Source organism: Wyeomyia smithii, chromosome 3 (assembly GCF_029784165.1).
Source record: "Wyeomyia smithii strain HCP4-BCI-WySm-NY-G18 chromosome 3, ASM2978416v1, whole genome shotgun sequence".
NCBI classification, from domain to species: Eukaryota; Metazoa; Arthropoda; class Insecta; order Diptera; family Culicidae; genus Wyeomyia; species Wyeomyia smithii.
In genome coordinates, this window is record NC_073696.1 from 233,665,008 (window position 1) to 233,732,860 (window position 67,853).

The 67,853-nt window shown below is 37.9% G+C and overlaps 2 protein-coding genes across 8 annotated transcripts in view; both read left to right on the forward strand.

Moving 5' to 3' along the window:
- Nucleotides 1-7,514, forward strand: part of LOC129733145 (zinc finger RNA-binding protein) — a 9,748-nt gene extending 2,234 nt beyond the window's left edge. For 2 of the 3 annotated variants that reach the window (XM_055694757.1, XM_055694755.1), the window contains 7 exons: nucleotides 1-389; nucleotides 451-1,517; nucleotides 1,583-1,810; nucleotides 4,143-4,258; nucleotides 5,863-5,958; nucleotides 6,021-6,372; nucleotides 6,440-7,514. The exon at nucleotides 1-389 is cut by the window's left edge and continues 92 nt beyond it. In XM_055694757.1, coding sequence (XP_055550732.1) covers nucleotides 1-389; nucleotides 451-1,517; nucleotides 1,583-1,810; nucleotides 4,143-4,258; nucleotides 5,863-5,958; nucleotides 6,021-6,372; nucleotides 6,440-6,531 — 2,340 coding nt within the window. In that variant the 3' untranslated portion in view covers nucleotides 6,532-7,514. The remainder of the gene's footprint in view (nucleotides 390-450; nucleotides 1,518-1,582; nucleotides 1,811-4,142; nucleotides 4,259-5,862; nucleotides 5,959-6,020; nucleotides 6,373-6,439) is intronic. The other variant, XM_055694756.1, reaches the window with a different exon arrangement.
- Nucleotides 7,515-11,500: 3,986 nt separating this feature from the next.
- Nucleotides 11,501-55,224, forward strand: LOC129733164 (tumor necrosis factor alpha-induced protein 8-like protein). Of its 5 annotated transcripts, none has more exons than XM_055694785.1 (5): nucleotides 11,501-11,659; nucleotides 12,369-12,562; nucleotides 44,019-44,214; nucleotides 53,231-53,385; nucleotides 53,439-55,224. In XM_055694785.1, exons 3-5 carry the CDS (start codon nucleotides 44,136-44,138, stop codon nucleotides 53,850-53,852), a joined length of 648 nt encoding a protein of 215 aa, XP_055550760.1. In that variant the 5' UTR covers nucleotides 11,501-11,659; nucleotides 12,369-12,562; nucleotides 44,019-44,135; the 3' UTR covers nucleotides 53,853-55,224. The 5 variants fall into 5 exon arrangements, with proteins under 5 accessions (XP_055550760.1, XP_055550761.1, XP_055550762.1 ...); XM_055694786.1 differs by having other exon boundaries at nucleotides 11,510-11,659; nucleotides 12,325-12,562; XM_055694787.1 differs by having other exon boundaries at nucleotides 11,510-11,659; nucleotides 12,335-12,562.
- The last annotated feature ends 12,629 nt before the right edge of the window (nucleotides 55,225-67,853 follow it).

The following is a 67,853-nucleotide window of genomic DNA, read 5'->3' on the forward strand; positions in this document are numbered from 1 at the left end:
GCGGCCGGTTACACTGCGGCCCCGACCGGATACGACACCACCGGAGCCGGTACCGCCAAGGTAATCAACTTCCAGCCAGCTACCCAGGCCACGTACACAGCTCAACCGACAAGAGCCACAATTCAGACGGCCAAGCCTGCTACCCAGTACGGTGGACAAGCGCAGGCCTACGTACCGCAAACCAGCGGCTACTCTCAAACCGTGACCACCGTAAACAGTGCACCTAAAGCGGCTGCAGCGGCACAACCCGTTGCTCAGAACACCAACACCTACTCGGGCTACGAATCGGCTCTATACAGCGCTGCCACCATGTATGTCGCTCAGCAGCAAAATAACAAAACCAACAACGCTGTTGGAGGTCAACAGGGTCAGGGCGGCGGTTGGCAAGGGTACATTTCATTAAATAACACTCAGCGGCAAAACGTAACTAATGCTCTTGTATTTTTTCAGTTACAAAAAGGTTCCTATGGGAATGCACCCATTCAACAGACCTCGTGCGAAGGCTCCACCGAAGCCACAGCCCATTCACTATTGTGACGTATGCAAAATTAGCTGTGCAGGGCCACAGACCTATCGTGAACATCTTGAGGGTCAAAAGCACAAGAAGCGTGAACTGCTCCTGAAGCAAGCTACGGAGCCAGGAACTGCGACTCCAGTTAGACCACCGAACAGCTTGCATTGTGAGCTATGTGATGTAACGTGCACAGGAAATGATGCATACGCGGCTCATGTACGCGGTGCCAAACATCAAAAAGTGGTTAAATTGCATACTAAGCTCGGAAAACCGATCCCAGCGTGTGACCCTGCACCAAATACCGACGAGAAGAAGGATGGTGAATCTGATGAACACGACGAATCGGTTAAACCCGTGGGCAGTGAATACATTGAGGAGATCATGGACGATGAGGGCAAACTTGTTAGTTTCAACTGTAAGCTGTGTGAGTGCAAGTTCAACGATCCGAACGCAAAAGAAATGCACATGAAGGGTCGTCGTCATCGTTTGCAGTATAAGAAAAAGGTTCAACCAGATCTGTTCGTAGATGTTAAGCCTACTCTTAAGCAGAAGAAAATGGCCGAAGCTCGAGCTCACCGTCAGGCTTTGCAAGAAGAATACTGGAATCGTCGTCGAATGGCTGAAGCCGAGCTAGACGATGGCGAACACGGAATGCGTCAGTTCGGGCGACATCCGTTCTTCGGCATGCTACCCGGACGTCGTCCGGAATCTTCGGACGATCGTCATGTTGTTGCTCGTCATGCCGAAATTTATCCCAAGGAGGAAGAACTTCAAACCATTCAACGCATTGTTTCACACACGGAGCGTGCGCTGAAGCTTGTGTCGGATGCTATGACCGGTGGAGGCAAGGAGGAAAAGAAGGAATCCGAGCCGGAAAAGAAGGATGGCAAGGAGGAACAGAACAAGCCGGATGCAAACCAGATGATATCCTTCCACAAAGAAACGGAAGGCGGCAGCGTCCGTTTGCTGAAGGGTGTTATGCGCGTTGGATTACTTGCAAAAGGTTAGGGTCCTGGTTTTTTGGATTGATAAGTTGTTGAACTATGTTTATAATTATGTGTTTTGAAGGGCTGCTCTTACACGGTGACAATACCGTTCATTTGGTCGTACTATGCGCGGAGAAACCGACGACTTCACTCTTGAAGCGCGTAGTTACTGAGTTACCGATTCAACTGAAGAAAGTTACCGAGGAGCACAAGTACACAGTCACAATGGCTCCGGTTGAGGGTGCCGTCATGGTAACGGATGCAACAATAACGGTAAAAATCTCGCTCACTTCGCCACTGCTGCGTGAAGGTAAGTTCCGGTGGTTCCGTCTTCCGAAAAGAAAGCTATGTTTTACTTTCTGCCCATTTGCTCCTCCTCTCTATATATATATATATATCTGTAATTGTTAATCTGTACTATCGGCCAGAAGACAAATCACGATTTCGAGCTACCAGTTTCAATGATATATTGCCACTCTGTGCAGTTCAAAGAAGAAAAAAAAACACAAAACAAAAGTCATGCGATCTTCGGTTAGTTTTATTCGGGTTTAATTCCATTTTCAGACAGGGCACTAAAACGATTTCATTGATGGTCAGGAATCTTGTGAAATTGGTGTTTCGAAATCATACAAATTACGATTTGCTGAGATGAAAGAAATATGAGAATACGTCACAGTTTCTTGATGTTTTTTTCAATGCGCTGTGTGTGTGTGCTTGAGGTGGTTGCGCAAACGGAGTCTATATTGTTGGGGAAACTTTTAAGAGCAAAAGTTTCACTTTCTGACGGATTGATGAATTACAAATTACAATTAAGATATGATATCTTGCGAACTCGAGGGCTAGCTAATGAAAAGACGTATTAATATTAATAACGTGGAAATGTGTCGTACCTCTTCTAACAGCGAGAGTATTTCATTCGTTGGGAAGATTCACAACCTATTCCATATACTGTATGAGTAAAATAGAGTTTGCTTCTACTATAGGGTTTATACTATAGGGTTTGTATTGCCGTTGAGAGCAAAAGTGGTACATGTGCCATTGCGTAAATTTTTCAGGAGACGCGATAAACGAAAACTCTTGAATAGTAAATTATTTTCAACGATTTTTTTAACATTACTGCACTAAATCATTGCTGAAAAGGGTTCAAAAGACGGCACCTACATGAAAGCATAACGAGTTCTGGTTGAGAAACTTACGCAAACACAAACTTCTGATTTTCAATGCCAAATCCAGCTTAGATCAAACGATGCATTTCTAAAGTTCTGTGTTCCCAAAATAAACAAAATAGACTCCATTTGCGCCGTCTGAAGTGTACAGAATGATAGAATGCCACTGAACCCCGGTTCTGAATAGTGAACACGTGGGTGTGTGATAACGTAAATGGTAAATTTAACAGGCGATTTGCACGGAAGAAACGACCGTCCAAACAGCGAACAAAACAGTTTAATCGATATCTTGCCATGCAGAACACCGACACTGTTAATCTCACGTTGCATAGAACTGCGGATAGACGTCGCCTATATATTTTTTATCTTGTACAAACGCAGTTTCTCGGCGGCGTGGCAGGATTCGTACGTTGGTTAAGCTATTTTTCGCGATGTATTGTTGAATCGTTGGAGAACAAAATATCTGACGGAAGAAACCGGATCTTCATTTTGATGAAAGCAAGATAAAACGGATCGGAGCGCAGCAATCTACCATATCCGACAACTTTATCTTGCTTCCTGCGCCCTCCAAGCATCATTAGTAGTTTTTAACGAAGGATACTTTGTTCTACTCAAACTATTACCAAGAAGGAAACCATTATAGATAAGGCGTATAGCATACAACCGAGGCAAATTACGAAGTGCAACCACGACCATACACCGAGAGCAGTGCACAGAGGAAAAACAAGCAATCTGGATGTCATCGGCTGCTTCGAATATTTCACACACAACTTACACGTTGGTCAAGGATTCTTTCTACACACTATTGCATATTTCCTCTGCTAAAGAAGCAATTAGTTCCTAGATGACATCCACGTTGGTGTTTCGAAAATGATGCATTGACGATGGGCTCTATAGATTTGATACCTTTCAAATATCAAACAAGAAACCAAGAGAACGTGCTGTGCTTAATGGATTAGCTAGGTGTACATAAATCTAGCCCCTACAAAACTGATATAACTTAACAAACGTGATTGCACAACAACCCTCAACTACCGAAAAACCCACACCCAAATAGAACAAAACAAAAACAGGATTTTTGACCATCTAAACGTGTGTAAACATTGTTTTTCTCACAACCAATGAACTGATTAATGGTAGTTGTCGCCTGGTTGCGAGGAACTGCAAAGCCAAGTCTAATTTTTACCGTCCCTGCCAACAGATGACTATCATTGATCCTGAAGCACAGTAAACATGAATAAAAAAAACTTCTCGAGTGATTTGTCTTTTGTGCTCCCAGTAGCAAAAGAGCAATGGTCAAACACCCTGTCAATTTGAACTGATTCACTTCTTTTTTTATTTGTTATCTTTTCTGGAACCAAAAAAAAACGAAACAAATTTCAACTCTCAAAACACTCGCCGGAACAACCCTTTTCAAACTTTTCCAACCAACAAACGAAACGTACAAATACTCCAATCAATCCGGAACGATAATAGAAGCTAACAGTACCGCTACGGCCCCCGAGCAGGTCGCCCCGAGCTCGGAAGATTTACTGCCACGGGAGCCTTGTCTCCAGGCGCTCGCTGCACTGAGACACGCGAAGTGGTTCCAGGTTTGTGTGTTCACAACTACTACTTCCTATATACCTACCTACCAACTATATTCCTTTCAGTTTTAATCGTAATACAGTTTTTCTTTTCTTCGTCTGATTTCATTCTTTGTACAATTAAAAGTATTCTGGTATAACAATACCAAAAAAAAACAAGAAAACGTAGCTTAGATTTGAATTAGGTTTATTTTTTCTTCATTGTAGGAACGAGGGTACTCCCCAAGCAAAAAGTGAAAAAGTTTTTGTTAGTTTATTGGAGGCAAATAACCATTTACCAACAGATCTTTAATGACGGTCCTGTATTTTTGGCTTTGGGACAACAATATTTGACCGTCCGTATACCGAACAAAAGTAGGACATTTTATTTTTTTCCCAAATGTAAAGTTTGCTGACAATCGAAGAATCCATCAATTTTTGTGGGTTTTCTTTTGCACCCGAAAAATAATTACAATTTCGGTAATTTTTTTTAACTTATGTTAATTCAAAAATTGTTCCGTGATGAACGGTATTTCATATATTCGGAAGACATCTATTCAGAGTATGCGTTCCCGTCATTGAAATTGTCAATATTGATCAAAATTCAGAAGTTTGTTTGAGAAGTTTGGCCCGTATTCTTCGACTGATGAAAATAGTGAACCTTTGATCCATTTTTTACCCTAGATCTAAAAGTAGGTTTCGTTATTTTCAGAGCTAGAGTTTCCTGGACGCATACAATTTACCTCTTTTGATCTCATATTTTCGCGTTTACAATAGCAATCACATTCAACAACACGTTTGCCCCACAAAATCTTCCCTGGATTTTTTTTTAAATTATATCTATCGTCACATTTTATGCCGTTTAGGCCATCAGTTATAAACAATTATAGAACACAATATTTTCTAATAACAGGAACTTTTTTTTTATTTTTTTAATCGGGATAAGAAACCAAGCTTTCCGAAGAAATGTTCCCATTTTAAGATACCGTCACACAAAAAGTGTATCCGATGGAGCCAAAGTTCAAATTTAAGAGTTTATTACATATCTCCTTAAACATTCATTAGTTTTTTATGCTGATAGTCATCAGTTTTTCGAAATGATTATTGTTGGGTATTCAATCAATCCACCCCATCAATATTTGCCAAAGGAGTTAAATTACCCAAACCCACAGTACCCATATAATAGTTAACACATTTTATTCATATCGATAGTTGTGTTATATTTTCTAGAATGTTTTCACTAGAGATCAATTCGTCGTCTTTCGGTAGGTAGTTTTAGAAAAACACTACAACTCTCATCCAAGCAAAAGCTGTGTGCGTCAATTAGGGCAAAATTTTCTTTTTTGGTTTTCAAATAATCCTATTTATAATAGTTGCGTAAATTTATATCTCCTAGCTAAGACCAAAGCACCGGTGTGTAAAACAAACACAACAAGAAATGACAAAAGTAACCCAATCGTGTGTATGTGAGTGAAGCATAAAAAAGATCCCAAGCAAAGCCATTTGTTTTGGTTTGAAATTTGGTAGTGAGGACAATACCAAAGTAGATTTAGTATGATTAGCTTTTGTTGATAAAAGTTGACTACAGAGTTTGGCTAATAAATTGTTGCTATTTCGTTTGTATCATCAAGGCTAGAGCAACTGGACTGCAATCTTGTGTGATGATTATGAGAATCATGCGTGACCTTTGCCAGAGAATTCCGATCTGGGGACACATTTCTCAATGGGTAGGACCAATACATGACGTGTGAGACATAATTATAGCTAATGATATGTTTCTTGTACACAGGCTATGGAACTGCTGATCGAGAAGATTATCTCCTCGGCCGGCTGTCCGCTAACTCCTGGAGAATGCATGCGTCGCGTCATGGAAGCGATCGCTTCGTCCGTACTGGTCAATGGTCCCGGTATCCTGGATCCATGTGAAAAGGAACACGAAGATGCTTTGGCAGGATTGAGCAAACAACAGCGCGAGGATATTACCGTATCCGCTCAGATGTTCCTTCGGTTTATTGCTTTTCGGCAGATCCATAAGGTGCTCGGAATGGAGCCTCTTCCACCGCCAAAGTTCGTCGGAAATCGCAATTGGCGTTTCAACCGCAAGCGCAGGCGCTCCGGAACCGAGGGAGCTGACAGTGAAGGTAACCGCAATTTTAACTCTAGTAACGAACACAAGCAGCTGATCTAATTCACCTTATGTCATTCCAGCCGATGGGAAAATGGTCAAAAAGGAGGAAAACAAGGGCGATGGAGGCACCAATAACGCCGTCATAGACATGGAAACCGAAAGCGGAAAGTAGATGTTTAGATTTCTCGTTGATAAGGTAGGTACTTGCTCTGCTAAAATTTTAACATACACGTAACATAAAATGAGAAAAGAAGTTTAAAAAATTATAGATTATGGATTCAAAACAATTACAATTAATCCATCACGATAATATGTATTAAATTACACGAGGAAATCAGATTTGAAACATTATAACACGGTGTCTTTAAGCGATATTAATCAATATGTTGACCTCTTAATTGAAATGCAATATTCGAGCGATAGGAGAAATAACAACCACAAAATTATATCTTCACCTCTCTACCGACAGTCATCCGTAACCGCGTATAGCAATGAAAATGGGCTAAATCATTGAATGTCAATTTATAATTCTCCGGCGTTTTTTCTCTACCTAATTGCAACATCTCCTTTAGTCCGGAACCTTTAGAAATGAAAACTAAGACTAACTTTAGACTATCAAAATTTTTGATCAGCGAAAACACAGCAACTGTATGAATGTATTTTATTCTAACTTAAAATTCATCTAACCGAAATTAACAACTAAAATTTGAAATCAAGCAAGAAAATCCTCTTATAAACGGTATATGAACAAAAAAATACTTACGTAAACACATACTAAGGTGTTTACTGTCAAGCGTATGAAGGGCAACATGTGTATCGAAAACTATCCTACAGTAGGTACGTATGGAAAGAACTAGCGAGCGTCTACTAACACAGTTTTCCAAACTGAGAAGATGTATTAGAAGAGAGTATCAAGTACAGATAGAATTATCCAATCCACACACACACACACTTGTACTACATGCAAATTTTACAAAATCTGTGGTTGAGCTGAAAAGGCCAATCCAACATAGAAACGTTAGGTATTCCAACAATTGAAATGAAAGCATAAACATTTTACAACCATCAAATTGTTGATAGGTAAAACGTCGTTCGACGAATCCATGCACTAGTGAGTATGAAATAAACAAATTTGAAGTATTTTCTTCGGACAAACGATGGCGTTAATTGGTAACCACGGATCCGAAACAAAGGCCCTGCGCTTTATCGTTTGTGATAACTCACATAACCCTCTTTATAACTACAAAGACCGCGTCAAAAAACAAATAACTCACTCAAAGTTCACTTATGTTTATCCGCTGTTTCGTCGTTAGAGGAATTCTCTAACGACGAAACAGCGCTGTTAACATTAAAGCATCAATGCTAGTGCGAAAAAATGAACTTTTTTGGTACGAAACTTTATATCTTCTAGTGCAATTCCACAGGACAATCAATTCAATCGAACATTTTTGATTTGTCTGATATTTTGCATAGATAGAAGTTATTTAAAAAGGCTATGTTGGAAAGGTATTTATGATTACAAATATTTTTATAGCGAAAACGGTTTGATTTGGATTTGAAAATATTTGTAATCATCAATACCTTTCCGAAAAAGCATTCTTAATTTAAAGCAAAGCCTTTGTGTTACATTCCGATTCGGAACTGTTTACTTCGCAGCCACCTGTTTAGTGTACAGGACAATTGCGGGGCTAGCGCTACGATCTTACTGATCCTAATAGTCCTCTCGAGCCGAGACTAGAACCTACGACGACTGGCTTGTTGGGCCAGCATCGTACCTCGGGACCAGCTGGGAGCATTTTTGAAAAGCGCGGAAGGAAAACCGTGCAACGTTTGCGGTAAAAAAATGGACAAAAAATGCCGATTTATCATGGGTTTACCTTCCCACGCATTAACGAAACTACCCATGCAGCATCAATCATAGTAATCCATGAGTTAGCAGAAAAAAAATTGACAGCTTTATCAGTCGAACTCTAGAACAGTGAAGCTACTCCTTTTAGAAATGTGCGGGTTCATAGAACGGTACCCCGTCGCGTCGAGAACGGACATCTTGCGGCAGTTCGTGGACACCACCGGATACGCTTGTTCCGGCATCTATAACATCTTGGCACTATTGGAAAACAAACAGAGCATTGAAAAAAAGCCCGGTTTCGGATGGCCGACGACCCAGAGCGACAAAAAGCTCCAAAGGATGCTAAAGAGGAAAACCGAGGAAAAAGTGGCTACATCGCTGCGTGTGCTTGACCAGGAGGTCGGTGCAACCGGCCAAACAGTGAAAAAGTACCTGGCGAACATGAACATACATGTCAGAAACCGGCAGTTCCGTCCACTGGTCTTGGATCTGCAAACAATGACTCTGCCGTAGGTCTGAGTAAGATAGTCAAGTCGATTTTCCCGGCAAATCGCGACGTGGAGGTGGTGATGGACGACGAGACCTGTTTTACCCTGGATGGCAACGACTGACAGTGCTCTTCATATCCGGGTAGGGCATCTACTGTTTGGTTTCATATCCAATCGAATACTTTTTTCACTGAGATCCCAAAGATGTGTTCATCTACGTTAAGGGGTATCCACAGAGGAGCTGGTAGCCGCAAGGTTACAGAGGTTTTGATAAGCAGATGGGTCGTGGGTTTGAATCTTGTTATAGGAGAAGGCCGTTTTTTATTATTTATAGACTTAAGCTTTGGTTCATTCTTAAGCCTGTAGTACACTCTTTGTCTAATGGTCAAATATTTGACCTTCTGACATAATGGTCAAATTTATTTGACATTATGGTTGTTTGCCCGTGTTTACCCATGTTAAAATTGGAGAGTGACGCACAATTATCTTTGACCAAATTTTTATCTGTCAAAAAGTGCCAAATATTCGACGCTTGGTCAAAGAGTGTTTTACAGGCTTTAGGCTTCTCATCACCACCACCACCACCACCACCTCACTTGGAACGAATCTGTATGCTTTCTCACGATGGGGTAGAGATCATTTAGATGCTTCCTAGACAAAGTTGGTCGCGCATCGATAGAACCGTAATACACATACCCATCGCTCGGTTTTACGTAATGCCGTAAAGGCCGGCGCCGTTATTAATCATTGAAAAAGTATTGAATCACTAAAACTTGTACAATGAGAATGGTCGGTCACTCCCTCCCAGCCCCATTCAGTTGATTGACTGTTCAATTTTACTGATCTACAAAAATACCACCGCCCGGACTGTAGTCCCGCATCCTGTTCCAACGGCTGAGACCGTTGTAGGAAACCTATGTTGGCGAATACCAATGTGGTTTTTGAGAGGAACGCCCACCCACGGACTGAATGAATGCTCACCTTGCGACAAATCCTCGATAAATTTCGAGAATTCAACATGCAGACTCCTCATCTGCTCATTTGAAGAAGTCGACGAATTTTTCTACTGAGGGTTTCCGAAATAAAATGACTTGAAATTATGTGGGGCCCTGAAAAGATTCAAAATGGCAAATGGGGTCGATTTATAGCCTCTGAATATCATCCCGGTTACGGAAATACCTATATTAAGTAACATTTGATCATTTTTGGCTAATTTCCAGAAACTGGAAGTTTCTACTTTGGATTTCAAAATGGCATCTGGGGTCGCTTCAAGGGCTCTGGACATTAAAAGAGGATAATTGAAGAGCTCTCGGTGAAAGGCTGATCGGCGAGCTCTTGGTGCCCTAAGCAGTCAAAGTCAAAGTAGAATAATTGGTCTTTTTTTTTCATTTCGAAAGTTCTCTGCATTTTCTGAGTTGCAAAAAAGTGCTTTAAGCTGTTCATTCCTAACATCAAGTTTTTATTTTTCATTCAGGTTCCCTACTGTCCTGTACAACAGGTGGGTCTTAAAGTTTTACACAGTTTCCTAATTTTTATGTATCAGCTGAAAGAGTGTCATTTTCTGGGCAAAACGTGATTTAAAAAAATATGTTTATCGTTGTCCTTCAATTTTTTAATGAATAATAAAAAAACAGCTCGAAATGCCCTCAATGACATTTCGCTTATATACACGCTCGTAAATGATAACTCTAAAATGAGTAACATTTGACGCAGTTTCGTAAAAAGTGGAACAACTCTTAAATTGAGTAACTCCACAAATACTCAAAACTGAGTAACACTAGACGTCTTTAAAATGAGTCATTATTACTCAAAATTTGAGTACTACATTACTCATTTTTTTGGGTACAGTTCAGTTTCATTACTGGCTAGAAATCCGCCACGGCCAATAAACGACACCACATGTTCAGCAATAATTACCTTGTGATAAAAGTAAACAGTTAGAATGCCTTCTGAGGCGCACACAATTAAAAAACATATGTTACAAACTGAAGCACATCATAATCACCTTTCAAAATGGACGTCGTCATATGCGACGTTACTCAGAAAGAAGTTATACGAAGGGAACCCAAAAAGTGAGTCAAAGTTACTTAAAATCAAAAAGGACTTCTACTCATTTTTTGACGTCTACGAACATCGTTCTGAACTGAGTCAGAGTTGCTCAGTTCATGAGTTATTAGTTACGAGCGTGTATACCGTACATGGGCGAACTGTCATTTAAGACACTTCGAGCAGTTTTTTATTTATTAAAAACTCGAAGGACAATGAATAAAAAATTTAAAAAATCACGTTTTGCTCGAAAAAAGCATCTCTTTCAAATGATACATATGCTTTAGGACCCAGTTGGCCGCGTGTTCCAATAGTAGAGTGTAACAGCAAGGCTATCCTTTAAGTCTAATTCTTGACGTCTGTGCAAAGCAGTCTCGCACATGATTGGTTCATTATACGCGAGTGTTCAAGCTTTCATCGACTTTCACCAATTCATCCCTTTCAACATAACATATTAATTCTATATTTCGTAGAATGTCTCCCATAATAGTGAAAAACTGCGTAAGTAGGTACTACGTCGAAATTTTACTAAATTTTCAATCAAGTTATTCATAAATGTGCGCAATCATTCGTGAAGTACTTTTCTCTATCCAGTCTACCGTTTTACCCCACTCTCAAGTAATTTCTCCGAGCAGAATAACTGACAGTTGAGCAGCGTGTGCCTTGCGCGCGCGTTTGTTGAAGAGAGAAAGGCGGAACAGTGTGCCGAACGGAGAGTGCACAACACTGAACACAACAGCTGTGCAGCTGGATACGAGAGCAGTCCAAATTCAGTCAATTAGATATCGTTTCGCGTAGTGGATGTGTTGATTGCGCTGCGTTTTTCCTTTCTGTGTCGTGCTGCTGAAGGCTACTATTGGAATTCATCTTGCGTGTGGCGACTGCGGTTGAACTGACTGACCGCACTGCAAACCTAGGTATATATTCTATGGGGGGGTTTTATCGAGCAAGTGGAAGGTGAATTGGTTGCAATCATCGTATCTAAGCTTTTTTTCGCAAGCTTTTGATGACAGCTTCAACCCAAGATGGGCAAAACAAAACTATCAAAATAACAACTACTAGTTGCTGTGCCTAGAGCGGCTGGTCTGATCGAGCTCTAACCCCTGTTAGGCCTACAGTGTGCAATGGTTGATTAATTGAATTTAGATTAATTGGAATGGATGTTCATTGGCAGGGGTTTGGGTGCGAAAAAAATGCAAGTTTGTTATTTTTGTGAAGAGCGAATCGCGTAGACAGGTCGCCGTCATTACACGCGAACTAGTCGTATAATAATCGGAGCGGTGCTCAAAGGTGCCTTCTAGCTTTGGTAACCAGGTAACGAGCAAAATGATTTATTTATGATTTTCGTAATGAATAATGGGGCGAATAGTAGTGTAAAAGTCAAGAAAAAGCTGTAGTGTACCATGAAGCCATCTCGATGAGTAAGCCGAAGAATTATTGATTAAATAAGGAATGCCGAATAAATAACACCTTATCAAACACAACTGTAAAGTGACTAATCGTCGTCGTGTCTTGAAATAGGCGTGTTTATCATCATATTATCACTGCCAAAGCAGTGTAATTTGGTGATAACATCAAACAGTTTTCTACAGTTCCAGTGAATTCAAGTGAAAATTTATTTTGCAGCGTCTGAAGACCTAGTGACGCTTTAGTGCTTTTTGTTTCAAGTGGAAGCATCAATTCCTGGTGGGTTCCCGGGGGGAAGGTTTCAACAACTGTAAAAGGAAAAAAAATGGTTGAAGAGTGAAGGACACAACTAACTCCAGAGTATATCTTAACACGCGACAAGCCTGCCTCTTCGTAAGAAGGATTATTGACTAGTGAGTATTATTCTCTTTTTATCTAGAAATGCTCTTTCTCTGTATATATATATATATATATATATATATATATATATATATATATATATATATATATATATATATATATATATATATATATATATATATATATATATATATATATATATATATATATATATATATATATATATATATATATATATATATATATATATATAAACATCATTTGGCAGTTGCTGACAGCCTACCTATAACAATATACCGTAGAGCGCAAACGGAACGGAACATGTGTTTAGTGAAGCGTGGATGTAACGACGCGTGGAGAGGCTTTTACTATTATTTAAAGTTTAAAGAAACCTGCCCCCGAGCTCAAGACGTTTTCACATGTCTACCTTTCCGCAAAAGATTTTTATATAAAAACCGCCGGAACAGCAGCTGCCACTATTCGTCCTCCATACGAGTGTTCTTTTTTTCTTCTTTTACGTTTACATCCGTTCTTGAATGTCTTGCAGGAGGCAGCCCGAATCGAGGCTGTAGGGAGAAAAGCAATCGACGTGCTTAGGGGAAGACGGGAGGATCGTAAATGTGCTATGTTATATAGCAGCGAATATTGGCACCCCCTTTTGGCGTGTTTTTACCGGCAGTTGACGAACTAACACTGAAACATTCAAACGGTCACGAAAAGGCCACAAATAATTGTTGGTAACAGTTAAGCTTTATACAACTGTTTGAGTTCATGTCTTAAATTGATTGATTTTTTGGTGTAAATTCTATCTCAAAGTTTGTGAAGTGTATAAGTTTGGTATTGGTAGTCAAATTATTGTTAATTAGCAAATACAAAATGTGCGGTCATCAATTAGAAATTAACACCTATTTCAAAATTCGGAAAAATCTATAAGTGCAAAGTCTGCACTCCAAAGTTTTAAAAAAAGTCATTTTTTCCGTGTTTCAGGCAATGCCGGAATTGACTTTTTTATACTTAGTTTTAGAATGTCTATTGGCTATTTAGACTTAAACTGGAAGTACAAAGTCAGCAAAACAAATAGGTAATAGTATGAAAATGTAGTGCTCATTAAATGTTATAACGCCGAATGTAATGCTCCGTCATTTCTTTGAAAAATGCTCTATTCTGCTAGCTCAAGAAAATAGCTAGCAGAACAATATACGAAATTATCATTTTAAGCCAACAAACAGTTTTAAAACGGTCAACATAATTTAATGCTCTTGAAAAAACGTATTTTCATGTTATTTTTATACCGAGCCCACACAATTGTGTAGGTAAAAAATGACTGATAACAAAACCTAAATCGAAGCAAGTCCTATATAAAAACATTTGTTTGCTCCTTTTTTTATTTTTCGTAGCAGCTGCGATGTTGACACTAGCGATGTGAAAAATAAAACGAATAGGACGTTCAGAAAGCGAGAGAGAAGATTTTGTTTAAGTCACCTTCTACCTACGCAATTATATAGGCCCGGTCGGAAAGGGATATTCATACATTCATAGTTTTATTTAAATTTAGCTTTAGAGTTAGCAGAACAATGGTTAAAAACAACATATCCAACCAATAACTGCTGTAGATTGGTCAAAATAATTTAATACTCACTAAGTGCCCTTGAAAAAACTGATTTTCATGATAATTTTATTGATTAAAAAAATGGAAAATATATTTCTACATGCATAGCTTTACTTTTTGAAATATTGTCTTTTGAAACCGATCAGAAACTTTTAGATACGCTAAGATGTCGAATATATGCTTCCATACGCAAATAGTTCCGATAAATTAGGTTCATTTTTCATAATTTTGTTAGCAGAACAATGGTCAAAAACAGTATGTCCAACCAATGCACACTGGGCCAGTAATGGAATCTAGCAGAAATTATTAGCGCTCTCAGGGTTTAACCAATCGATTCCCGATCTTCTACAAAGTTCAGAATGTTTCGGAATTCAGACGTGCAGGTGGCGTTGCGATGCAAACCACTTTTTCTTACACGCTAGAACTTTGCAGTTTTCGACAAAGTTGTAGATCTTTAAATTCTGTAAAACTTTACAGAGTACACAGATTTTCTTACTCTCCAAGTTTCAGAGATCTACGAGTTTTTATAAAAGCTTTCTGAATTTCACGTTTTCTTGTGATAATTTTATGAATTCACTTCAAATTAATTTCCCACAATTTTTTTCTCGATAGAAATTAAATGATTATGTCATTTTCTTCCGAGAACAGAAGTTTTTTAAGTACTCAAGTGAAAATATGACACAAAATTTGAAAAATATACACATTTTTGTGAATTAGTTTCATCAGTTAGCAAGTATTAGCTAACCATGATCCTTTTTAAAAATTGTCCATTTAAAAATTCTCATTTTCAGAAATTTCGGAAGATGTGCTTTTTTGTGTTTTTGCCGTTTGACAGTTGTTTTGGCTCGTTTTGATTCAGTCCGCAGGTCTATATACACGTGCCGCGTAAAAAAAACCGCGTAAATTCCGGAATCCGCGTAAAAAAACGCGTAAAAAGCGACCTTAGTGTATAGTGTCTATAATGCTACAGTGATGGCGAAAATAATAATACACTGCAGTGTTGGTAAATTTTCTATATTTGCGCACTGATTTTAGTTACTGTATGCTGTTATATTTCGTCATTATATGAGCCGTTGAGAGCAAAAGTGGTACATGTGCCATCAGGTAAATTTTTCAGGAGACGCGATAAACGAAAATATTCAAATAGTTAATTAATTTCAACAATTTTTTTCAACATAACTGCACTAAATCAATGCTGTGAAGGTTTCAAAAGCCGGTACATGGAAGCATAACGAGTTCTGGTTGAGAAACTTACACAAACTTCAATGGAAAAACATGTACCACTTTTGTTCTATGGGAAAAATAATGACAACCAGAAAACGTTGAGAGCAAAAGTGGTACATGTCCAGTGTGAGCATGAACGATGCATTATAGCTCTCTAATCTTAGGACATAGATCATTCATGTCTTCAGCAGAGTTGGTCGGCGTGCGATCAGACCGAACCAAGCGCCATTTTTTTGAAAATTGAGTTTTTACCACTAGTGGATGTTAAAATTGATAATCTATATTTCATGAAGAAACGAAATCATTTGAACAGTTTATAATGGTATTATAACAAAATTTCTCTGCAGCAGTTTGCAGGAAGCATACGGGGTGAGTAAACTTTGATCGCCGATTACTCGAAATAATGTTTTTGGCGCTTGGTTCGGTCTGGTCGCACGCCGACCAGTTGTCCAAGTGATTGAATACTATAGAATGATGATCTGTTTGTTAAGGAAATCTGTCTCTTCGTGGCGCTAGTGTATATGTATTTGGTAACAGCACACGAGTTGATACTGAAATAGGTAAAATGCTTTCTGTTACAAAATAGTCACGGGTACACCAGCGCCACGTATTGAGAAAATTCCAAAGCAGACAGATCTTCATCATCACTTGAACAACTTTGCTGAAGACATGATTGTTTTATATCCTAAGATCCTCGACTTACAATTCAACTAACATGCACAGACTGGACCTAAAATGTTTCTCCGTAGGATCATAGTTTAAGCCCTCTAGTTTCAAAATATGAACAACCGAAAATGTTTCATCGGTGAAAATTTGTTTTTTCCTCGATTTTTCATTTTATATTTAACAAAACTACACATTCTGATTTAAAAAAAATGAAGGAAAAAATGCTCTTAAAAATTTTCATGTAAAAACATCTTTCCTTCGTTAATCAAGCTTAGAATGAGACCAAAAAAACTTCGGTTAGTTATGTTTATTCTTCATCTTTTTCGGCTCAATATTGGAAACCAAGTCTACCGATACACATAATTTTTATTTAGTATGCGTAGCAGTTTTCATGGTGATGAATCAATTTGAAAACAAATTTCCAGCTTCATATGAGGCTTCCGACTCAGTTGAATAGCAATATTCAAAATGCATGGTCACGAAGAAAATCGCGGAAAAAGTGTGCGTTTCGTGTTTTATAAAGACCAACCATTTTAAACGCGTTCATCAAAGTCTAAAGCAGGCCATCGAAAGAAACTTTTCAACAAATTATACTGAAAATTATAATATCTATTTCAAAGTGCTTTGTGGTAGTTGCTACATTATGTTGCACAGGTGTTCTAAAGGTAACTTTATGATATTTAACCGTCTTGAATTTTGTTTATTTATAAATTCTCGTTAGGGTTTTCCTTCAAGCATATGCCGGTTCACGATTATTCAACAGGCCACGTCGTTAGAACCCATAACGATTCCAACCAAAACGGAATCAGAAGCTTGGGCATCAGCGGCCAACGCAACTCACCATTTCCAATTCGGTTTTGCTGGACGACATCTGCTTGATAAAAGGGATATTTTGCCATGAGGACATGCAGAATAATATTTTGTGTTACTTGAGGTCTTTGATACATGCTTACGTGTAGCTCTATTGAGCTATTATTCAGAAGCCATCGGAACTTTCTGTAATGACTAGATCATCGCGAGGTTACCACCGTCCGACACCAAAATTTCACATCGCGAAATTTCATGTGCCGGAGTTCTGCAAACGATCACATGAAGGCCTTGTGAAATAATCAGAACAAACGACCGAAGCTTTTCACAAGGACTTCGATAATATTCGGCCAATTCATGAAATGCAAGAAAACCATTTGAATTACAAACCTAAAATATGTGCTGCTGTTTCAGTATACAACAGTGGTCACATTTTAAAGTTGATTTTTAGCTTTCTCAGATATTTCAGCTTCTATAATTGTATGTTTGAGCTATTACTGATAAATGCTTTTAAATGTAATGAAGGATAAAACTGTCCTAGTTGTGTAAATAATATTTTTACCGACAAGCTACATACCTGGAAAGGACTAACTCTTCGCCACATTATAAAGAACCTTTTTGAAATGTAATAATACAAATACACGCCTACTTTGATGACGACAAATTTTAAAATAGTTTCATTACCAAGACAACTACTACGCACACCAGATATCGGTTACGCATATTGGAAGACTTGGTTTTCAATATTGAGCCGAAAAAGATGAAGAATAAACATAATTAAACGAAGTGTTTTTGGTCTTATTTTAAGCTTGTTTAACGTAGAAAGTATGTTTTTATACGAAAATTTCCGTAATTTTAAGCGGAAAAAAAATGTTGTTTTCAGATTTTGAATGCCTTGTTGCTAGATTTTTTTTTAAAATCAGAAAAAAGTTAAAGGGTATGTGCTTGAGTGCACAAACGTAGGCTTGACGTGGGACTATTGTGGGTGTGAGGATTCAATTCTGCAATAGCCATAGTATATAACACACACCAAACGTACAAATACCATACACAACAATCCATGAACAAAAAAACACATACACCTGTCATAAACCATAGCATACAAACTAATAGGAAAAATAATTAACTTGTTGCCTATTAAAGTGTTCTGTCATAAATAAATTTACCTCGAATGAATGCATTTTTGCACACACATGTTATACACACATACACGTTTTACACACACACACACACACACAACTCACAAGCACACGCTTCTCAGACACACCCACGCTACTTGCACACACCCACACACCACTTACACACACCCACACACCACTCACATACACACACCACTTACACGCAAAAGTTCAAGCTTTAATCATTCAATGTGTCCTTTCAATTCGCACAGAATTTGCTCTGATTTCGCACAACCAATGCGTGATACGCATAACGCAAACATTGTACAAGTAATACATTGACAGAGATCAAAGTCAGAATATGTATCATATACACAAAACTCGTAATGTCTCGGTAAACTTCGGCTTCAGGCGAACGATCAGTTTCGAGGCGCTCAAAAAACCGTTCTTTACTTTCGCGAGCCGGTGCGTATCAACGGCTCGTGCATCCCTAAAAATCATCAGCAACCGAAACAGCCAATAGCGAGTCTTGTTGCCGCAGAAGTTATTGACGCTGGTGCCAGTAACGCAGAACCGAACGCATGTGAATAAAACCAAAGTCATAAATAAATGCAAAATGTTTCGGACAAATCTAATGTTTTTGTTAATTGGTAATGATTGAATAATGTTTTCAAATTACCTGATTTATGAAAGTGAATCAGACGATAATTTCTTCAATTTAGTCAGTACCCAACTTATCAGTACTGCTTGTTGGTTGCACTGCTTTAACGATGCCAGCCTACTGAACATCGGTTGATGCTTTATAAGTGTAGTGGTTAGGAGCTACGCAATACATTCAAAATACGCTAGAGCATCAAATGCGTTATGCCCAACGCACATGCGTTGTACTGGTTCCAAATTTAATCAGTAAATGCGCTAATTTCGCGCATAAATGATCTGGCTACGCACACTCCAACTTTTGCGTGTACACACACACACGCCACTTACACACACACACACACACACACACACTTGGTATACGACACACTATACCTACACAAATTACTATCGGCAGCATCCAAACGGCTTCCAAGTCTTCCAATGGTCCCTTCCAACGGCTTCCAATGGTCCCCAGTGCCGATCACGTCCAGTTTCGGGGTCCAACTCAGATCGAAGGGAAGCCGAACTGTTCGCCTTGACGGTCGACCAGTGAATGATCTTCTCTCAACACGGAATGTCCTTTTATAGCGTCACTCAGTGTGGGGAACTTGGGTGATTGGGGGAAGAACCAATCACGTGGAAGCATCTCTGCTTTCTTTCTTCGTCGCTTACGTTGGGTGATGAATGCGATGCCAATGGCTGGCATTGCTAGCCAATGACTGAATGCGTGAAATCATTTCGTCTATGTTTTTGAAGTCTGCGTTAGGGAAATATACCAATCGTATAAGAAATGAATGTGGATATTCGACCTTCAAACTTTCCCGCAATTTTCACGGAGTAATGAGAAAATGGCAACTAAAATTATCATGTTATACAAATCTTGTATGTTTTAGCTTTCCAACGGTATATTAACTATTGAAATCAGAACAGTTGTTTGAGCGCTGTTAGCATCTAAAATCTTCCATTCCGTCAACCAAAAACGTTACATGTTCAATCCAGTTTTCCCAGAATGTACCTTAGTATAGAAATAAAAGACGTAGTCCCACGTCAATATGTTATTTTGTTAAATATAAAATGGAAAATCGAGGAAAAAACAAATTTTTACCGATGAAATATTTTCCGGTGTTCATATTTTGAAACTAGAGGGCTAAAACTATGATCCTACGGAGAAATATTTCAGGTACATTCACTTTGTATAAAAACCTTCTTTAAACATACACAGTACCAAAAAATGAAATCTACAACTAATACAAATAAAAGCACATAACGATTTCTAGCACATAAAGTGAATAATATATACAATTTCACACCGTTAATAATGCACAATACAGAATCGTTTTAAGCCATGTAAATTTGTATGTTAATTGATATGAACTTAAAGCTTCGAATATAAATATGCATGCAAATTCACAATATATTCATTTACTTTGCATGTGAATATAATACCACACGGAATATTACATGGTTTACAATGCTCCATTTATGTGCATTAAAAGTGATGTAAATTTTTTTTACTGTGTAGCGTGAGAGTGTCCGCAGATCGTAATCACGTAATATAAAAGCATACAAGTAACTAAAATCAGTGTGTAAATATGGAAAATTAACTAACACTGAAAGTGTATTTAGGGTATCGAACGTCTTCGTCAGTGGTTTTCTTCGGCCCCCATAAGATTGCTGCAGAAAAACTGCCGAAGAAAACAATTGACGAAGACGTTCGATACCCTATTATATTCGCCATCACTGTATGTATTTTTTGCATGGAATACACAATCCAGTGCTCTAACACTCCATCCAATCGATTTGCAGACTTTAGTAAAGTAATTTTTAAACTATTTTGCGTACGGAAGCATTTATTTGACATCTTATTGTATATAAAGATTTCTGAACGGTTTCAGAGGAAAATATTTTAAAAAAGACTGTGCATGTATAAATATATTCAAATAGTTCAGTGAATTATCTTTGCTTAACTTTTGATAAGAAGTTCCATTGAGATTCAATTTATAATTATATTTTTATGTTTTAATTTAAAAAAAATCTTTTCGTCTCAGGGTGTACATTTTCTCCTGGAAGGACAATATTACTGTCTACAACTTTGCTGAGGACGTTATATCAATCAAATCAAACGTTATGGCTTTATTTTTTTTTCTTGGAAAACTTCAACTTTTTAGTTTCTTGTTTATCCATAATCGGACAGCCATCAATGTTAAGCTAATCTCTTGTAGTTTTTATAAAAAATGGATTTTTAATGAGCTTTTTTTGGATAATTGTTTATTTTTTTCTTTTCGACATGGCATTTTACATAGCTTCTCAAAAACGAGTCATAATTCAAAAAAAAAAATGGCCTCTTTTGCCCATAGAAACATCTATGCAAAATTTCAATCAAATCAAAAATGATAATTAATATTTTTTAAAAACTGGGACATTTTTTGTGGAATTGTTCTGCTTAGTTTTATCAAGCCGTGAGTCCTAGTAATATGATTTTGAGCTACAATCAATCTTCCGTTGCTGTCAGTGGATGCATTCACCCATTCGCGATAAAGAATAAGAAACATGCCGTTTCGATTATACATCATGCAAATCGCGGAACTAAACTAAGCGCATTTATTTTTTAATCATGACATGTTTCACGAGTGCCGTAATGCAAGAGCGTTATTTGAGTGCATGATTGACCGTAGATTACGCGGAAAAGCGCAGCAAAGGAATCTATTTTTAATTCCATGGCACGGACCGACTATCCAGAGCCGTTCGGCGCAAAGCACTTAGGTTTTGCTAATTAAAACGCTCGGGTGCACATTCTGGACTGTTTTATCTGTGCTTGCTCAGAAATGTTCCACCGATTGATGGTCCAAAACACGAAACTTAATAACGGGAATTGTAAACAGCTGGCCTCTGAATGTTGTTTATTAACAATTGCGGAAAATATACACCATTTGCGTTTTCATTTCATCCAACTAAGCTACAGACTGACAGACGGGCTAACAAGCTGACTTAGTGGCTAGTGTCAGATCGAAGAGGCAATCGCTGTTTTATTGTCTTCCGTTGTTGGCACACCGAAAGATGCACTTGTTAGCTCATTTAGATACGATCAACGATTGCGCGTCCGTCCCGTCTCGAGCGGTTTGAAGTGGAAAAACATTGGCCTCATGAAATTAACCAGAACAAGGTTGTTGGCAGGGCCTGTTTAAATATTTGTTTCTCAGAAACACGACGAATCAAAATATTTGCATTCAAACTAACGATTATCGCGGAATTTCTCAATTATGTGCGATGCATTATTGCCGGATATATAGGTGAAGGTTATTCTTCACTTATTTGATACAAGATACAGGAAAATATCAGAAAAATTTACTCCTAATGTGATACAGGAAAATATCAGAAAAATTTACTCCTAAAATAAAACAAGACTTCCGTCCTTTGCCTTTGGGCCATTAAGCAGACAGTTATTTGTATTTCTTAATAAAACAGCTCAATCAGTTAATGCACATCTAATCGCCCTTATTGATTGATAAAACTGCACCGACAGATAACGGTGTAATTACAACATGTAATCAATGCGACGCACACGCAATACTCCACAGCGATAACGAAAAAAATACCGCACGTTTGCTGCCCTTTCATGTGGAACGACAGCATTCCACGCATTCCAGACCCGCTCGGCTGGGTCTTGAGATGCAACTTGCCCGGTTATCACAGCTTTCTTTCATCGAAACTCGTTTTGTGGCCTTCTTGTGAACAAAAGTTTGATTTATTATTGTCGAAATAGAATAAAGACTCGAAAGGGCGTAACTTTTTTCTCTGATTGCGACCAAGATGCAACTACTCCACCCTACTTATGCCCGTAGCTTTGATTAGCTCAAACTATATGTGTTAGCAGATAGCCAAATTTTTTTGTTCGAGTTTTGTATTATTAATTACAAATTAATTACAAATTACAATGTGATAAATGACATTGATTCTACTAGTTTTACTGGTTACTAGTCTCCCTTCAGTGAGCAAGTTAAAATCACAGAACGGAAGGTCAACTTCAGGTATATGATCAAACAGAAAGTGCACACAAAGAGGACTGAAAAATCACGAATGAATTTTCTTTGCCCTCAGCAATTTATATTTGTCGTGTACATTTATGCCACTGCGACAGTGGTATAAAGTGGCATAATTTATTCGTTGTTTTGAATTGACGGTTAATTCAACAGTTCAACCTGTTTAATTCGAACTTTTACGTGCAATGCGAAAACGTTGTGCGAAAACAGCAAAGTTTCACATTTGTGCAATTTTTTATATTCGAAAATCTATAATGTGGCATAGTGGAAGTAAGTAAAAGTATCAACACAAGCTATCTGATATCCCGTACATGTTGGTTTGGAACACGAACCACAATCAATGCTATTTAAAACCGGGTGTTCGAAACTGTTAATGATGCAATTACATATTGCGAAGGTCTTCCTCTCACGATTGTATCATGTGTTAGCGACAGTTCTTTATAAAAATTAGTTTGAAACTTTATCGTTGTCATAAAGCAAATATGAAGTGTTTTTTTTTTGTTTTTGTTTAAAGGAAGTGCTACTTCGTGTTGTAAAAAGATGTTGTACAGACAAATTTTGTTTGGCAAATATCTAGATATTTTATAATTTTTTTTTTGTTCACACATTTATTTGACACGGCAAAATACAAATTAATGTTTTACGGAGCCAATTAAGTCTCATGCCTTATGGTCTAAAATATCTTATAAGCTAAAGGCAATTTTTTTATGCTCGCTGCCGACTACGAGCTGAAATTTTATAATATTGAATCAATACCTTAGTCGACCATGAAATTTCCAAACAGGTTTCATCCTGTTATTTCATTATATCACATGTTTTATAGATCACCCGAGATGGTATATCGGTTTTGGACTCATTGATGCTAGATGCATCCGATGGAATAAAAATAAGGAGGATGAGATTAGATAAACTTGGATAAGCTTCTGGAGCAACGGATAATGTGGTTGTACGAACGGATAATTTGGTTGTAGCATATTAATTTTGCGAACGATATTTCGATATTAACTATTCACGGATTTCTGGTGTTTATATATCAGCAAGAAGAGTGTAATTTTCTGAACAAACGTGATTTTATATCATTGTCCTTCAATTTTTCAATGAAGAATAAAAATTGCCTAAATGACAGTTGGTACATGGGCGAACTGTTATTGTAGCGATTTCGAGCAGATTTCGAACTGTTTTAAATCGGAATTTTAATACCGAAGGATAAGGATAGAAAATTAATAAAAATCATGATTTTATGTGATAGAATATTTTTAAAAATCATGATTTTATTTGAATGGTTCTTTGAAAAGAGCGAAAGAATGAACGGCTCACGAAAAAGAGCCACGGTTTTTTGAGCGCACCAGAACTGATGGATTCGCGCGAACCCGAAGTTTACCGAGAAAATACGAACTGTCAACGCTCGTGAATCATTGTGAACCATGAGCGGTTCATAAGAGTCTGTTCGGAACGGTGAGTGAGCGGTTCAGAGCCGCTTTTGCAAAAGAGCCGTTCCGCACACCCCTATGTGAAGTCTTGCTCTTCGGCCCAAATAACACAGTTATACATTTTGCCAAAGCCAGTCGAAATGTTGAGCAGGAGTGCGAATGAAATAGCTTGTCCCCGGGTCGTTTAACACCACCTGATTTACTGGTCTCATTTCGAAAAATTCACACGAAAAAGCAGGTCTTCTTCACACAGAGTTCTATTCCACAAAATCAATATGCGTCGAGGCGGAACTAATTTAGAACACTTTTATATTAAATTGAAATAAGTCTTAGAATGATCTTTCACATTATGTGGATGTAACCAATATCTTCTTTTCAATGGTAGTACAAAGGATTTAACAAATAGCATATGCAATCTCTCTGGTGCAGATTCTAAAGCACAGCAAAGCCTTGCTACTACATTCTAAATCGGAACTCGACATTCTGTTATACACCGACTTCGCATCCAACTGTTTGAGTGTACAGGACAATTGCGGGGCTAGCCCTACGATCCTACTGACAGTGTCAGTCTGACACTAACAATCTCTTCTGAGCCGAGACTCGAACCTACGACAACTGGCTTGGTAGGCTAGCATCGTACCTCGAGACCATCTGGGACGGTTCGAGATCACAGATTCAATAAGCATTCGAATCCTAATCACTTTTCGTGACGGACGGAATTTAAATATTGCTTTCTTCCCCGCACCTTTCAGTAGTAAAAATTTTGCAAATTTCCAGATCGATTATATTATTCGTACTCATACGTCAAAAGTGTAATATAAAACATCTTTCAAATGCTTGTGATAACCAGTATTTCTGGGAAACTTGAGAAAATTTAAAAGTAATAATATAGAATAAACACATAACCGCATTAAAAGAGTGCACCTGTAGTGTTTTCGCTTGGCAGATTTATACCAGTGTGTATGACAGATGTCAATAAAAGAAGTATAAATTCTATTTATTTTCCGTGTAAAATGCGTTCTTTCCACCACAAGGGAGCGCTGCAAAATTCACTGAGCACTCTGCAGTTTTCAAATCACAGATGACCTTCCGTTCTGTGTTATAATTCTAACCGGGGAAATTGGTATCAGTTTTACACTGGATAATACAAGGACCGTGTTCAGATAGCAGATAATGGCTCTTATCACTAGTTTGTTTTACGTTTTAAGTTAGGCTTCGGACATTTGTCAATGATGAGGTGTTTCAATTTTCTACCCTTTTCGTGAGTATTTCTCTCATCGTAGTTTCAACTTTAGAACGGTAGTACATAAGGTGGCATCGTGGTAACTTGTTTGTGTATCATACCTGCTATAGCAACTGTATTGATTATTTTCTAGTGTGCAGAAGTTCAGGGTTTCAAGTTATAAGTATAACTATTATGCGCTAGGTCATAGGAAAGCCAAAAAACTTTCTCAATAATCCTCCCAAGATTAATTTGACTATGAAACGCAGCAAAGAAAAAAAAAGAATAATTGTTTCAAAGAGGAGTCCACCTATTTTGGTAAAATAGTCAAAGTAGCTTTAGTAAAAAATATGGTATGTCCAGTGCTAATTTAAACAAGACAATGGAGCATTATTTATGCTAACGCGTCCGGAGAGCCAACGAGGATGTGAGAAGCAATAGACTGTTTCGGTGCTGAAACAAAGGTCAACGTCTCACCAGTAGCACACTGCAGAGACAAATCCGCATTCAAACGCAAATTCCTGTTATTCGAGCAACGAAATTGGGTCATCGATTCCAAGCGCCAGCCCAATAGGTGCTAAACACGCATCTCTCGAGGGCATATTCATTGCTGTCTCCAGTAAGCTGAATAGTGGAGCTTTGTAGGTTCTCTAGGGGAGACTGGGAACAACATTTACAATCTAATAATTCATGAATAACAACTGCGGAAATATGTTTAAAAAATATATTCAGTTACATATTGCTCGTACTGTACTCGATAAACTAAGCGTTTCTGATGATCCAAAGATACGAGATGTTGTACTCTCCTACGTACGCATTTCAGTAATTAATTTATTCATCAGCACCGTCCGTCCCATCGAGATTCCCAACGACCGAGAGTGCCGTCTTGTTCTCGCATGCTCGCGGGCTTTTTGCACCACAAATAAAAATATGGTAGTTTATAAGGCGATACAAAACCTGACGAAAAACTATACAAATGAAATAAATTCATGCTTCTAACCAAATCTGCCAAAAAGAACAATGTATTTGCGGTGGATGTTTCAACTCCGAATCACGTTTAGGCCTTCATTGAAGGTTGGCGTGGATGAAAAAATAAGACATAAGGCATTGTTTGCTTTTAATTTATTAGCGTCGTCATCATAGAAGATTGCAAAATTGGTATTTTAAAAGAAATCACTTGAGCGTTCAAATAAATTTTGGAAATTTGTATGAGAAGCAAAAAAAAACAATGAAACCTACATTAATCCACCTAGCGGTCAGACTCAGCCTTTCTCATTCAAACTTATTATTTGTAAAAATAGATTCACATGAATGCTTAAATCCAAAAAGGTATATTCACTCTTTGGGTTCTAAAATATTGATGTTGTAATTAAAGTATAAAATATGAAATTTGACGTAATGTTAGTGCTTAAGAAATAGCGAAATATAAAAAATGACTCTTAATTTTGATCAATTTAATCACGAGCGATACCGGGAACGTTCAAATAGTACGATACCACATTTAAATCATGTTGAGGCCATATATATTGATCAAAGCAGCTATAGTGTTGAATAGTCTTTGAATTTCTTTTCTCTACAAACTTTTGAACAGTATATCAAATTTTTTGAAGTTTGTTATTTGTAAGTTTGAGAGATGACTCGTTTGTATGACACTAGTTATGTTCAAATAAGTCGTGTAATACTTGAGATAATAGACTTTCGTTGTTTTACAAATTAAAACATAACGGTTGCTTAAGTTTGATTACAATCAAATGAAAAGGGAACGTATGGGGGAGCCAAACTTTGAAACCACGTGTTCAATCATAATTCATCAGTTAACCCTTAACTAGCCCGTTCATTTGATATCAATATTGTTCAAATCTGTTGTGTAGTTCCTAAGATAATGAAGTTTAGTGATTTTCACATTTCGATACATTACAGACGAAGTTACATTCCGATTACAGCAAAATTCAATAGGGTGTTATGAGGCAGCTAGACCTTTCATTTGATACTAATTCTGTGGAAATCGGGTCAACCATCTCTGAGAAAAGTGAGTGAGCCCAAGTAGTCATCAGAATATGTTTCTTTTCATAGCTGGATTTCACATTTTTAAACATAACAGGAAAAGTAATAATCCGTTTGCAAAAAAAAACATTAGGGTCTTATGGGGCAACAAGACTTTCCATATGACACTGATTTTATTAAATCCATCCATCTCTGAGAAACATGAGTGAGATTAAACAGTCTCCAGAACACGTTTCTTTCTGTAACTTCTGAACCATATGTTCAATCTTTATAAAATTCAAAAGTTGTAGGTTTTCAGGTAGCCCGTTCATTTGAAACCAATTTTGTTCAAATCGGTTGTGTAGTTTCTGAGAAATTGATGGTTCGTGATTTTTACATTTTGATACATAACCTCTAAACTAGAAATCAGACTACAATAAAATTCAATAGGGTCTTATAGGGCAACTAGACCTTTCATTTGCAATATGGTTTCATTGAAATCGGTCCAGCCATCGCTGAGAAAATCGAGTGAGATTGGGAGAGCGTTACACACACATACACATGCAGAAAATGCTCAGCTCGTCGAACTGAGTCGAGTGGTATTCGACATTCGGCCCTTTTGAGCACTTTTATATCTTTAGTTTTTGCAGTCATTGCTATACTTTTCTAGGAGAAAGGCAAAAAGTGAAATGATAGAAATGACTTTTAATTTCAACTTCAATCCCGAGCAAGGCCGCAAACATTGAAATAGTACAGTATTAAATTTAAATGATGTTGAGGCCACATATTTCGATCGTAGCTATAGTTTTAAACAGTCTGCGGGTTTCGTTTCTATCTATAACTCTCAAACCACATGTTTAAACATTATGAAATTCATTGTTTAAGGGTTTGAAAGCCCATTTATTTGAATTCAACCATGTTCATAGCTTCTAAGATATAAGAGCGTTCTTCACATTCTGACGCAGCGCCAAAACTAAAAGTTTGATTACAATGAAATTCAATAGCAACCTAAGCGGCAAAGAGACCCTTCATTTGACACCAAGATAGAAAGAATCGGTCAGACCATCTCTGAGGAAAGTGAGTGCGAAAGAAAGGTGCACATACACACGTACACACCCACACACAAACATATACACCTATACATGCATATATGCAGAAAATGCTCGATTCGTCGAACTGAGTTGAGTAGTATATGACATTCGGCCATATCAATCATTTTTCTACCTTTTAATTAGCCTGTGAACGTTAGGAGAAAGTCAATATGTTTACTTTCATTATGTGATTTCACATTTTTATGAACAACGGACACAGTTACAATCCGATTGCAATGAAATTCAATAGCAACCTATGGGGCAACTAGACCTTTCATTTGACACTAATTTTGTGAAAATCGGTTCAGCTATCACTGAGAAAAATGAGTGAGTTTAAACAACCTCAGGATAACTTTTCTTTACATAACTTTTGAATTATATGTTCAATCATAACGAAATTCAAAAGTTAAGGGTTCTGGGGACAGCCCAATCATTTGAAACCAGTTTTATTGAAATCGGTTGTGTGGTTTCTGCTATATTGATGTTTCGTGGTTTTTACATTTTGATACATAACCTCTAAACTAAAAATCCGATTACAATGAAATTCAATAGCAATGGCGCAACTAGACCTTTCATTTGCAATCAATTTTATGAAAATCGGTCCAGCCATCTCTGAGAAAAGTGAGTGAGAAAAAAAAGTTGCACATACACACACACACATACATACATACATACAGAAAATGCTCAGCTCGTCGAAAGAAGTCGAGTGGTATATGACATTCGGCCATTGGGACCACTTTTATACCTTCGGTTTTTCCAGTGATTGCTATACCTTTATATTTTTTTTTTATTCTAATTAAATGTAATAAGATAAAGGCCCAATCGCAGAGAGCATAACGGGGCCGAAATAATTATTGGAGTAGGGAAAAGCCTGCTTGAGTAAAATTAATAAATATTTCTCCTCAAACAGGCATAAAAACCCTCTCATCTTTTCATATACAAAAATACAATTAAAAATAAGTTACAAATCATAAAACACAATCTTGATAAGTATGATTCCTGCAGCTTCAAGAGCCAAATATATTTTCGGGAACGTCTTATTCCTGGTTAAGCGCGTAAATAGAATCTGAAATGAAAACAAAAGTGTACTAAATAGGAACATCAATTGATTTAAGGAAGGAATATAGAAGACGCATATATGGGAAATCTAAAATTGCTAAGACATCACGAACAGGGACATTTGGTTGTTTATTCCGAGCGTTAAGAGAATTTTCTAAATTGGATCTAGCTTCACGATATAACGGACATGACCAAACAACATGTTCAATATCGTGGTAACCCTCGCCACAGGTGCAAAGGTGATCCTCTGTGAGTCCTATACGACGAAGGTGAGCATTAAACCAATAATGATTGGACATAAGCTGAGACATCATACAAATGAAATCACGACTTACGTCCAATTTGTGGAACCAAGGTTTTAAAGAAACTTTAGGAATAATTGAATGACACCATCTTCCTAGATCTCCATTGTCCCAAGAGTTTTGCCAGTTCATGAGCGACTCTCGACGTATAGAACTAAAAAATTCATTGAATTCAATAGGTCTTTCATAAATGTCACCATGTACCGTACCGATCTTAGCTAATGAATCTGCCGTCTCATTGCCCTCAATTAAAGAATGAGAAGGGATCCATACTAATGTAACCTGTGATGCGATTTCGGATAAAGTACTCAAATGGTCGCGTATTTTATTCAAAAAATACGAAGAACTCTTTATACTTTTTATCGATCGGAGAGCTTCAATAGCACTGAGGCTGTCCGTAAAGATGAAGTAATTGTCTTTAGGCAAATTTTCAACAAAACTTAATGTGTACTGAATAGCAGCCAGCTCTGCGACATAAACAGAAGCAGGGCTTTCGAGTTTGTAAGCGACGGATAAATTATTGTTATAAACACCGAAACCAGAAGATCCGTTGAGAAAAGAACCATCGGTATAAAATGAATTATTACAGTTTATATTTTGATATTTTTCACGAAATAGATTTGGAATCTGTTGTATACGTAGTTGATCAGGCATACTACGAATTTCATTTAACATTGATGTATCAAAAAATAGGGTAGAATCAAAGGTATCCAATGAGTAAATATTATTTGAAGGAAATAAAGAAGGGTTGATATTTTGAGACATGTAATTGAAATAAACAGTCATAAAACGAGTTTGAGATTGAAGTTCAACAAGTCTTTCAAAGTTATTTATTATCATACGATTCAAAATTTCACTTTTCACAAGAATGCGAGAAGTGATAATCCAAAAACGATCTTTTAAGGGGAGAACGCCCGCTAACACTTCTAAACTCATCGTATGAGTTGAATGCATACAACCTAAAGCAATGCGTAAACAGCGATACTGTATTCGATCAAGTTTTATGATATGAGTTTTTGCGGCAGAACGAAAACAAAAACAACCGTATTCGAGCACTGATAGAATTGTAGTTTGATAAAGTTTAATAAGGTCCCAAGGATGTGCTCCCCACCATGATCCAGTTACTGTGCGCAAAAAATTAACTCTTTGTTGACATTTCTGTATTAAATATCGAATATGACTTTTCCAAGTGCATTTTGAGTCGAACCATACGCCAAGATATTTATGAACTAAAACTTGAGTAATGGGTTCACCCACTAACATAAGTTGGAGCTGAGCTGGCTCATGTTTTCTAGAAAAAACTACATATTCAGTTTTTTCAACTGAAAAGTCTATACCTAGTTGTATTGCCCAATTGGATAAGTTGTTCAAGGTATCTTGTAAAGATCTTTGTAAATCGGATGCCCTGGGACCTGTGGCAGAAATCACACTATCATCTGCAAATTGTCTGATAGTGCAATTTACCAAACAGTCATCAATATCACTCACATAAAAATTGTAGAGCAGTGGACTTAAACATGAGCCATGTAGCTAAGTCTAAACGCTGACAAACTACCATGAGAGAAATGCATATGTTTTTCTGATAGTAGATTGTATAAAAAAATATTAAATTTAGGAGGAAGACCTTTTTGATGAAGTTTATTAGAAAGAACATCTATAGAAACAGAATCAAATGCTCCCTTGATGTCTAAGAATACAGAAGCCATTTGTTCTTTTTGAGCAAATGCAATCTGGATTTCTGTTGAAAGTAATGCGAGACAATCATTTGTTCCTTTAGTTCTACGGAAGCCAAACTGGGTATGTGATAATAAATTATTACTTTCAACCCAATGGTCTAAACGATATAAAATCATTTTTTCAAACAATTTACGAATACAAGAAAGCATCGCAATTGGACGATATGAGTTATGATTAGAAGCAGGTTTTCCAGGTTTTTGGATAGCAATCACCTTTACTTGTCTCCAATCATGTGGAATGATGTTTAGTTCAAAAAAATTATTGTATAAATCTAACAACATTTTTTTAGCAATGTCAGGTAAATTTTTCAGTAAATAAAATTTTATTTTATCCAGACCAGAGGCATTATTATTGGAAGAGAGAAGAGCGATAGACAGTTCAGTAATAGAAAATGGTAGTTCCATCACCGATTGTTCAGAAAAATTGTCACGATTAATTTTTTGAGCAGGAACAGTGTCTGGACATACTTTTTTTGCAAAATTTAATATCCATTGATTTGAATATTCTTCATTTTCATTAGCCACTACTCGATTTCTCATTCTTCTAGCAGTGTTCCAAAGAGTATTCATAGATGTTTCTCTGGAAAGCTCATTAACGAATCGTCGCCAATAACCACGTTTTTTAGCTTTGATCAAGTTTTTAAACATGGATTCTAACTTCATGTATCGTACACTTTGTACTTCGATTTTTCCTTTTTTCCGGAAAATCTTATACGCGTTTGATTTTTTAACATAAATTTTTGAGCACTCTTTGTCCCACCAAGGAGTAGGAGGTCGTTTTTTAGTTGAAACGCCAAGATATTTTTTCCTTTGGGCTAGTATTGCAGAATTTAAAATTAAACCCGCAAATGAATCATATTTTTCAAGAAGTGGAAGGTGTTGCAATGCCTCTAAAGCTTCTGTAATTTTAATTTATAAATTTCCCAATCAATATTTAATGTAAGGTCATACGGAATGTCAATTGGTCGAGTACTATTTGACCCATTATTAATTGAAATTAAAATTGGTAAATGATCACTACCATGGGGATCATAGACAACCTTCCAGCTACAATCTAACCGTAATGACGTTGAACATAATGATAAATCCAATGCGCTTGGACGAGCCGGTGGTTTCGGAACACGTGTCATATCTCCATTGTTCAAAACAGTCATATTAAAAATTGTCACAAAGATTATAAATCAAAGTGGAGCGGTTATCGTTGTAAGATGAACCCCAAGCTACACCATGAGAGTTAAAATCTCCCAATATTAAACGGGGTGAGGGTAGAAGTTCGACAATATCAGAAAGCATTTGTTGTCTAATTTGTGCTTTAGGAGGGATATATACAGAAGCAATGCAGAGATCTTTGTCTTGTATGTTAATTTGACAAGCTACACATTCGATGCCTTGAATTGAAGGTAAATTAATTTTATAAAAAGAATAACACTTTTTAATCCCTAAAAGTACACCTCCATAGGGAATATCTCGATCTAATCGTACGATATTGTAATTATTGAAATTGAGATTGATATCTGAAGTGAGCCATGTTTCACAAATAGAAAACACATCACATTTCAAATTATTAATCATAGCTTTGAATGAATCAAGTTTAGGTATGATACTTCTGCAATTCCATTGTAAAATATGTATAAAATCATTAGTCTCAGACGATAAGTTAGTCATCGAAGGATATTAAAGTAGAAATGAGGGGCCATTGAGAGGTAAGCTGCTTTAAAAATGTTTTGAAAACAGGGAGTAATGAATGAATAAATTTGCTGAAAGGGTCCGGTATGTTTAATGATTCAAGAATCCAGTTTATTACATGAGAAAATTTCAGAATTCCTGATTTTGTTTGTTTATTTGAAGGTGTGAATGAGCTATCACAGTATTTGGGTGATAGTGGTGGAAACTCTTGTGTTGACTTTAAATTTAAAATTCTAGAGGAAGTTTGATTTGATTTTTCAGTATCGTGATTAGATTTGGGAACATTACCATTTCTATTAAGTGATATTTTAGGGCCCTTGTTGGGAAGTTTTGGGGAAGAAAGATTTTTCCTTTTTCTAGACCAACCAGGGTTTGAAAAAGAAGGACCAGCAAGAGGAACATCGCAGTCCGTCTCATCAGAGGACAATAAATCATAAATATTAGAAGAAATAAGAGAATTTGTTTCCGATTGCTTAAGGAGATCAGAATAACTGCGTTTAGCGCGGTCTTTAAGAGATCGTTTCATTTTAATTTTATGTTGAATGAATAAGGAACAATTCGAGAGTTCATGTTTAGTTTCACCACAGTAATAACAATTATTATTTTCTTGATTGCAAGAGTCATCAAGATGGTTACCCCCACATTTACCGCATCGACTTTTATTGCAACAGTAGGCAGAAGTATGGCCTAACTGTTTGCAATTGGTGCAGTTCATGACTCGTGGAATATACAGGCGAACGGGTACAAGGACATTGTGAATCGAGATGTGAGATGGTAAAGCAGATCCAGCGAATGTGACACGAAATGAATCTGAGGGGGAATATATTTTCTTCCCTTCTACAAAGGACACGGATCTCAATTGTTGACAATCGAGAATTTTAACCGTTGGAATGGAAGTGTCCTTGAAATATCCAACACCGTCTTTTAAAAGAAATTCACTGGATAAGCTGGAATCGGTAACAACACCGTCAATTTCTACATCTCGAGCGGGAACATAAACATGATATTCCCGGGTGAAAAACTCCGAAGTAGCAATTTTATTAGCTTGAGTAAGGTCTTTAACCACAACTCTCAATTTGTTAGGTCTGACATTAGAAATTTCAATGATAGACTTGAAATGAGACTCTAAATCTTTAGATATCTGAATGATGTTTAAGGGCTTTGATTTGGGCCCTATTTTTGGTCGGAAATAAACAACAAATGAACCAGTCGATCCGTCTGGATACAGTTTAACGCGTGAGGGAATTGAGGAAACAGTGGAAAAAGGGTCAGGAGGTTTAGGTGTAATAGAAACAGGATCGGCCAAATTTTTTTCATCCACTTCTATTGTGTGTAAAAGAGCACACTATGGTAGGGCAACAAAAAATGCAAATGGATACAAATATAATAAATTAAGTTCTATACTTAGCTGTTATAATAAAAGAAATCTTGATCTTTAAATTTCTTGGTGTACTTGAATTGTCGTTGATCTTTCGAAACCTTCGAACCCCTTGAAAACTCTGATTCCTGTATCCTGTAGAGCAGCAAATCTTGAATAGCTCTGGATCTCTTGGAATCTTCAAATCTCTTGAATACTGATGGCGGTATCCTGTAGAGTTGCAAATCCTGGTATTTCCAATATTGAATCAATACTTCAGATCTGCAATTATAAAGAAAATTAATGACGGTAGCAGCTGTAAATAAATGCGACACTTCCCAAGCGTAGGTTGCTGAGCAATGAATATATATATACCTTTCTAGGAGAAAGGCAAAAACTTTTTTTTTTTGAATTATTAAATAACTTAAAAATAAGTTGAAAAAGGTTTGCTAGATCATATTTTATTCACAAATGATATTTATATTCATATTTTATTCACAAAATCTGCCGCGATTTATAACGAAATGCAATTAGATACGAAATAAAAAGTCGAATCACATAAAAATATTCGGCACTGCAAACCAGAACGGATCGCAGATAACAAAAGTGACGAAATAAAATCGTCAGTGTTAATTCCATAGTGGCCACTCTTCAATAGCCTGTTACGCTTGTGTGATGGTGTAAATTGGAAATTGCAGAAACCAGGACGGTGACTAATGTTACGTTTATCATGTCATTTCGTGCTATTGATATTTTTTTCAATCAAGACTAATTTGCGAAACACTTTTGAAAAACGGGTATTGATGCTTATAATTATTTTTAGAGCCAGAACGGGTTGTTTGATCGGTGAGACGTCTTCGGCAAAATTATCTCCTTTCCTGGTGGAATGTTCTTCAGGATTACACCTGCATCACAATGTTACGCCAACAAACTCGGCCAACGAAAGCTTGTCTCCAGTTTCTTGAGAGTCTCACACCTTCAAGATCTACCTCCACTTGGTCCAACTACCTAGCACGTAGCGCCTCTACGTCTTGTACCGACCACATTCGAGACGAACACCATTTTTGCGGGATTGTATTCTTCATGTGTCGCCCATTGTACCCCTCTAACTTTCGCGACTTGCTTGATATTGAGCCCGCTGTAGAGTAGTGCCATCTCGTGGTTCATTTTTCTCCTTCATACCCCTTGCTCACACACCTTGCCGAAGATGGTCCTAAGTATAACGTCGTTCGAAAACAGCAAGTGCTTGCAAGTTCTCCTTGAGTATTATTCAGGTTTGTGCCCGGTCTTACAAGCGTCTCATACAAGGTGCACTTGGTACGGCGGAAAAGTTTATCAGAACTCAAGGTCTTGTGGAGTCCGTAGTAGTCACGACTTCCAGATACGATACATCTGCGGATTTCGCTGATGTATGTACACAAATTCGTCAACAATCTCCGTCGATTACTAAGCTACTGCGGCGCTCGGTTCCCCCTGCTAGCAGATACTTGGTCTTCGACGTATTCACCTTCAATCCAAAATTTCCTGCTTCAAGTTTCAGCTTCGTTTACTGTTGAGTAACCGCCTGGAACGTCCTTTCGACAAGGTCCACGTTATCAGCGAAGCAGATAAAATGGCTGGATTCATTGTAAATCATTCCCCGCATGTTAAAGACCGCACGTTTCATGAAGCCTTCAAGTGCAGTATTCAACAGGAGACAGAAAAGACCGTCGCTTTGTCGAAGTCCCTTGCGTGTTTTAAACAGGTTTGATAACGCACCGGAAATCTTCCCACAGCATTGTACATCATCTTTCGTAGTCCTAATCAGTCTTGTCAGTTTCGTAAAAAAAAACATTTTCGTCCATAACTTTTCATAGCACGGTCGACAGTATTGTGGGCAGTCTTAAAATCGTTAAAAAGGGTGCATGGGGACTTGATACTCACGACACTTTTGGAGGATCTGCCGCAGCGTGAAGATTTCATCCGTCGTCGATCGCCAATCCATAAGACCGTCTTGATAACTTCTCATACATCTTTTTGTCATCGGCGGCTTTGGCAGCGGATGTTGTTGACAGCCGAAAGTGTTTGACGCATTTTGACCATAAGGAAATAAATATTGGACACAATCAACGTTTGTCCCACGGTAGGTTTGGACGTTAATGATATCTGAGAAGTACCTTCCGTTAATCAAAACGTGATTCGGTCTGTTGTGGTAATCTCTAGGTGTACCGATACGGGAGAGTATACTGGAAGTAGGTACTACTTATGGCCATGCTCTTGGAGGCGACAAAGTCAATGAGCCGGAGGCCGAACGAAAACGACGGTGAACTGGTGTGCGCTGACTTCCCAATAACCGGTATAAGACCTTTCCTAAACGTCCTGAGCGTTGAGAGCTCCGATGACGATTTTTATATTACGTTGTGGACAGCTACTGTATGCACGCTTCAGCTGCACGCAAAGGCGTCTATATTGTCATCGTTTCTTCCTAGATGAGAGTTGTGCACGTTAATGATGCTAACTTTGAAGAAACGGCCTCTAATCATTCTGTTGTTGATTAGCCACCACACAATCCCGATTTGTACGGCTGGTTTGTAAGGCCTGCATCAACCTCCTGTTTTGTCGGAGGACCACCGTGACAGCACTGTTTAGCATACCACGATGACACAAGGAGGTTGATCAGCTGCCTTTAACGTGACAGGGCTAGTAGCGAGTCACTTTTCACTGATTTTGTCACTATTTTGAGCTAAGTCACTAAAAAGACGCTAATCAAGCGAAAAAGTCACTGTTTTACAAAAAAATGGTCACTAAAGTCACGATTTTTGCTTTGAATGAGCTAAAAATTCTCAAATCTTTCATTAAAGTGATCTGTGCAGGATAGAGACGAACAAACTGTCTAAGAAATGTCAATGTGAAAAACTTTAATTTTCTTATCTTATATCGACTATACTCTCTTGTTTTTTCCTGAAAGGAAGTAAAAAGTGATTAGGAGTAAAAAGTCGAAGTTATGGGCCGTATTACAAAAACTTTGACGAGCAACTCGTCTCATTTGAAATACATGGGCGGATCGACACGATTCGACTTCTTCAATAGGACTTTATATTCAGGATCGTCGTGTTTGAATCTTAATTCGTTAGATACTGAATAAGTGAAAAATTCAAAATCTATTAATAAGTTGTTTCTTTGCCTTTCATAACTAGGGTTTGCAATATTCCCGGGAAACGGGAATAAAAAATCTCATTTCCCGGGAATTTCCGGGAACCGGGAATGGAAAGAAAACCTAAGCAAAAATAAGATTTTGAATAAATTTTATTAATAAAAGGTATCAAATAATCGTTCCCATTTTCATTATTAATTCGAATGGAAAATGAGTTGAAAAACAAAACTTATTCAAGTTCATACTAGATTCATGATCGATTTTTGTCTCAAATGTTAGCAAAAGAGTAGGTTCCAGGGTTTTTTATGTCGTCGAACAATCGCTTCAGATCCGCTGACAATTTTCCGTTAGGCCTAAATAATGTAATTCCCTTCTGTAAAACTTTGCTTAAATTAGCTGAATCACCGCTGGTGAAGATCCTGGAGTGTCCACTACTTTCAGTTTGCTGAAGATAAAGCGGAGTGCGGAGGCGGGCAGGTCTTAGAGCATTTGAATGCCTACGTAATTAACCTGCAAAAATGATTTTTTTATGTGAAATCGCGGCCACGAGCCAGATAACACTGACTGAGTTTTATTAATTTATTTATTGCTGGTCCCATTGATTCACAGGTTTTAATTTTTTTATCAGTTCACAGGTTTCAAACATTTTTATCAATGAAAAAAAAAATCAGGCCACTATTCGCTTAATAGTGAACTAACTAGCAAAAAAGACATTAGACGAAGTAAATATTTGCTTAATTTTTAGTTTGCTGAATAAGATAGCAAATATTTTTAACAAAAAATTTAAGTAAATAATTTGATATTACACGACAAGCAAATATTGAACGTCATTTCAAGCAAATATTTACACCTTGACAAATATTGATACACTTTGACGACGTAAGTTTCGCGGTTTGATACGATATTTAGTTTTTTTTTGCTATATTTTATGTGGAATTATATTAAATCTTACGAAATTTTTCGAGGAACTCGGGAATCCCGGAAATCAATATTTCTTTTCCCGGGATCTGGGAATCCCGGGAAAAGGTAATTCCCGGGAAATCGTTCCCGGGATTGCAAACCCTATTCATAACCCGTACATAATTACAGCCATTTAAAATAACGGTAGAGATTTTACATCGATTTATTTCTACGAAAATCAGTCATCTGCATCCTTTTTCCTGAACACATATTTCAGATGGAATATGGTCCATTTAAGGTTGAGTAATGAATTTTGAAGCCCTACATAATTCACTTTTTGGTCACTATTTAAATGAAAAAAGTTACTAAAGTTATTATTATTTTATTCAAGTTCGCAACTAACCCTGTGTGAAGAACAAACGCTGTTTTGAGCCGCACCATCTTGGCGAACAGACGCTCGGGTTGGCGAAGCATTTATCCTACTGCCGAAACATGGTTAATGCACTAATGATCGGAGGCGTGAGATAGGAACTTGTGAAGGCCGAAGCTAATCATGAAGAATAAAAGCTAATCATGAAGAAAAAGTGAAAATTATCTGCAAGTTGGCCGCCTGCTTTATACCGATCAAACAAACCGTTTAGATGCTAAAAATATTTTCAATCATTGGCGCAGGAATGTTTATAAGCAATTTTATATTTTTTGAATAAAAATATCTACATGTTGTAAGTGAAACATGAATTCGGAAAAGAAATTAGAAACGTCAAATATCTTCTCATCTTATTATGTTTTTTCATGCGATTTTCAATTAAATATTTATGTATTCTTCATTCCCATTTGCAATGACGAAAACACGAATTTGATCGATTTAAATTAAGAAAAAATGCCACCTTTACAGTTTCAATGGGTTTTAAATTTTCGAATGACACTTTGAATGCTCCTCTATATTTTATGCAGTACATTCTTGCTGGCTTACGTACAAACTTAAAGTACGTACTTACGAAACGTTCAGAAAGTATTTTTCTAGGAACAGCTACAAATTATGTTGCATACCGTTTAACATATTGATGACATCAACTTTGACGAGATCTACCGAACACGGATGATATTTCTTACTTGTTTATTGTTTAATAACAAACCTTAACTATATATTCATAAACTGCGAAAATTTTGTGCATTTATTTTGGAAAAAGAATAATATCTTGAAACATTTTTTTCAAATAGCCCTCTGGCATCGCAGAAGCAATCTTCGTCACTTTGATAACAATGACTAATCTTTTCACCACACATGACTCATCTTGTTGTTAACTTGCCAGCCCAGTTGCTGTAGTTGGTCTGCCCGCTTAGGCATTCATCATACCACAAATGCCAATAAGTACAGTAAGCTTTCATTCAATAATCACTGTGCAACTGTTTGATTTTCTATACTGCCGTTCTAGGCATTTTTGTCCCATGTTCGATATCAAGAAATGGAAAAAATGATTTCAATCATTCACAATAATTTTACGCATAGCTTGAATGCAAAAAAACGTAGAATCAAGAGGTTGACGATTTTTGATAAAGCAGTCAGAGGAAGTTTCCCAGCTCAAAAGTTTCTAAGTCCCTGAAAGTCGATTTATTCCCTATTTTTTAAGTTAACACCAGGTCTCGGCGTTTTATGCATTTTTAAGACATTTGACATCAAAAATTTACATAAACTAGGGCAGGGAACATATTTAAGGCAGCTTTAGGCGCTACCTGTGTATTGAGACGAAATACTAGAAATCTGTTGTCGAATTGTTCTCTATCTTTTTCTTTGTCAGCATTTGTTTTCACATTCTAAAACCGATTTAACGTGTGAGAAAAAAACCCGAACAAACTTTCAATTCCAAATTAAAATCTTGCGCAACTTATTTTCCTATACTTGTTTGTTTATTCAAGTAATGTAACTCATTAACAAACCTCATAGGAAAAACTCAGCTCCACATCGCGCTGATTTCCTGATACTTGCTTTATAGCTTCCTGAATATCGGATGTTTCAATTGTTTTGAGCTCCTTCTGGATTTTTCTATCAAACAATCGACGTTTTTTGCTCTGTAACCTTTATGGTAGACCATTCGCTTAAAATTTGCTCAGAAAGTTTCAATAGATTGCAGTTGTGGCACATTTTGAAAACTATATTCTTTCAGAAAAAAACCCGATATTGCCTTGCCGTAATTCCGCTAAAGTTGCATTAGCATGTACCACACAATGCAAGGTCTGGCCAAAACACTACTTTGTCATTTTTATGGTACTTATTTTCTAAGTTTTAAACCCATTTCATGCAGATACTTATTCACCGTTTTTGGATCAATCTGATATTTAGCCCAGCTCACGATATGATTTCGCCGACCGACCAGGCGTTTCCGCCCTCAATTTCGCTAGAACTTTGCTCTCTTGCAAAGTGTGTTTTTGTCCGGAACCAGATTCTCTTTTGAAGGTATTTCCATTCTCGAAGAGTTTGACAATAATGTATATAAATGTTTTTTATATCCAAGATCTTTAAAATAGTGGAACACTTTAGATTTTTCTTTATTCCGCCTTTTATTTTCCTTTATTTATTTTTTTATTATTCGAAAATCAATTTACGACAGTCTTCTTCTGACAACGCCTTTTTCTCAACAAAGCGTCACTTGACAGAAACGACTGGTCGTGTTACCAGTTATATAAAAGTGGATCTTCATTTTGTGGAAAAGGGTTTTTCGATTTGTGCAGCAATTCGAAATCGTAGACCAATTTAAAAGTTGTTTAAGAATAATCAATGTTCCTTATCGAAGGACACTATTCCAATCACCCCGAAATTGATCAAAATTTGGAGATTAAGGCCGGTTTATTTCGACTGATTAAAATAGGCGCCACTGCTTAAGTCGTTCCTCACTTCCTGTGCTTTTCCTCATCAGTCAAAAAAGCAAAACTTCGACCGTACCACTTCCCCAAGTCCAATTAAATTGATATTTTGAATTTGTATTTCTCGAGAGGATGAAACTTTTAAGCCCTACCACTGAACGAAATTCAAAAATCGATCATCATTGGCATCCTAGTGTACATGTCTTTCTGGCCAGGTTAATATCAGACTAAAATGGAAAAGGATTTCTGGAAAGTAATATTATGACCCCTGCGGTTAATGTTAAGGAGAACTCTAAAGTGCCGTATCTGAACCAGGCGGTGGTGCTTATTATGGGAGTCACTTCACGGTGAAATTAGAGTGAAGTGAACAAAATCCTATTACGGGACTTACGTAAGTGAGAAAAACGTCGCGAAGTGACGTCTGCCGTGGAATCTGGGTTATTATGAGTGTCATATCAGTGAAGTGGGAACGGAAAAAGCGACGTTTCGCGTGGAATTATTTCACGACCATTTTGAACGGTGAAATGATTCCACGAAGCTGCCATAAGTCCTTAAGTTGATTGATTTGTGATCTAATGGTAAATATTGGATTTATTTTTCAGTAACGAAGCGAATCAGAGTTTGATCCGTGCCTTAAAACGGGTTGTGCCCGATGACTAACTAGTTCAGGAAATTTTCGATACCGAAATAAACATTTTTTTTGATGCCGGATGTCTTAGAAATGCAGAACACGTCAAGATCTGGTGTTATCTAGAAAAACGGGAAAAACGACTTCCTGGGACTTAGACATTTTTGAGCTGGGAAACAATCTTATTTCACTTGTCCTATTCTCAATTTCACTTCACTGTCAATCTCACTCCACGGAGGTGATTTTTGTCACCTCACTTGAGGTGGAATCGGGAATAGGCCTAAAAAGTGAAGTGAGCGTGAGAGTGAAATATATTTCACCGTGAAGTGACTCCCGTAATAAGCACCGGTAACATTTGAAGCCCTTACATTTTATGTGGATAGATTTTTTACGATATTACCTCCTTCTTCTCCTCTCCTTCCGGGGTCAACCACCCTTATAAATTCTAAAAAATATGTATAGACCGTGGACATTTCGCAACACCTAATAATTTTACAGCAGCTTCCACCGAAAGACGACAGCTGCTGAAAGCTGGAAGTAGCGCAAAAAAAACAACATCATAGTTTCATAATACTTTTGTTTTAAGAACGATTTATAATAGAAAAAAAAACAATATTGTTGACAAAAAAAAAGGTCTGAAAGTTTTCGAATCCTACTACTGGATCATCAATAATTTTACCAATTAACTCACTCCTAATTATCACGTGGTTTAGGACGACCCCAGTCTCTTAAAACAGTGGCAATGCTCGTTACTGCCGAGTAGGCCAAGTACCACGATTGATATATTTTTATCATATGCGAAAACTGTTTGGTGGTAAAACTTAAAAATGACAAAATGTAACATGGGACAAATAAACATAGAACGGAAACAAACCCAAGAGCACGGCAGTCAACGTGAAAGGTGGCATGCAATGTGCACTACTATATGTGTGTTACGTGCACAGTTTGCAGTCAGCAGGATCTCGGCACGTTTACAAGCGGCTCGCTGGAAATGATTTTCCACTCCGGCTGCTGTGTGTCTGTGCCAGATTTCACAACGAAAGCGGACAAGTGTGGTGATGCACATTTCATCCCAGTTGATCACGTGCCAAGAGCCGTGCATTGAATGCAACCTTGTTTGACATACGCAGCGCAACAAGTTGACCTGTCCTGTCCTGGTTATTTATCGATAATATTAAATTTTGAGGCGTGTGTTTGGAATTCATCCTCATAAAAAATTTTATCGGCGGAATTGTGGTTACCTTTTAAAATTTTGACGTCGTGTCGCTTTGAAGTTAGGTAATCTGAATTTAAAAATTATATGAAGTTAGTTGAAATAGAAGAGCTAATTTTCAATTCCGACAAAAAAAAAATAAACAAAAAAGTTTTCAATATTCATGGTTTACCTTCTTTAAGCCTCACCCTATGAAATTTCGCCACTCCAAACTGCTTCCTATGTATTTACTGTCATGACGATAATTAGTGCATACAATATTGAAGCACCAAAATCCTACCGGCCATCGATCGTATCATAATCATCACGAACCAGTTTATTTGCGCATGGTAGACATAGTAATTTCCTTGTCACGCTAGTTTCATTCGAGCTGATTAGCTTACCAAACCTACTGTTTAAAAATCTATCTATTTGAATACACCGAAATGGATACAGCGATTAAAAACTGAAACGGCATTAAAAAGGAACCTTTCATTCGAGAGAAAATATTCCCGCGCCCATTGCCGCGTTGTTCGATTTTTACGGTCGTATTTGTAGCTATAATGAACCAATAAACCAAAAATAAACAACCATAGAGGTATTGAAATTTCACTATTCGACCAAACGGTTTTCAATACATTGCTCACTTCACGCCGCAACGATGGATGGGACAAATTGCAACAGAGTCGACTAACGTATTCGGTTCGATTGGATATGCATGTAAACTAGGCATGATGTGAAAGAATTGATCGAAGCAAAATTTAGTGAATTTAAAGCAAAATCGCGTGTTCTAATTGTGTTTATATTTTAATTTTCTCTTCGCAGGTCGATGTAACATCAGCTGATGATGGGATGTCGTGAAAATTAAAGCTCCATTGCAGTTTCATTAAGTGACCTGAATCTTAATCAATAAATTGTCACGATAAATTGCCCGTCGAAGCTATGAGCGCTGCCAGCATACTGGAATTGCAGACGTGGATCGTGTATCAGAGAATTGCTGCCGAATGTTCACACTGTTTGTGTAAGTACTTCCCGTTTCTGGTGAAATATTGGTTTTTCTGTAATACAACTGTAATAGTTGTACGAAATCCTACAGAACAATAATCAGTTGTTTTAAAAAGATTTGATGCAAATATTTCAAATATTTATTTTGATAAGTGGTTTGATTCAGTATTTTTAAAATAATGTTAAATAATAGGTAACAATATTTGATAGATGTCTTTTATGTCAAGTTATTATCAAGGTTAGAAAGTGAAAAAGCATCCATGTAATATTGTATCCGTATCACAGACAGTTGCGTCCAATTAATTCTACGCTACAATCATAAATTTCGAAAACTGCAAAAAAACTCATGTTTTCAGTTCTGATTTCTTTTGCAATCATTGTTTCAAAAAATCACGCTAAATCTTATTTCAATTGAGAATCGTATAATTAGAATAAAAAATGATGGGAAATGGGAAAAAAAAATATTTTCCGTTGAATATTACTAATCATCAAATAATAAAATTAAACAGAAAGTGTTTTGTTTTCTTTCTCACCATTTTCTCATCAAACCTTTTTTACTATTCATTGATATTTAACCTTTTTTCTCCTGTTGTAATTTTTTAATTGTTGAATTACGTGCCTTTACCTTTTACTTTTCTTTTGTTTTTTTTTTTTTTTTTTACAGGATCATCAACCAACCGTAGTTTATCGCTAGAAAAATCTTAAGTTCGTGCACATTATCAGTACAATTTTGTTTGGCAAACATCATCAAGCACTTGAAAGCTTTTACGTGTCGCGATTTCTTCTGGTGGACTCGCACGATACTCTCGAACTGTACCAGAGGACCACCGCTAGGGCTAATAAACATCGTTTTATTTTATTTCTGTCTATCGTTATCATCAATCTACAGAAGTTGAAAGTGAGCTGACACGATTGAAATTGATTGGTAAAGTGAACGGTTGGGCTGGTATCGGTGGGGGCGAACGGTAAAACAACAAGCCGGAGTTTTTCCCATTCAAAGGACGGGACATGTTACCGTTTGTCGAAGGTCGCTCGTGACGGGACAAGAGAAAAAAAAACGACAAAAACAAAGAAATTGTTAGCTGCCACATTACGGCCGGCTTGGCCCTAATTGAAAAGAAAACATAGCGTTTGGTTTAAACGAGTGATAGGTGACGTGGAGCAAATAAACATTGGAACATTCGAATTGAGATCATTCGGAGGCTAGGAAATACCTTACCAATAAAAAAAAATAACAAGATAATCAGTTCTCAGCGATTCATTTCGTCTCCAGTGCCCGTAGAAGGAAAATGATCGATACCGGTAAGTTTCGAGTCTAAAAGTAGCAGAATGCGAAAGTATATTCTAGCTCTGTTTTATCGATTAACCGTTTCGAAACGAAAATGTTTTGATCACATTGTATTTATACAACGAATATATTTGGAGGCAAGCGCAGTGACCTGTGGAATTCTTCACGCTCGTTTGCACCTTCCGTGCGTTGGCCTCTGCGCACTACCACAGTGGCGGAGCTAGAAAATTTGCCAACTGGAATGCGTTTAGATTCTAGTTTTTCGAATAATATAAGCAGTAAAATTCGCTTCACCTCCTCCTAACTTCGTCAATGCGCGCACCGTGAATGGGTTCTAAATGATGCTCGTGAATAAAATAAATAAGTTACTCCTAACTAGGTATCGTCTCGTCATACAACAGAAGCGTGCTGCCTTTCGGACCATTTTCAAGCTAGGTTTTAGCTTTATTTCGCGTTAAATTCGCTTATATGGCTCCGCCTACAGTGATGACTAGTGCGCGGATTAGAAAGGCACCTTCAGTTGGCTTGTCGCCATTTGCTGCGAATGAGCATGTTTCGAGTAACATGCGAAAGAGTTTTTAAATTTTTAATTAGGTTAGGTTTTATTGAAAAATTTCTATTTTTCATGATATGACATTTTCCTTTTCTTTTAGTTATGTCTAGTATTTTATATATGAAACGATTTAGTGGATGTCCACATTCCGAGTGGACAGGAAAATAGTCATTGTATATTCCCCGGTCCCCCTTGTACATGTGGACATATTTTTACTTAGAAAAGCTGAAAACGTTGTTGTGGTTTATTCGAAGGTTAAACCTTAAAGGAAAGAATTGAAGGCTCGAGAAAAAATCCATTCGAATAATCCTAAATTTCGAACAATTTAAATTTAACTTAAAAGGCTTTCAGAAGAAAAGAAACTTCAAGTTTTAACTAAAAGCATGATACAAAAATAGACTCAGATTTAGCATTAAAATTCCTATTAAACGAAATTATAAACCAGAATAACAATCCAAATAAAGTTGAAATGGCTAAAATCACTTCTAAAATATCAAAACGTGAGATTAGTTTGAAATAGTCGAGAATCACACCCCAAAGGTCAGAAAGACAACCAGAATAATGAATGATGAGAAGTAAAATCGTGCCTTTTTTGGTAAAAAGGCCAAAAATACGGTCTCTCAATAAATAAATACAAAATAAGCTAAAACATTTGACAATAGCTCTAAAAAACAGAAGTTGAAAGAAAAATAACTGCTAATTTAAAAAAAGGCTTGAAAAGACCGTAAAAGAATGCCAAAAATAATTTCAAATTCAGGCCAAAACCACCTAAACCAGAAAAGCCAAACATGAAAGAAACATGAAAGGAATTGAATCGACATTTTTCTGTAAATGGTTCTGAAGACCTTTCAGCTGGTCTTGAGGTACGATGCGGGCCTAACAAGCCAGTGGTCGTAGGTTCGAGTCCCGGCTCGGAAAATACTATTAATGTCAGTAGGAATTGTGCTAGCCCCGCTGTTAATGTCGGTAGGATCGTAGCGCTAGCCCCGCAATTGTCCTGTACACTAAAACAGTTGGATGCGAAGTCTGTGTATAATAAAACAAAAGGTCGAGTTCCGAATCGGCATGTAGCACTAAGGCCTTGATTTGCTTTGGTTCTAAAGTTTGAGATTCTAAAACAGCGGTTCTCGAACTGGGGTACGCGAAAGCCTTCAGGAGGTCCGCGAAAGAAAAATCAGTAATGGCGGACGAAGCCATTTTTCTATTTAATACTTCATTTGTTGTTCAAACTTGCTCTTAAAACATGACTGAAGCAATCAAACAAATCATAGTTTAATTTGTAACCTGAATTAGACTACCACAACATGATCTACCACTACTATCTCCCACACTGCGAGAATATTCCAACCATGTGGTACAATTAATTTGGAAAATAACGCCAAAAAAAATGGTTGCAAAAATTGTTCTTTTCCGAGAGAGGCTCTTAACCGGTCACTCACAGTTGCGAACCGAATCATATGTTAACAGTTCGTGTTGTTTCGATAAACTTCGGTTCCGTGCGAATTATCAGTTTCGGTGCGCTCAAAGAATCGCGGTTAAGTTTTCCTGAGCCACTGGTTCGTTTGCTCTTTTCCATGAACCGGTTCATATAAGCGGCTTTTTAGTCACTCATAGCTAATTCAGGCTTTTTATTTTTCTCAATATGTGGAAAGATCAGAGCACAGACAAACAGACGTGCCTCTTAGAAAAAAATCCTGAAAAATCTTCGTCCTTATTCGAAACGTTACACTCGTGCACCACCATGTGAGCTTATTGACTACTAACTTCTTTTCGTAAAACGGGTTTTGTCTTTGCTAATGGGTGTGCGCGCTTGCTTAAATTAACACCAGCGGCATTACTGACGGTTTTTGTCTTTGATAATGAATGTGCACGCTTGCTTATAGCGACACTAGCGGCATTATTGCCCACTAAGCAAAATTTCAAAATAATCGTTATTTTTCTGGTCGATGAAATCGTCATCGAGTGGCACGTCTGTTTGTCTGTGATCGGAGTTTTATCGCACACTTCTTGTCCAAGTTGTGAATAACTCTAGTGAGAATACACAGAAGTACGCCGTGGTGCGCACTGGTGAGATAAATTCGATAGCATTCGAAGAGCAGACATGCGTGGCGGGCAGCTGCTTTTTTTTTAGTTTCGAGATGCAAAGCAAACAACGCAATCTACTTTCCTACCTAGATTTGGTATATGCCTAAGAGACACACAGTAAAAGCACTGCAGTGAACTCTGTCTTAATATCCCAACTTCAGCTTCTTGAGTAGATGCAGTTTATGCAAAAAACTCATTTTCGAGAAAATGGTCGTTAGTCTGTTCAGCAACGGCTCAAATGATGAGAAACACATCACGCCAAGAAAACACAGTCTCTTACTCCAAAATCCATTTGAAAATGACTGCTAGCAAAACAAAATTCGAGGACAAACAGAAGAAGCCAATTTTTTGTTGAAAATTCGCGAAAAGAACCTCCAAAATATCAAAACGATCAAAACAAAAATTGATTTCTAATAAAGTTGGCACCGCTCGAAGAAACCATATGACGGGTGATAGCTAAAATTTTGGATTTTTTTTCCTTTTCCTTTGATCCTAACTTATTTTTGCACCTAATGAATTTGAAATTTCAAAGAAATCTTCGATTGGATTGTGTGTTTGGGGTACAAATGGAGTCGAGTGGTTGTTCAGAAACTGTAGTGTTTTTTGACGTAAAGTGATGATATTTTATCTAGCTAAAAACATACCTTTCATTGGTATGGTGTTTTGGAAGGAATGGAATCATTGTAATGTTCGAACATTCGTTCTGGTATTGATTGATAGCCAGACCACTAGGCTTGAACCATGATTTAGGCAAGAAAGAAAAATTTTACTTTACGAACTAATTCAATTTTTGTCATATTGACTTACAATTTAAGTTTAGTAAAGTGGGCAATGTATGTAGTTTTGCGGGAATGCAAAGATGAACGGGAATAGAAGGTGTGACTAGACTTAGAAAAAATTTTCCCTCGTCCAGACGGGACTCTCTCTTTCTAAGTCTAGTCACACCTTCTATTCCCGTTCATTTTTGCATTCCCGCAAAACTACATACATTGCCCACTTTACTAAACTTAAGAAAGAAAAAGTTTTTTTGTCCACTACAGCCGAAACCGGAAAATTTTCGCTTTCGAAATGAACTTTTTATTATAATTGCTGTGCAGTTCATAGCAAACTTCGCTTGCGGATTGCTCCTTGTTTCGGCGCCATTTTGAACAAAACTGGGCATGTATAAACTGCCGCGCATAGCAAGTCCGTATCATTTGCATTTTCGTAACAATAGATTACCTTAATACCTTTGTTCTAAAAACTTCAGGAAAACATCAAAACATATTGTCCCATCTCGTGAGAAGCAATGATATGAAATCACATGAAAATACGTTTTTCGCGGCTTGCTGAAAATGCGAACGGGACTGACTTGCTATGCCCGGCATTAAACAAAACAAAAAACACCGGAATAAAGAGTAGAGAGTAAGCGAGATGGAAAGAGAGGGATAAAGCGAGAGATAAAGAGAGGGATAAATCGAGAGAGTAAGAGAGAGATAGAGCGAGAGATAAAGAGAAATAAAGCGAGAGAGAAAGAGGAAGAGATAAGGAGAGATAACGAGCTAGAAAGAGAAAGAGAGATAGTGAGCGAGAGAGAGAGAGAGAGAGAGAGAGAGAGAGAGAGAGAGAGAGATAGTGCGTGAGAGAGAAAGAGAGATAGTGAGAGAGAGGTAGTGAGCGAGAGAGAGATATTTTGAGCGAAAGAGAGAGAGAGAGAAATTACTTGAAGGTGGACTACTGTGGACTTAAGTGGACTTGAAAATTTTGAGTCTCAACAAAGTAACTGGTGAACTGTTAGAAACTGGAAAAATGGAAAACAAACCACAGCTTAAGAATGCATGAAAGAAAAAATCTCATACATGTCTCCAACTTCTGGAAGACAGAACGAACAGAAAATTGCATGACCAAAATTCCCAAAAAAAATGGTAAACGAGTGAGAAGGCCACAGCAGAAACTAATTTCAAGTTAAAAGAAAACCGTTAGAAGAAGCAGATAAAAACCTTTAAAATGAGTGCATCTTGAACTGTCCTACAGATCAGACGTGTTTTCGATTGCTAGTGGACTGGTCTTTGCCTATAGCTTCAAAGTTTGTGTTTTGTCAGTGTGTCTTTTAAAGACTACCTGAAAGTTATTTCCCATCAGTCTTTCTCAAGACTACCCACTTTTGAATTTAACATTTTTTTAAACTTTTTTCGTATCACCTGACGAAAAAAGAAACCACGCATCGCTGCAGGGAGGAAAAGAGAGGCTTTCCCGTGCCCTGCACAGGATGAAAATATCACCTATCGATTTATTAGCCAATATTACATAAGAAATGCTATATTTAAGATATCCAGCCCAGCGGCTTTTAATTAGTGGGAATTCGGGTTCATTTTTGCCAGCGTTGCCGGTGCTATCAATGTTTTGACTGGCTGTCTTGTGTCCCAAAAAGAGAAGCACACATATTCATTTGACAAGTCTCTAAATGTGAATTTGTGTAGGTGTGAAGAGGCACGTTTGCTTTCGCCATGACAACGACAGCAGCCGCCAACCGTTGGGAACGGTTGGCGGCAAAAATAGAAATGATTCTATTTTTTGCAACAACAACAAGCGACGGTCGACCGCTGTGCTCTGATTGGTCGAAAAAGAACGGAACGGTAGCGGTCAACCGCTCCAACGGCTAATCTGATACAGGCTTTAGTACTTGGGACTAATTTACGATAAAAAACTTATTTTCAAAGAGCACATTGAGAGTATACAAGCCAAGTGCATCAAATATACGAGATGTTTATATCCTCTCAATAACAGGAATTCTAAACTTTGTTAAAAGAACAAACTTTTGATTTACAAACAAATTTTTAGACCAGCAATGCTTTATGCTGTACCGATCTGGTTAAGTTGCTGTTCAACAAGGAAGAAAACGCTCCAAAGGATTCAGAATAAAATTCTGAAAATGATTTTGAAGCGTCCTCCTTGGTTTGGTACACTCGAATTACATAGACTTACTGGTGTTGAAACATTAGAAGCTATGTCAAATAAAATTATTAACAATTTTCGACAAAAATCGTTGCAATCCTCAATTGCTACGATAAGCTCTCTTTATAGCCAATAAGTTAGCAATTAAGTTAGTTGTAAGTTTACTTCCCCTTTTTTGACAAGTAGGTTTAAATCCCTACGAATGAAAAGTCCTAATTGCGAAAGCAAACGAATCCCAACAATTAAAATTACAAATTTCTAGCAGTGTTGAGAAGTCACCATTTGTGATTGGACACACATACTCATTATTTACTAATATTTATCATGAACACTTAAGCTACTAACAAATCCCCCCTTTAAAAAAAAACCTTTGAAATCAGAAAAAAATAGTTGGAAAATTGATCTCTAAGGGGCTGTCCGCATACCACGTGGACAGATTTTTAACGATTTTGACACCACCCCCCTCCCCCCCGTGGAATCCAGACAAAAAGCAAAAATACAACAAACAATCGTGAATTTGGTTCAAGTCAATAAAGTAATTCGAACGAGAAGGAAAAACCAAAACAAAAATGATACAATTTCAGTCTAATGGTTAAAAAAGTTAAAGAATAGCAAAGAGCAAAGTAGAAATTGATTTCAAATTTAGCTTACAGGTTAGTTTCAAGTGCCTCAAAGAGTTTAAACAAAGTTTAGCCCAAAAAAAACTTAAACTTCAGCTCATGAACAAAAAAAGAAATATATCTTATTTTATTTAAATATTTTAAAAAATTCTAAACATGTCTGAAGAATCTTTCTAAAAAAACGAAGAGACCACAAAATTAACGAACCCAAATTTATCTCGAACATACTGACAACGACTCTAAAACTAGAATATCTTTTCAATTTTAATTATAGGCCAATACTTTTTTCGGAAAAACTATCCTGTCCACATGGACATTATCATTACCCGCTCCCACAGACTTCCGTGGACAATTGTGGTACCCTCTTTTCCCTCCCTCACCAAAAATGTGCACGTAGAATATGGACGGTCCCTTAATGATTTTTAAGAATATTTTACTTTGCCCAATCTAACTCGTTTTGTTTTTTTCCGTGAATTTGTAATTTTCTTGAATGAAATATAAGTAAACGCGTTTGGATCTGGAAATGCTTCTAATAAGTTAAGAGCAGGTTGCGATGAAGGATCGATCAAAAACCGTGGGTAGGACAATGAATATGATCGAATCATCAGTTCAATATCTGTATGCTACTTTTAATCTCAGAAGAATCTTAATCTTTATTAACCATTCTTAATTCCACTCCCCATCAGGCTTCATTAGTTACAGTTTAACCTGAAATATGAAACCGGTGAACTGGTCGATTTTTATATGTAATACGGTTTGCAGTAAAAAGTGTAAACCATATTTTTGATATAAAAAATGACAGAGAAATCAACCTTCACTAGAATAAGTAATTCTTGCTTTTTGTGCTACCATTGTCAGTGCAATCAAACTGGAAATTTCTCCATCATGTACCTATTTAGTTCAAAATTGATTTATAATTAAACAAATTAATCTCATTTCAACAGCACCCAAGAACAGCAGAACTGAATCACCGCAATCAAAGCAACCGTATGATAACGATAGAAAGATTTTATGTTCGGCCCTTTTTTTGACCGAACCAGCAATGAGAGAACTGCATTGTGGTTATGTTTTTATTGTACGTTAAATGGATTGCACTCCTGTTGAAGAGTTTTTTATGTGGGAATGTGGGAATAAAGAGGCTGTAATAAAACACCTTGTTCAATAGAGCTGCAATCTTTCATTGGGATGTCTTATATCTAGTCTGTGTAGGGTATGTTATTGCCTCACTGGCACTTCATGCAATTGCTTTGACATCTTTTTTTGAAATGCAGTTGCTATCTAGGTGATAACTTACTTCTTCGTTACGCTTACGCTTTTCATGGCTTATTAAATATTTCTCTTGTGTGAAACAAATACTTATTACTCATTTCACGAGAATTCTCTGATAAATACGAAAAACACTATCCCTAGCAACTTCTGATTAACTTAGCAGCAGTTTTTTGTACTGAACTAAGTTGCTCCAATTTTTATCGGACTACTATGTTTGAGCCCAAGAAAGTCATCGAATTACCTTTCTGTTGCTATAATTGTCCACATCTGTTTTGTTTTTCAGTTATGACCGACAATGCCTTCAAAGCCAGAGATATCGGTCTTCGGGCGCAGAAGAAAATTCTGTCCCGAATGGCCACCAAGAACGTTGCCAAAGTGTTCATCGATGGTACGACAGCTTCCCTGCTAGACAACGTCTACCGGTTAGCAAAGACACATGTGAGTAGAAATATGTCACCACGTAGCTAGTGATTCAAAGTTCCTCCTTGCAGACCGGCAGCAAGAAGGACGCCGAACGTCTAGTCAAGAACGTCATCAAAATTGTAATCAAAATTGCCGTCCTGCATCGGAACAACCAGTTCAACGCCGACGAGCTGCGGCTGGCGGAAACGTTCCGAACTAAATTTCAAACGCTCCAGATGGCCATCATCTCCTTCTATGAGGTGGACTACAGCTTCGACCTAAACTATCTGCTAAAGTCACTGCAGGCAGTGCACGGTTTATTGAAGTCCTGCGTCGAACGTCACCTAACGGACAAATCGATTGGCCGTATCGATGAGGTATTCGCCTTCTTCAGTGATCCGACACTGCTGGAGGCAGCCTTCCGGCAGGATTCACCTTACCGTGACTTGATGGATAAAATCATAGCCGATCTGAACAAGGCGATGGAGAATGGGGACATCTAGACAGCGAGATGGACATTTAGTAATACGCTTTTTTGTCAGTTGTAAAGTGTATTTATTCTGTCATGCTGGCCAATAATTCAGATCGTTTTTGTTCTGCTGTTAATCTAGTTGTAAAGGACAGCCAGCGTGAATTTTTGCGCAAAAAAAAAACGTAGTCGTTGTATGTTGCAGCGTTGCTATTTAAGTTTGGTGCACAATTATTTATCATCATCAGCAAACGCTTAACTACCGCTTGCCACGTGAATGTCTAATAGTGTAGCGAAAAAGCCTAACCTCCTAAAGTAACATTTGGAGCCCGTTGAAAAATACGAAGCTAGATCATGCTCAAAGATTGTTGTTTTAGTTATTATTTGTGTAGATGAAAAGCCCCGGCGCTATGTCATGCTGCCATTCAATGTCACTCCATCTATGCAAAGAACATGAGTAGCATATAAAGAATTGTATACTTTGCATTGCTTGTTCAAATTCGGTTCTAATATCTAGGAACAAAAGTCCTGTAAATGATAGAATCGGTTAACTTAGCTCAACCTCTTCATACTTTTGATAGAAATGGGCGCAAAATGGGTCAAGATTATTCAAGGAAGTTTGCGTTTTGATTATGTTAATTCGGCATCTGGAGTAAAACACAACCGTCATTCGTGGAGGTTTGAATAATATCATGAAACTTTAATATAACAACTTTTTTGAACTGTGTAGTATAGCATACAAAAGTAATGCTTTCCACTTTATTTATACTAAAGTTTATTGTAAGTTGAAACAAAAATTATCTAAGTCATTATATGAGATACGTTTTTTGAGTGCGAAACATTGGAAACTAACCGGTATCGTGGCAAACAATGGAAAACGGAACAGCGCAGAAAGTGAATGTACTTAAAATAACGCACTGAACAACAAACAACAAATACTATTAAGTAGAAGTGATGATGGTAGATAGTCACTAAACAAGCCCGTGGCACATGCCACAATCGAACACGTACTAATGTGAAAAAAAACTAGCCTATAGAAAAACAAATCTTTCGGCATGCTGTGAACAACAACACAAAACACTCACCACAAAATGGACCAGTTAATCTCCTGTACTCTGTTTACAAAACACATAGTTGAAACAATATCAGTTAAGGAACAATAAAAAACATTCTAATAATCACTGTACACAAAACGAAATTCAAAATACTCAAATTCCGTCGGAAACGATGCAGCAAAATGGCCTGTTATAAAGAAAGAAGGATAAAAATAACGCTTATCTACACCATTGCTGGAAAATGCTATCGGCAAAGCAGTTCACAAACGTTCAAATTTAGTTTGAAACTTACGGATTGATATTTTGATTGAAGAACACAGTAATAAAACGACGATAAGTATGGAACATTCACTACGATTTGTCTATATCACATTGAAAGAACTGTCCACACCATTAGGGAGAATGGTCAAAGCTAAGTCGCTTTTTTGTTTCTCCCTAACCCCCTATAATCACATATGAATATGAAAATACTTGAAAAATGAATGTATGTAAAAGTCAGTGTGGGACCATTAAAAGCGACTATTGAGCTTCATAACTCATACACGGAGTAGGAAGTCTTGCGGACTCATGTTCGAGATAAAAGCGGAAAACATTTTACGGCGGCAACGCTATGGAATTTTGGTTTAGTTCAAAAGTCACAAATGCCAGCAGGTTTGTATTACCATTCTGAACTTCTGTGTTAAATTTGGAAAACTGTAAACCGCATTGCCCATTGTAACGTCATATGCTTTTAGCCAAAAACCTTTAGATTTTTACGATAAGGATCCATGTCAAACGCAGGAACAGTTTGCTCGGTATTAGAAGTTACTCGCCTAGCCGTTTCCTCTTGCATCTCGCAATGGTCAAAGCGAAACATAATTAGCATTCGGATATAACTGAGATCGGTATCGCTAGATTCTCGAAATACAGTGAACTCGTTTTTGAGGCGGGTTTTCGACAAGACACAGGTTTTCTTCTTGCGCGAAGTCTCTAGGTAAAGCATTTACTGCTCTTATCCTCAACATAAACTTCGAAACGTTTCTTACGTTTAACGCTCTGATAATTTTTGTGCGATTTTTCGCATTATTTTTAGCAGTAAACTCATCCAGTAAAAAAAAGTTTACTGTAGCGCTTAATGACCCATAACAACGAAAAAATATAGTAATTCGGTACTTCTCACTTCATCATCATTGTGCAGTCACAGTTTCGAAGAAATGCTCGTTACAACAGTTACAGTGGTTTTACGGTGGCTCGTGTTGATTTATATGCTCCTCTTCGTGTTTTTCACTAGTTCAGTGGGCGGTATATCGACGAACTTTTCCTTGTGGAATGCAACACGTCCCTACCAGGTGCAAGTTACAAAACTTCTGTGCGTGGATCAGCCGTACAAATATGCCGTGGTTCATGTATGCAACATTAGCATACGTAGGGGCAAACCTGCCCTCATGAACTTTCACTTCATTTCACCAAGCAATTGAATTGAATTGAAGTTTGTGAGAATTCGACATTTTATTTTAAAGAATACTGTCCTCAACCTTTGTTTGAATTGTGTCTTAATTCTTTTTTGAATTTTAGAAAAAAAATTAAGATGATTCAAAGTATAATACTACAAGCACTAAATTATCGGCCTTATAATTGCATTCGAAATATTGAACTGTTTATCGAGAGAGTGAGATATTACATCAGAAATCATCTTGGTAGCTGATTTAGTTTAGGTAGTTGATAGTGATACATTTACTTACTATTGTGTGCGTTATTGTATGCAGGATCAGAGTTTTTTTCCATTTCGCTGTGATTATCAGTGAAGTCACGGCGTGTATCGTAGAACAACTTTATTTTAAAAAAATGGGCATCGCCTAAATCTTCACCATTTGAAAATATAGCTTTTTACCTTTCATTTGGGACCCTCCGGAAAATCATCCATCGCGGGCTTTCGAACAACTTTTTTTTTTAAATAAAAAGTTTTCTGATAGCAAAGCGCCTAACTGCCGAGAGAATAGTACGGTGCTACAAATGAAAATAAAAATGAACAAGAACTTTCGAAGAAACACAGTGAAGGTTGTAAGTTAGTCGAGTGCAACTTTCGCTCATACTAGAAATTTTCCTAACACCCCTAAAATTTGAAGTTAGGGTCAAAATGCCGGTATTTTGACCTCAGTGCATGAAAATTATTTATATACGTTTGTTTTTCAACCGATTTTGAATGTTTTAGCCGTTTTGGAAAGGGGAAGAATAGAGTTTTCAAAATATATACAGGTTTGTACTAACTTCATTAAAATATGTTGAGTTATTCGAACGTAAATCTAATTTTAAAATTCTCCACGCAAATTTTCAACTTCACTTGAAATTTTTCAGTTATTTTTGTAAGAAAAGTACTACAAGTTCACTAGCAGTTTGAAAATATATGCAATAACGATATTAAATAGAAGCATTTTTTGTAAATCGGCTGATAATTTGCTGAGAAACATGTTTTTTAAGGAACTCAAAATTTTTGACTTTCATCGAACAATAATATTTGAGCTGTTTATTCCACGGTGCTACAAATGGAAAAAAATGCAACAACTTCTGATGCCACCTAGTGTATTTTGTAACAAATTATAGAGCATTTAAAGTACATTTATTTAAAAATGTGCGAGAATTTGTTTTCAAATTGAAAAAAAAAACATAATAAATTTTAATTTATTCAAAACTACTCATTACACGTAACCTAAGTGACGAAATGTGACGGAAGGAAGAGGGGGAGTCAAGCCAAGCTACGTAGCAAATATAAAAATAAGAAAACTGCTACTATGGGGAGGGGGGTTTCAAAAAAAATTTCGTCATTTATGGATGTTCCGTTTCCAAAACGATCATATATAGAATTTATGGAAAAATGACAGAGCTCAAAAAAAAAACATGTGAACCACGGTCCAAAGGCGGGGTTTGGCAATAACTTCAAATTTTAAGGGTATTTGAAAAACTTCAAGTTTGGACGTAAGTAACACACGACTAGAGCTACAACCTACACTTGGTCACATCAGATTTTACAGTACCGTAAAATAAAAGTCCAAATATTGTTCGTTGAGAGTGAAAAATTCTGATTTTCTTAAGAAACATATAACTCAAAGAAATATCTGCAAATTTACATGGAACAGCTTCTATTTTATTCGTAATTTAATGTAGTTTCAAAGTGTTTGTGTACTTGTAGTTCTTTTCTTACAAAAGTAACTGACAAATTTCAAGCGAAGTTGAAAATTTGCGTGGAGAAGTTTAAAAAATTAGATTTACGATCGAATAACTCACTTATTTTAATGAAGTTAGTACAAACCTGTATATATTTTGAAAACTCTATTTTTCCCCTTTCCAAAACGGCCGAAACATTCAAAAACGGTTGAAAAATAAATGAGTTAAAAATAATTTTCATGCGCTGAGATGAAAAAACCGGCATTTTGACCATAATTTCAAATTTTAGGGGTGTTTGAAAAAGTTTCTAGTATGAACGAATGTTGCACCCGACTTAACTTACAACCTTCACTGCGTCACTTCAAAAGTTTTTGCATTTTTTTATTTGTAGCACCGTACTATCTTCTCGGTAGTTGGACCCTTTGCTTTCAGAATACTTTTTAAAGAAAAAAAAGTTGTTCGAAAGCCCGCGATGGATGATTTCCCGGAGGGTCTCAAATGAAAGGTAAAAAGCTTTATTTTCAAATGGTGAAGGTTTTGGCGATGGCCATTTTTTTAAAATAAAGTTATTCTTTTTACACGCCGTGAAGTGCGAATTGTTCAAACACTTGTATAATTTCTGTTAGCCTTTTATGAACACATTTAATCAATTTTATCTAGATTTTTGTTCCTTTTTTGCAAACGAACGCTTTCGGGGAGCATTTTTTTAAATGTTGTCGATATCTCAAAGTCACTGTATCTTCAACATTTTTTTTCAAACGATAAGAATCACCGTCACGGCTTTTCCATGTTCGTAGCAAATTGAAATAGTCACGGAGTAAGTAACGAATTCTCAAATGCAGACTAGCTACAACAAGCTCTCCGATTCGCAAGTTAAGCAGAACACGTCACCAATATCCGGCAAGCCACCTTATCTCAACAGGACCACCATCATCGTCGCCAAATCAGCATAAAGCAGAATTCCCAGAATGAAAATAATCTATTTCTCACCAGTAGTGTTTAGACTGCACCAGCACTATCTTTTGATTATACGAAGCATAAACAGGAAGCATAAACAAACACTCGCTGCGAGGCTATATATAAGAGTATTAAAAGAATTGTAGTTTAGTCTTAAGTGAATAAAGATAGACGAGCAGAAGCTCAAAAAAATATTTTTTTTTGCCCTATTTTGTGGCAGAAGAATTAACTGGCGCCCGAATAGGGACCAGCGTGAGTGTAAAGTGAATCAACAAGTGTAGTTCGCCACGTAAGAGTTCGCGGATACTTCTTTGTTGTGAAGCAAAAATCTCTCCCGACCGCGTAAAGCAGCCGTACGGATTGTGCCGGAGTCACCTGGACAGCTCATCACTCGCTCCAGGAAAAAACGGATTTAACAGCCGTGCCGGAAAGGAGGAAACACCACGGCCTGGTCTCAACCCACAGGATTCAGAAGCGTCACCGTTAGAGGAAGACGATTGGATTCAAAGAAGTACCACTGTAACAGGATTGGTATGACGGTTAAAATAATTATGTAAGTACTCCAACATTATTAAAATAGTGAAGTGAAAAATCAAAAATAAAAAGTGATTATATTTAATAAGCAAATATTAGAAGTAACAAGTGAAAAAAGAATTATCCTTAAAAAACCAAAAGAAAAGTGATTATATTTAGAAAGTATATACTAGAAGTAAAAAAGTGAAAAAAGAAATATCCTTAAAAAACTCAAAATAATAAATAATTAAAATCATTCCGCGTCGAACACTCGACAGAAACGGACGTGCAAAGTGGTCGTTCTATTACAATCCGGTCCGTGTGTACGAATAGCCAAACAAAAGAGTGTATTATTCAAGGCCATCAGTTGACAGTCGAGTCCGTGTCGCTGTGCTGAGTGATCTCACACCCGGCTCACTGCTGGTGGCTGTATTGGTGCTGCTGTACTGGTGCTGCTGGCTGCTTTGGGTGCAGCTTCGAACGATCGGACAACCACTGCTGGAAGGAAGAAGTAAAGAGGTACGTGTTCTTGTCGGCGCTAGTTCGCTACATTTAGCGCGATGGATATAGATCACTCGCCTCCCGTGCCACCATCCCCGAACCCCCCTGACCCTGACCCTTCTGTTACCCCCTCCCCTATTCATTCTCCAGTCCCCCCTCGCCCCAGGCTTTACCCGGATGGATCTCAACAGGGCAGCTATACTGTTTATTTTCGTCCAAAGGCAGGAGTGAATTCAAAGCGATTAAACATACTGCAAATTTCAAAAGACCTGACGAAGGGGTACAAGGCCGTGACCGAAATTTCCAAGGTCCGACCTAACAAGCTCCGTGTCGTGGTCAATGATCTGGCACAGGCCAATGCTATCGCTTGCTCTGAGCTCTTCACACGCGAGTATCGCGTTTACATACCCGCACGAGACGTGGAGATCGACGGTGTCATAACCGATTCGAGTCTGTATGTCGAGTGTATCCTAAAAAGCGCAACCGGTTGCTTCAAAAATACCGAAACACAGGCGAAGATTTTGGATTGTAAGCAATTGCGGTCCGTGTCTCTCGTCGGCGGTAAAAAAGTTTACACTCCGTCAGACTCGTTTCGCGTTACGTTTGCCGGATCTGCACTCCCTAGCCACGTCTCGATCGACCGGGTTCGTCTGCCTGTGCGATTGTATGTACCCCGTGTTATGAATTGCACCAATTGCAAGCAGTTAGGCCACACAGCCGCCTACTGCTGCAATAAGGCACGATGTAGCAAGTGTGGGGAGACTCATGCGGAAGATTCTTGCAGTGTTAATGCTGAAAAATGTATTCACTGTGGGGAAAACCAGCATGAGCTCTCCACATGCCCGGTGTACATGCAGCGCAGAGATAAAATCAAGCGGTCACTTAAGGAGCGTTCAAAGCGTTCTTACGCTGAGATGCTGAAGAAGACCGTGACCACTTCTACCATAACATCGAACCCCTTTGATCTGTTGCCCTCCGATGAAACCGATTCTGACGATTCATCAGCGGGAACATCTTATGCCAATCCTGGGGAGTCTAGGAAGAGGAAAAATGTTTCTTCTCCTAAACTTCCCCGTAAAGGTCCTAAGATTTCCCAAAGTGTAATGAAAAGTACGAACAAACCAAACAGTGCTGCGGAAAAACCGAAGCAAACTCCTCCTGGGCTTGCAAATTTAAAATCCCAGAAGGAGTTCCCAGCACTGCCAGGAACATCTAAAACCCCAGTTGTTCCTTTTGCACATCCAGTTGATGAAACAAACTCTGGATTAGTGAAATTTTCTGACATTGTGGACTGGATTTTTGAAAATTTCAATATACCCGATCCAATTAAAATTTTTCTTACAGCATTCCTCCCAACAGTTAGATCATTTTTGAAGCAGTTGACTGCCCAATGGCCCCTCCTTGCAGCGATTGTATCCTTCGATGCCTAATTCAACTGCGTATATGAAGGATTCTATCTCTGTCTTACAGTGGAATTGTAGAAGTATTTTACCAAAAATTGATTCGTTTAAAGTTTTGATAAATAAAAACAAATGCGATGCATTTTCCCTTTGTGAAACTTGGCTTACTTCAAATATTGATCTCAACTTCCATGATTTTAATATTATTCACCTTGATCGAGACACCCCATATGGGGGAGTACTTTTAGGGATTGAAAAGTGCTATTCTTTCTATCGTATTAACCTCCCCTCGATTCCAGACATCGAAGTTGTCGCATGTCAAATGACAATACAAGGTAAAGAGCTTTGTATTGCCTCAATATATATTCCTCCCAGAGCACAAGTTGGGCAACGGCTGCTCTTTGATTTAATAGAACTTCTTCCCTCGCCACGTTTGATTTTGGGAGACTTCAACTCTCATGGCGTGGCTTGGGGTTCCCCATACAATGATAACCGCTCCTCTTTAATCTATAACCTTTGCGATGATGAAAATGATTTCAAAAGCGGTCGAGTCGATTCAACATCATCCACCACTTGAAGAATACAACCTCCTCGCGGGCTTGATTCTCGACGCCGCGTTGCAAGCCCAAACGAAGAAATATCCCGGCGTAACGATCAAAGAACGGCCTCCCACTCCGTGGTGGGACCAAGAGTGCTCCGATGTCTACACGCAAAGATCCGACGCGTTTAAGGCCTACCAGAAGGGAGGTATACCTGGCGACTATTTACGGTATTCGGAGCTTAATACCAAGCTTAAAAGTTTGGCTAAAGCAAAGAAACGCGGATATTGGCGTCGGTTCGTGAACGAGACGTCGAGGGAGACATCGATGAGCACTCTTTGGAACACAGCCCGAAGAATGCGGAATCGCGTAACGGTCAACGAAAGCGAGGAGTCTTCAAGTCGGTGGATATTTGATTTTGCCAGGAAAGTATGTCCGGACTCTGTTCCTGAGCAAAACATTGTTCGCGATGCGTCTCCGGGCCACGACGCGATAGAATCACCTTTTACGATGGCAGAATTTTCAGTTGCCCTCCTGTCCTGTAACAATAACGCGCCTGGGTTAGATAGAATCAAATTCAACTTGTTGAAGAATCTACCCGGCAATGCCAAGAGGCGCTTGTTGAACTTGTTCAATAAGTTCCTGGAGCAAAACATTGTACCGCAGGATTGGAGGCAAGTGAAGGTGATCGCCATCCAAAAACCAGGGAAACCAGCTGCTGATCACAACTCTTATAGGCCGATTGCAATGCTATCCTGTATCCGGAAATTGATGGAAAAAATGATACTCCGTCGTTTAGACCATTGGGTCGAATCAAATGGTCTACTATCAGATACTCAATTTGGCTTCCGCCGTGCCAAAGGGACGAATGATTGTCTTGCGTTGCTTTCAACAGATATTCAGTTGGCGTATGCTCGCAAAGAACAAATGGCGTCTGCGTTTTTGGACATTAAGGGGGCTTTTGATTCCGTTTCTATTGACATTCTTTCGGGTAAACTTCACCGACAAGGATTTTCTCCAATTTTGAACAATTTTTTGCACGATTTGTTGTCCGAAAAGCACATGCATTTTACGCACGGCGATTTGGCAACTTTTCGCATTAGCTACATGGGTCTTCCCCAGGGCTCATGTTTAAGCCCCCTTCTTTACAACTTTTATGTAAATGACATCGACGAATGTCTGGCAAATTCATGCACGATAAGACAACTTGCAGACGACAGTGTAATCTCTGTTACAGGAGCCAAAGCTGCCGATTTGCAAGGACCATTGCAAGATACCTTGGACAATTTGTCTGCTTGGGCTTTACAGCTAGGTATCGAATTCTCTCCGGAGAAGACTGAGATAGTAGTTTTTTCTAGGAAGCATGAACCTGCTCAGCTTCAAACACAAATAATGGGTAAAACGATTTCTCAGGTTTTGGTACACAAATATCTTGGTGTCTGGTTCGACTCTAAAAGCACCTGGGGTTGTCACGTGAGGTATCTGATGAAAAAATGTCAACAAAGAGTGAATTTTCTTCGTACAATAACCGGACAATGGTGGGGAGCCCACCCAGGAGACCTTATAAGGCTTTACCAAACAACGATATTGTCTGTCATTGAGTACGGGTGTTTCTGCTTCCGCTCCGCAGCAAACACACATTTGATCAAACTGGAGCGAATACAATATCGTTGTTTGCGTATCGCCTTGGGTTGCATGCAATCGACCCATACGATGAGTTTGGAGATCTTAGCTGGAGTACTACCATTGAAAACCCGCTTCTGGAGCCTGTCTTCTCGTATTCTAATCAAATGTGAGGTCTTGAACCGTCCCGTGATTGAAAATTTTGAAAGGTTAATCGAACTTAATTCTCAAACCCGTTTTATGACATTGTATTTCAATCACATGTCCCAAAATATTAACCCTTCTTCGAATATTCCAAATCGTGTCGACTTATCAAATACTTCTGATTCTACTGTGTTTTTCGATACATCCATGATAGAAGAAACTCGTGGAATCCCGGATCATTTACGCGTGCAGCAGATCCCTAAAATTTTTTCCAATAAATATCGAAACATCAACTGCGACAATATGTACTACACTGACGGATCTTGATGGGTCCACTGGCTTCGGTATCTTCAATAACAATTTAACCGTCTGCCATAAGCTCGATAATCCTGCTTCTGTTTACGTCGCAGAATTAGCTGCAATTCAGTACACCCTAGGGATTATCGAAAAAATGCCCACGGACCATTATTTCATCTTTACGGACAGTCTCAGTTCCATTGAGGCTCTCCGATCGATGAAAAATGTTGAGCACTCTCCGTATTTCCTGGGGAAAATACGGGAACATCTGAGTGCTTTATCAGAAAAATCTACTCAGATTACCTTAGCGTGGGTCCCTTCTCACTGCTCGATACCGGGTAATGAGAAAGCGGACTCTTTGGCTAAGGTGGGCGCAACAAACGGTGATATTTATGCAAGACCAATTGCCTTTAATGAAGTTTTCGCATTTGTACGTCAGAATACGATCATCAGTTGGCAAAATTCTTGGACCAAGGGGGAACTGGGAAGGTGGTTACATTCCATAATCCCCAAGGTATCGACGAACCCGTGGTTCAAGGGGTTGGATGTAGGTCGGGATTTCATTTGCGTGATGTCCCGGCTTATGTCCAATCACTATAGATTTGACGCGCATCTCCGTCGTGTTGGGCTCGGGGAGAGTGGTATCTGTGCCTGTGGTGAAGGTTATCACGACATAGAGCACGTTGTTTGGTCATGCCCTGTACACCGTGACGCCAGGTCTAGATTAATAGCTTCCCTGCAGGCCGAAGGTAGGCAGCCGGCTGTTCCTGTTCGTGATGTCTTGGCGAGCCGTGACCTATCCTACATGTCCCTTATATACGTTTTCCTGAAATCCATCCACGCCCCAGTTTAGTCCTATCCCCTTCCGCCTACATCCAACCAAACGACAAGAACACGTTAAGACCCCGGATCCGGAAACAGCAATCAGACCCGCACGATACTCTCAAGGCCCGATGGAAACAACCCAATATGCCAGTCCGTAATATCTTGGCCCAGCAGCGGAACAAATTTCATATGCTGCTTACCTATGGCAATGAAAACCATCAAACAGCAAACCTGTGCTTTTAATGCAAAATATTCTAGCTTTAAGTTAGATTTAGTTTCAGCTCGTAGTCGGCAGCGAGGATAAAAAATTTGCTTTTAGTTATTAAGATACTTTAGAAAGTAAGCTACCAGATATAATTGGCGCCGTTAAACATTGAATTGTATTTGTGCCGTGTCAAATAAACTATAGATGAAGAAAAAAAAAATAAATAATTAAAATGGCTCAAAATCAAGTGCAAGATATAATCAATAGAATTGCCGCTCTAGAAGCAGCAGCCGTTCTCCGGGACCGGACTACAGCGACCCACCGCTTCATCTTTTTGATAGAGAAGGAGCTCGGGTAAACACGGATTCGATTGAAAGAATCCCAGATTTAGTTAAAGATTTGCCAACGTTTACCGGCGAGTCAAGAGAGTTGAATAGTTGGATTGACGATGTTCAAAGCATCATCAATCTCTATGAGACTAATCATCAAAGCCCCATAGAGGCCCAAAATAAATACCATATGGTCTGTAAGACCATAAGAAAAATTAGAGGCGAGGCAAACGATGCCTTAGTAGCCTCAAACGTGAACATAAATTGGAAACTCATTAAGAAAACTTTAACAACTTATTATGGAGAGAAGAGAGATTTGGAAACGCTCGACTACCAGTTGTCGCATACGACACAGAAAGGTAAAACCCTCGAGCAGTTTTACGATGAAGTTAATAGATTGCTCTCCCTAATTGCGAATCATATAAAGACCGATGAAAGATTCAGTCATCCAGAAGCATCAAAGGCGTTGATCGAGTCATACAATAGGAAAGCTATTGACTCTTTCACTAGAGGCCTCGATGGTGAGCTGAGCAAATTTATCAGAAACTATCAACCAACGTCATTAGCTGCCGCGTACAGCTACTGCATTAAGGATCAAAACGCAGAGTTCAGATCCACAATGATCAGACCTAGCATGTTAGCTCCGCAGGTTCCAAGGAACTTGATACCATTCTTGCCCCCTAGACTTCTTCCCAGACTTCCAGCACTAACAAGACCACCTAGCAATTTGAATTCATGTAGACCAAACCCACAATATTACCAACGACCAATTCCACAACCACAATATCATCCAAGACCAATGCCACCACCACCATACTTTAATCAACCCTTCCAACCTCAACCATTCAGGCAATTTAATCAACAGCAAAAACCCCCAATAACACCTAACAACCCATTTAAAAACACACCAGAACCGATGGAAGTAGATACTTCCATCCGAACAAATAACGTCAACTATGGTAACAGACCACAAAGGTCAGACCAGAGAGGACCCCCACTGAAAAGACAGAGAATGTTTAACATTTACACAAACAGGTACGAAGAACCTGAGCCTGAAGACATAATTAATGAACGCTCAGATTATGCCCCATCAGAAGATGAAGAATATTACCCCGAATCATCACAAACTTTTGAAAGGTACATCAGAATGATGGAAGCCCAACGAGGTGAGGAACAGGAGAGAATGAAGAGGAGGAGGATGAGCTTTTTTTTCCGACCGAATTTTTCCGACCATACTCAGACATAGACGTAAAGCTTTATCATCTTGCAGAATTAAAATCCTTCGACGCAATTATAGGGCACGATACGCTCAAAGAGCTAGAAGCCGTAATTGACACCGCAAAGGAAAAACTAATAATAAAAAATCGACACACCATTAACCTACTACAGCACAAATTCGAGGAGGTCAACCAGATCGAGATTCGAGATGAACACTTCCCAGAATATCAAAAATCTGAACTTAAAAAACTTCTCAAAGACTTTAAAAATTTATTCCAACCACCTGATGAAAAATTGCCTTTCACAACAAGAATTAATGCAGAAATTCGAACCACCAACGAAAATCCAGTATATAGCAAAACATACCCATACCCACAAGCCTTGAAAGCAGAAGTTAGTAAACAAATAGATTCCTGATACCTCAACGGTCTTGGCAAACTTGGGAAACAATAAATATTTTACAACATTGGATCTAGCATCTGGCTTTCATCAGATCCCAATGACAAAGAAAGACGTCGAAAAAACCGCTTTCTCTGTAAATAACGGCAAATATGAGTTTGTACGATTGCCGTTCGGACTGAAAAACGCACCCTCAATTTTCCAAAGGGTTATGGACGCGTCCTACGAGAACATATTGGCAAAATCTGCCATGTCTATATAGATGACATCATCGTTTTCGGAAAAACTTTTGAAGAACACTTGGACAATTTAAAAAGTGTTTTCGAAACCCTACAAAAGGCCAACTTCAAAATCCAGCCAGACAAATCAGAATTCTTGAAAACCGAAGTGGAGTTCCTAGGATTTGTTATTTTTGTAAACGGCCTGAAACCCAACATGAAAAAGGTGGAATGTATACAAAAATACCTCGAGCCAAAAAATCTTAAAGATTTGAGAGCCTTTTTAGGACTCTCTGGCTATTACAGGCGTTTTGTGAGAGACTACGCAAAAATTGCGAAGCCCTTGACAAAACTTTTAAGAGAACGCTTTCCAGAACGGAAGAAAATTATGCTACAAACGAAAAGGAAATGCTTGCTGTCGTTTGGGCACTACACACACTCAGAAATTTCATATACGGAGCTAAATTAAAAATTTACACTGACCATCTCCCACTAACGTTTACCCTATCACCCAAAAATAACAACGCCAAGCTGAAGCGATGGAAAGCATTCCTAGAAGAGCATGACTATGAAATGCACTATAAACCTGGGAAATCCAACGTAGTAGCAGACGCCCTATCCCGCATCCAAATAAATTCACTAACCCCAACACAGCACTCGGCCGAAGATGA

Bases quoted from the DNA above. Each gene is read 5' to 3' on its own strand.
- LOC129733164 (XM_055694785.1), top strand. From the start codon at position 44,136: ATGAGCGCTGCCAGCATACTGGAATTGCAGACGTGGATCGTGTATCAG. The intron at 44,215-53,230 runs GTAAGTACTTCC...TTTGTTTTTCAG, and splicing joins CGAATGTTCACACTGTTTGT to TTATGACCGACAATGCCTTC. The intron at 53,386-53,438 runs GTGAGTAGAAAT...TCCTCCTTGCAG, and splicing joins ACCGGTTAGCAAAGACACAT to ACCGGCAGCAAGAAGGACGC.